Source organism: Equus quagga, chromosome 15, assembly GCF_021613505.1.
Source record: "Equus quagga isolate Etosha38 chromosome 15, UCLA_HA_Equagga_1.0, whole genome shotgun sequence".
NCBI classification, from domain to species: domain Eukaryota; kingdom Metazoa; phylum Chordata; class Mammalia; order Perissodactyla; family Equidae; genus Equus; species Equus quagga.
In genome coordinates this window covers 62218007-62290095 of record NC_060281.1, presented here as the reverse complement: position 1 = coordinate 62290095, position 72089 = coordinate 62218007, and the positions used below count along the sequence as shown (strand labels likewise).

Sequence of the window (72089 nt, the reverse complement as noted above, 5' to 3'; positions counted from 1 at the left end):
GGAGTGGGGGGCATGGTATGGGCATTGTGACGTAGCGTTAGACTACTAGTGACCTTCTGACAATACCGCAGAAGGACGATCATCGAGCCATGACTATGTTGATAGTTGGGGATCCAAAGAAGGATGACTCACATCCTGGGCAGGACTGAGTGGGATGGCATGAGATTTCATCATGCTACTTAGAATGATGCACAATTGAAAACTCATGAATTATTTATTTCTGGAATTTTCCATTTAATATTTTTGGACCACAGTTGACCGCAAGTAACTGAAACCGCAGAAAGTGAAACCACTGTGGATGAGGCGGCACTACTGTAGTGCTCATTTAGGCTGTGGAATTAGAATCAGTTTTAACTCAAGATATCCAGCATGAGTAGTTTTCTTTGGACTATTTTAACTCCAAGTCCAAGAAATAGCATACCTACTTTTATTTTTAACCCTCAATGTATTTTTGGCGTATAGATTAATTTCCCAGTAGAAATTTATACAGCTATGAAAAGGTGTACTAAAAATTTGTATCAGGAACCTCAAGGTTTGTCAATTAATATATCTACGATGAACATCTACTAGAAGGTAAGCCCCGCCAGGTCGCAGCTGGGATCATTATAGTCCCTATCTCCAAGACGTCTCGTGTCGATTAAGAGAGAATGCATATGACCTTCTAGCACAGCGCCTGGTTATATGGAGGAGTACAAGGAAAACACTCTCCTCTGACTGGACTATACATGCCCAGAAAATTCTGTGGGCCCAGGGGCGATTCTGTGCAAACTCTTCTTCCCTGCTCTGTCCACAACAGCCCCACGCCCCGCTCACAGGCTTTGGCCGGCACTTCTGAATCTTCAGAGACATTGTGTGTGTCTTTCTGGTTACGCTACATTGAGAACCTTCGACATTCCATCGTAAACGGGCCTGCCGCTCTTCTGGGAATTAGCTGTTTCTTTCACACTCTAGTTAGAGTTTTTACTCTTCTGAGCTCAGTTTTGGTATTTTATATGTTTCAAGAAAATCGTCCATTTTATTTCCTTAAGGTTTTGAATTTTATTTGCATAGAGTTGAACAAAATCACACTTTACAATTTTTTTGAAAAGTATTTATTTTTAAGAAGGTAATTAATAGCACATATTACACAATCCAAGAGGTATAAATGGTATACTGTACGAAAATAGGTTTTCTTTCTACCTCTGTCCCAACCTCTTAGGAGTCCTTCTGGAGGCCACCTTGCAAGCAGCTTATTTCTTAACCTTACAAAATATTCTATACAGTTGGCTTGTAGCATAACCGTAAGTACAGTTGTCATGTCAAATCTTACATCCCGGGTGTGAGTTCAGAAAACATACCCATTTCATTGTTCACTCTGAGCGAAGTTGCTGACCCACAGAGCAATTGCATGCCTACTGTGCCCTGCGCAACATCCAAGGGTCAGACTAATTCCTTAGTAATTCTTGAGTCCTGTTCCCAGACGGCTTCTAATTCAAAGATTGAGTCTCAAATGTAACTCAGGGAAATCAAGTGGGAATAGACCCAAAGTTGCTAACTTGATGCAGTTGTATTTAATCCGCTTAAATTTCCCTTGTATTGGAAGGTCAGAAAAGCCAAAGCACTGCCATGTTGTGTAACATTTGGAGATTGCGATCTGAATGTTTTGAACGGTTTTGCTCAGTTAGGTAAATGGCCAGCATAGGTACCTGTGAATGGGGACGCTGAGGGAATACAGAGTGGGGAGCCGGCCCCGATTATGAGTAGGGTGAGTAGGGTGGGCATCCCAGAGGAGCTGGCTTTTTTTTTCAGCATTTATGAAAAATACACAAATGCTACTTAAATGCACACAACAGTGATAAAAAGATATTTAAAAAAAAAAAAACCTGTAACTGGTAACATGGTGGAATTGTTTTTGTTAATCCTTCAGTCAAACAAGCATTTAACAAAAGATTTAATATGGAAAGAATAAGAGAAAAGAAAAAAGAGGAGAAAAATGCGCCAAGAGGACGTTCCCGAGCGTGAGGGAAAGTCAGGATGTGGTATTTTCCACCCGAGAACACCTAGCACACATTGTTGTATGATGCATTCATCTGAACCAGAGATCCCAAATAGTTAGCGCCCAGGAGATTTGAAAGTCAAAGAGTCAAATGATAACTGGTTAAAATTTAACACGCCAGAATAAATTCAAACTGAAGTAGAGGAAACAGAGAAGTGAGGACTCAAGGCTGGCAGGAGAAACTTGCAGAGATCTCACAGTCTCTGAGCAGTGTAGGAGATCACGAATTCTTTCATTTTGGCAGAGCATTAACGAAGCTACTTGGTAATTCAAATAATTCCAGAAGAGTCTTTCAAATTCTTAAAGGCTTTTTCAGTCTGTAGTTAATCGTTTTATAACTTCTTGATATTTTACTGGATGTGTTCTGTGACAAATTGGGAAATATATCACACTAGTTGTTCTCTTTGTTTCTTAAAAATTTGTAAAGGGGTACATTTTTGAGGTAACGGAGGGCTTGTGCCACGCGTGTCAGTTTCAGCAATCGGGCTCCTGGTGCACTTTCCCTTTTCTTGAAAGCGCTTCACAGTCTTGTCTATAAGCCTTCTTTGGTGCAGAGAACTGCCTTCGGATCCCCCCAACGCTGGAACCAGAAGTCAAACAGTCCCAGGCGTGGCCCTGAAGGAGCCAACTGTTCTGTTTGTTACACAGAAGGTGCGTAAAGAGTTTTCTATGTTTGTCGCGTAGGACTCTAACTCTGCAAATGCTTCAGGACCCCTTGAATATCTTGAATTCGGAAAGCTGTCTGGAGCCCAGCTCCACATATACCAAACCCCATAGTTTTTGCTCTTCTTTATGGCTCTTTGGCACCAAACAACATTCTCCACAGCCCCATATGTGAAATACCTATTTTTAAATTTTAATCACTTAATTATTTATTTTTTGAACTCAATCACATAATTTAAAAAATTGAAAAAGGCTGTAACAATGGAAAACCTGCCATCCCTGTCCCCTCAGCCAGGTCCCTTCGACGTGTGAGACCTAACAGCGCCCCGTGGATGCTGTAAAGTCACCCGGCCATCATGGCTTTTGAAGATGCATTAATCATGAAGATGCATGATTCCCTGCTGAGGCTGCAGATCAGAAACCCCTGCACAGCGTTAAAAATACAGACACCCAGGCTCCACTGCACAGGCTGGAATGGGCCTGGGCATGCCATGCAGAGCTAGGGTTGAAAAAGATTGCGTGATAGTGTCAAAATCTCCTGTCAATCCAGAGGCTGAACTGATGTAGACCGCGTGATTCACGTAATGTACCAGAGCTGCCACCAGAGCGCGGTTTGCAATGTGTCCAGGGGCGACCATGTATAGTGCCTATCTGGAGGCATGCTGACCTGGATCTTACCGATGATACAAACTGTATCTCAAAGAACAAACTGGAAATCTTGGCAGGTCACTGTGTACTTATCAGGTACTCAACACAAATGTCCCCGTCAGGCATCCCTTAATCATGCCCCCACTTTGCAGCACACGCTTGGCCTGCCAAACGTTGTCCACGCATCTCTTCTAAGCCACACGAGCACCCCATGAGGTTGGGTGTTATTATCGTTCTTTTAGAAGTGAGGCACTGAGGCTAAGAGAGATAACGTCATTCGTTCAATTTCACACCACCTGGAAATGACAGATGTTTGATTTAAACCCTAACCTCTTTGTTCAAAATTTGTTCTCTACACTTAACTAGCTGCCCCAGCTTTTATAAAGAGGCTCAGTGGAGAAAAACGAAGCTTCAAGGCTCAAGAAGTAGTAATCCTACTAAACAGGACAGAAACTGGGAACCCTTAGTCACGGCCGCAAAATGAAAGATCTTAAATATGTAACATGCTTTATGTCAGAGATGGTGACCACTGGCCTCAATCCCTCTGACAGAGCAGAATAAAAGGGACTAACTTGTGAGGGAACTTCGACGGGTGGTGGGGAAGAACCTCCCGTGGGTTGGTTGTGGATGCTCTTTCCTTGGAGCCCATCAAGGACAGATCCCAAGTCTAAGCCTGGGCAGAAGCTGTGTTGCCCAGGAATGTGGGCTGCACAACAAACAGAGTTCATTTTTAACCTTGCTGAAAATGTGGTTTGTTATGTCTCAATTTCCTCATCTGGAAAATGGAGAAAAATATCCAAATGGGGAAAAGAGTCATTTTGGAAACACAATGAAATCACTCCAGGTGAGTGCCTGGCATGCGCCGGGGCTCAGTAAACGTGAGCTCCCTTTTCTCCATTTCGTGGAATAGTTGGCATGACTTCTCTGGAGGCTCAGTTCTGTTTGTTGTTGCTTTTGGAGTTAGCTCCAAGATTATGTGAGGAGACAATGACACTTTTGACAAAAAAGCGTTTTTGTAAGAGAATATAGTTCTAAGCTCTGGACTCTGGGCGATGATGACTTGTCCCACAGGTTCATCAGTCATAAAAAGTGCCCCTTCTGGTGGGGATGGTGGATCGTGGCGGAGCCGGTGCGTGTGCAGCCGGGGAGCATGGGAAATCTCTGTACATGCTGCTCAGTTGTGCTGTGAACCTAAAACTGCTTAAAAACTAAAGTCTATTAAAAAAAGAGAGAAGTTCAATATAAAGAAAAGCTGAAGGGAAAGGTTTTTAGAAAGTAATTTGTAGGGGCCGGCCTGGTGGTGCAGTGGTTAAGTTTGCACGTCTGCTTCTCGGTGGCCCGGGTTCCCCAGTTGGGATCCCGGGTGTAGACATGGCACCACTTGGCAAAGCCATGCTGTGGTAGGCGTCCCACATATAAAGTAAAGGAAAATGAGCACAGATGTTAGCTCAGGGCCAGTCTTCCTCAGCAAAAAAAGGAGGATTGGCAGTAGTTAGCTCAGGACTAATCTTCCTCAAAAAAAAAAAAAGGAATTTGTAAAAAGATATAATGCGTGAAGACTGATGGAGATGAAATCTCAGCTGCCGCAGGCTACAGACCGCAGACCCTCGCCTCCCACGGTGGGCTGGGGACAGTCACCCGACTTATCAACCCAGTGCCCGCCGCTTTGCGTGACAGCCTGTGCACACTGGCCCCAGCACTTTAACTCACAGCCTGCGCCCGGCTTTCTGGCGCCTCTTCCGCGGCTTGGTCCCCTTTTGTCTGTGAGAGCTTGGCTGGCTCTTACCAAGCTACAGTCACCTTAGTAACTTGACTTAATTCAATATTTTGATGTTTTTTCAACACACAAAACATGTTCTAACAGTAAAGAATCATGATTCAGTGACTGCCACAAAGCCTCAGGCTAACTTTCGCAGGCAACACAGCTTATGAAGACACAGCTTGAGAGTGGGGAGGGGCTGGCAGGGAGCATCTCGTTGGGTGTGCTTTGTTGGCTAGCTTCATTTTGTTCGAAGGAGAGGGTTTCAGGCCAGATGATAATGACAGCGATCTATTTAACTATGTAGAAGAGTGTTTCAGACGATGTTAACAGACTTAAGCAATGTCTACATTTTATATTTGGTGTACGGTTCCCTGGGAGACAAAGTCAAAGCTGAGAGTTCTGCGGCTCTTCTCTTTCCACCTGGGTCACAATACAACGACACAGGGCGTCAGATGAATTTGGCCACAGAGCCTCTGAGTGTTATGAATGTTTATGTTCCACGGCAGCTGCCTCAGTGTTTCCTGGAGTTTTAATTGTTTTGCTTTTTGGAGTGTTGATAAACTCGAGCCATCATCATTGCAGTATAAAGGTAAACTCTGCCATTATATGCTGCAGTATCACATTTCTGCCTGCCCCACTATGGTCTCAGAACCTGCGGAAGTGATCTGTAGACAGAGGTCTAAATTTCTTGGTGAAAATATACAAAGCAACACCCCTGACTGCCTCGCGTGAAGCAGATGCTCACGGCCTGCGTGTGGAATGAATAGCGTTCAAACCAGCTGTCAGCCTCTCAGGCTCCTGCTAATCTCCTGTTACATTCACTTTTTCAAGGAGTTGACTCACTCAGACAGTTTCGATCGGTTCCCTCAACCCTCCCCCATCCCCTTCTGAAATGTGCTGTGTAGATATCTGTGGCAGGTGGGTTCTCTGTAAGCAGGCTGCCAGCTGGGGGTGTCTGTGTCCTTATCCTCACACTGGGCAGCAAATCTTTTCTTTAAAGGGGGCCTGGAGAGTGTATCTGTACCTCAGCCACGACATCTAGGAAGTATCCTTTGCACGTCGGTCCAAGGAAGAGCTGTAACACTCTTGGGGGAGCTCCTAACTTCCCATCTGTTCTGAGCCCTCAGTCATCAGCCTTCTCTCGAGTATCGCTAATATCTGCAACCTCTTCCCCTGACTCCTTCCTTTCTGGCAAGAGACTTTCTCAAGCCTTTTCCATTAGAAGAAAATTTTTTAACTATCTCTTTTCTTAAGATACTGCCTTACTACTCTCCTTCTCCCACTGTCAAGCTTCTAGAAGGAGTAATATATACTATCTCAAATCTCATTATCCTTTGTTTGCTGTTGGTGGACAGCTTCATTGAAACATAATTCGCATACCACGCAATTCACCTACTTAAAGTGTGCAGTTCAGTGGTTTTTAGTGTGTTCACAGATATGTGCTACGTCACTACAGTCAGTTTTAGAATATTTTTATCAACTCAAAAGAGAAACCCCATACCCTCTAGGTGCACATCCTTATCCCTTATCCCTCCTCTGCAGCCCTAAAGACTTTCTCTGTCTCTATAGATTTCTGAGTCTATAAATCTCCGCATTCTGGACGTTCATAATGGACCCGTATAAGAAGTGGTCTTTTGTGACTGGCTTCTTTCAGTTAGCATAGCGTTCTTGAGGCTCACCCACATTATAGGATGTATCAGTACTTCATTCCTTCTTTTTTGGTCATTAAATCCTTAATGTGAATTGGTTTCTTTTTTTATTATTGAGGTATAATTGACATATAACATTATATTAGCTTCAGATGTACAACAGAATGATTCGATATTTGTATCCACTGTGAAATTACTACCACAAGTCTAGTTACCATCCATCACCATACAAAGTCACAAAAGTTTTTTCTTGTGATGAGAACTTTTCAGATTTGCTCTCTTAGCCATTTTAAAATGTGCAGTACAGTATTATTAACAGTCTCCATGCTGTACAATACAACTCCAAGACTTGTTTATTTTACAACTAGAAGTTTGTGCCTCTTGAACCCCCTTCACCCATTTCACCTACTCCCCTAAATCCCCTCCTCTTGGGCGATCACCAATTTGTTCTCTACACCTATGAGTTTTGCTTGTTCGTTTGTTGTGTTTTAGATTTCACATATAAGTGAAATTGTATTTGTCTTTCTCTGTCTGACTTATTTGACTTAGCATAGTATCCTCAAAGATTTGTTCTTTTTGAAGGCTGAGTAGTATTCCATTCTCTCTCTCTCTCTGTCTCTCTCTCTCTCTATATATACATACATACATATATATATATATATATACACACACACACCACATCAGCTTTATCTATTTATCCATCCATGGACACCTAGGCTGTTTTTGTATCTTGGCAATTGTAAATAATATTGTAGTGAACATGGGAGTGTGTATAGCCATGTGTTGCTTAGCGATGGGGATATGTTCTGAGAAATGCATCGTTAGGCAATTTCATCATTGTGCAAACATCACAGAGTATATTTACACAAACTGTGATAGTATAGCCTACCACACACGTAGACTATACGGTACTAATCTTAGGGAATCACCATCCTATACACAGTCTATCATTGACAGAAATGTCATTATGCGGTGCATCTTTTTGAATTAGTGTTTTCATTTTCTTTTAACTTGGAAGTTTAATTACTTAATAAAACTTAATAAAGCTTAATAAAGCTTAATAAAGCTGTATTAATAAAGCTTAACAAAAGCTTGGAAGTGGAATTGCTGGATTGTATGGTAGTTCTATTTTTGATTTTTTGAGGAATCTCTATACTGTTTTCGAAAGTGGCTGCACCAATTTATATTCCCACCAACAGTGTATGAGAGTTTTCTTTTACCCACATCTTTGCCAACACTTGTTATTTTTTGTCTTTTTGATAATAGCCATTCCAACAGGTGTGAGGTGATATCTCATCATGGTTTTTATTTGCATTTCCCTGATCATTAGAGATTTGAGCATCTTTTCATGTTCCTGTTGGCCATCTGTGTATGACTTCCTTGGAAAAATGTCAATTCAGGCACTCTTCCCTTTTTTAATCAGATTGTTTGCTGTTTTTGCTACTGAGTTGTATTGGTTCTTTGTATATTTTATATTAACCTCTTGTCAGATATATGATTTTCAAATATTTTCTCCCATTCAGTAGGTTGCCTTTTCATTTTGTTGATGGTCTCCTTTTTAGTTTTAGCTTCGTTTTGTTTTGTTGATTTTTGGTTTTGTTGCCTTTGTTTTTGGAGTCAAAGCCAAATATCATTGCTAAGACTGATGTCAAGAAACTTACCACCTCCATTTTCTTTTAGGAGTTTTATGGTTTTAGGTCTTAGATTCAAGTCTTTAATCTATTTTGAGTTAATTTTTATGTATGGTGTAAGATAGTAGTCTAGTTTCTTTTTTTTTTTTTTTTTTGCGTGTGGTTGTCCAGTTTTCCCAGCACCATTTATTGGAGAGACTGTCCTTTCCCCCTTATATTTTCTTGGCTCCTCTGTCATAAATTAATTGACCATAAATGTATGGGTTTAAATCTGGGCTCTCTTCTCTATTCCATTGATCTGTGTTTATTTTTATGCCAATACCATACTGTTTTGATTACTATAGCTTTGTAATATAGTTTAAATTAGGGAGCGTGATACCTCTAACTTTGTTCTTCTTTCTCAAGATCGCCTTGGCTGTTCAAGGTCTTTTATAGTTCCATAGAAATTTTGGGATTGTTTGGTCTATTTCTGTGAAAAATGCCATTGGAATTTTGACAGGGACTTCATTGAATTTGTAGATTGCTTTGAGTAATATGGACATTTTAACAATATTAATTCTTCCAATTTATGAGCATGGAATATCTTTATTTGTGTCTTCTTCAGTTTCTTTCATCAATGAGTTTTCAGTATACATGTCTTTCCTCTCCTTGGTTAAATTTATTTCTAGGTATTTTTTTCTTTTTGATGAGACTGTAAGGGGTTGTTTCCTTGATTTCCCTTTCTGATAGTTTGCTGTTAGTGTGTGGAAACACAACAGATTTTTGCATGTTGGTTTTGTACCCTGTAACTTTACTGATTTTACTTATTAGTTTTAACAGTTTTTGGTGGAGTCTTTTTCTCTCTCTATAAAATCACATTGTCCACAAATAGTGAGAGTTTTACTTCCTCCTTTCCAATTTGGATGTCTTTTTTTTTTCCTTGCCCAGTTGCTCTGTCTAGGACTTCCAATACTATGTTGAATAAAAGTGGTGAGAGTGGATGTCCTTGTCCTGTTCCTGATCTTTGAGGAAAAGATTTCAGCTTTTCTTCATTGAGTATGGTGTTAGCTGTGGGCTTGTCATATATGGCCTTTATTGTGTTGAGATATGTTCCCTCTATAGTCAGTTTGTTGAGTTTTTATCATAAATGGATGTTGAATTTTGTCAAATGCTTTTTCTGCATCTATGGAGATGATAATATGATTTTCATCCTTTTTTTCTTAATGTAGTGTATCATGTTGATTGAATTGTGGATATTACCATCCTTGCATCCCTGGAATAAATCCCATTTGATCATAGTGTATTGTCCTTTTAATGTATTATTGAATTTGGTTTGCTAATATTTTGTTGAGGATTTTTGCATCTATGTTCCTGGGATATTGCCCTGTAATTTTCTTACGTTGTGGTGTCCTTGTCTGATTTTGGTATCAGGGTAATGCTAGCTTTATAAAGTAAGTTTGGAAGCATTCCTTCCTCTTCAATATTTTGGAAGAGTTTTAGCAGGATAGGTATTAAATATTCTTTGCATGTTTGGTAGAATTCACCCCTGAAACCATCTGGTCCTGGAAGTTTGTTTCTTGGGGGCTTTTGATTACTGATTCAATTCCCTTACTGGAAGACTTTCTCCTTCTTCATGATTCAGTCCTAGAAGCTTCTATGTTTCTAGGAATTTCTTCATTTCTTCTAGGTTGCTCAATTTGCTGGTGTATAACTGTTCACATTAGTCTCCTATGACCCTGTGTATTTTTCTGTTGTCTGTTGTAAGGTCTCCTCTTTCATTTCTGATTTTATTTATATGACTCTTCTCTCTTTTTTTTCATGGTGAGTCTAGCTAAAGTTTCTCAATTATGTTTATTCTTTCAAAGAACCAGTTCTTAGTTTCATTGATTATTTCTGTTGACTTTTTAGTCTCTATTTCATTTATTTTCACTCTGATCTTTATTTTCTTCCTTCTACTAACTTTGGGCTTCCTTTGTTCTTTTTCTAGTTCCTTTAGGTGTAAAGTTAGATTGTTTATTTGAGATTTTTCTTGTTTCTTGACGTAGGCATATATTGCTATGAATTTCCCTCTTAGAACTGCTTTTGCTGCTTAGATTTTGGTATTTTGTAATTCCATTTTCATTTGTTTCAAGGCATTTTTTGATTTCTCCTTAATTTATTCATTGCCCCATTGGTTGTTCAGTAGCATGTTTTTAAATCTCCACATATTTGTGACTTTTCCAGTTTTCTTCTTGTAATTAATGTCTAGTCTCATACAATGTGGTCAGAAAGATGCTTGATATGATTTCAGTCTTCTTAAGTTTATTGAGACTTATTTTATGGTCTAATGTATGATCTATCCTGAAGAATGTTCCATGTGCACTTGAGAAGAATATCTATTCTGCTGCTTTGGGATGGAATGTTCTGTATATCTTTATTAAGTCCATTTGGTCTAATGTGTTGCTTAAAGGCCTTTCATTATTGATTATCTGTCTGGATGATCTATCCATTGATGTAACTGGGGTATTAAAGTCCCCTACTATTATAGCATTGCTGTCTATTTATTCCTTTAAATCTGTTAACATTTGCTTTATATATTTAGGTGCTCCTATGTTGGGTGCATAAATATTTGTAAATGTTATAGCCTATTGTTAGATTGACCCCCTTAGCATATAATGCCCTTCTTGGCCTTTTATTATAGTCTTTGTTTTAAAGTCTATTTTGTCTGATATAAGTATATCTACTCCTGCTTTCTTTTGGTTTTCATTTGCATTTAAAATCTTTTTTCACCTTTGCTTTTAGGTTGTGTGTGTTCATGTGTCTGGACTGAGTTTCCTGTAGGCATCACATAGATGGGTCTTATTTTTGTTTTTTATCCTTCTAGCCACTCTAGCTCTTTTTATTTGAGAATTAATCCATTTATATTTAAAGTAACTATTGATAGGTAAGTACTTACTGCCATTTTGTTAATTGTTTTCTGGCCATTTTGTTCCTTTCTTTTTCTCTTGTATTCTTCCCTTGTGGTTTGATGACTTTCTTCAGTGTGATAGTTAGATTCCTTTCTCATTATCTTTTGTGTGTCTACTGTATGTTTTTCCTTGGTGGTTACAGTGAGGCTCACGTGTAACAGTCTACCGTAAGTTGATAGCAACTTAAGTTTGACGGCATTCTACAGCTCTACATTTCTACTGCCCCTCTCAAGTTTTATGTTTTTGATGTCACATTTTACATCTTTTTATTTTGTATGTCCCTTAACTAATTATTGTAGTTATAGTTACTTTTACTACTTTTGTCTTCTAGTCTTCATACTACCTTTATCAGAGATGAATCTACTATCTTTACTATATATGTGCCTTTACCAGTGAGATTTATACTTTCATATCTTTTCTTGTTACTATCATTGCACTTTCATTTCAGCTTAAAGAAGTCCCTGTAGCATATTTTGTGAGGCCGGTTTAGTGCTGATGAGCTCCTTTAGCTTTTGCTTGTCTAGAAAACTATCTGTCCTTCAATTCTAAATAATAACTTTGCGAGGTGGAGTATTCTTGGTTGGACGTTTTTTCTTCTTTTTTCTGAAAGATCGGCACCTGAGCTAACATCTGTTACTAATCTTCTTTTTTCTTCTTCTTCTTCTCCCCAAAGTCCCAGTACATAGTTGTGTATTCTAGTTGTAGGTCCTTCTAGTTGTGGCATGTGGTACGCTGCCTCAGCATGGCCTGCTGAGTGGTGCCATGTCCGCGTCTGGGATCTGAACCAGCAAAACTCTGGGCCATGAAAGTGGAGCGCATGAATGTAACCACTCAGCCATGGGGCCAGCCCCGGGAGTTTTTTCTTTTCAGCACTTTGAATACATTATGCCACCTGCTTCGTGGCCTGCAAAGTTTCTGCTGACGAATCTGCTGATAGTCTGACATGAGTTTCCTTATGTATAACAAGTTATTATTGTCTTGCTGGTTTTAAGATTCTCTCTTTAACTTTTGACCTTTTAGTTATAATGCGTCTAGTTGTGGATCTCTTTGGGTTCATCTTATTTGGAACTCCTTAGGCTTTCTGTATCTGGATGTCTGTTTCCTCTCCCATGTTAGGGAACTTTTCAGTCATTATTTCTTCAAATAAATTTTCTGTCCCTTTCTCTCTCTCTTTGTTTGCTGCAGCCCCTACAATGTGAATGTTATTCCACTTGATGTTGTCTCACAAGTCCCTCAAGCTATCTTCACTTTTTAAAATTATTTTTTTCTTTTTGCTGCTCTGTTTGGATGAATTCCATTGCCCTGTCTTCTAGATAACTGGTTCTTTCTTCTTCATCTAGTCTGTTGTTGAACTTCTCTAGTATATATTTCAGTTAGGTTACTGTATTTTTCATCTCTGTGACTTCTGTTTGGTACTTCCTTATATTTTCTATCTCTTTGTTGAAGTCTTAACTGTGTTCATCCATCCTTCTCCCAAGTTTGGTGAGCATCTTTATGACCATTGCTTTGAACTCTTTATTAGGTGCATATCTTTATTTCACTAAGGTTTTTTTCTGAGGTTTTATCTTGTTCTTTCATTTGGAACATATTCCCTTGTTTCCTCATTTTTCTTGAACTCTTGTGTTTGTTTCTATGTATTAGGAGAAACTGCTACCTCTCCCAGTCTTGAAGGAATGACTTTGTGTAAAGAATGAAACTTATTGTTCAACCTCATCCTAGCTCTTGGTTGTTCTTTAAACTTTGTTGATTGCCCAAGCAGCCAGATTTATTATTATTATTTTTTTTTAAAGATTGGCACCTGAGCTAACATGTGTTGCCAATCTTCTCCTTCTCCTTTCTCCTTCTCCTCAAAGCCCCCAGTACCTTGTTGTATATCCTGGTTGTAGGTCCTTCTGGTTGTGCTATGTGGGATGCTGCCTCAGCATGGCTTGATGAGTGATGTCATGTCTGCACCCAAGATCTGAACTGTCGAAACCCTGGTCCACAGAAGTGGAGTGTGCAAACTTCATCACTTGCCCACAGGGCCAACTCCTGGATTTATTATTAACAGGTCCCAGTTGTTGAGGGTGTGCCAAGACCTGTCAGTGTTCCAAAGTGGGGGGATCTCAGTCAGCACCTACTTTCAGGCTGACTGGAAGTCATACCTGCACGCAGCAGCTGTTAAAATATGCAGATATATACAGGCCTGTGGGGCTACAACTGTAAACCCTTCTGGCCTCTAGACCAATCAACCTGGAGGTGTCCCCTGGGTGATAGTTGCAAAAATGGGGGTTCCGGGTGAATGTATAAGTTCCGCTTCAGGAAGTACTTGCAAGCTATAGCAAGGCCAAGGGAGAGTGCAAAGACGGCATCCCCTGAGAGCACCTCTGCAGCCTCTAGATGTGTGGCAGACCTGAAGCCTGCTCCTCGGGCTGAAGCTCCAGGACAAGAAATAGGCCTCTTATACAGGAAGACTGGAGGTGTCTTTTAGTCTGCTGTCTGTACAGTCCTTGGGGGTGTTAGCCTGCTACAAATTGTCTTCCTGATTGTTACAGGCCTGTGGGACCCAAGGAACACAGGGCTCCTGGGTCACCAGAGCCAGATGCTCAAGGAGCACCCCCTGTGCATACTGTGCATGCCTCCTGGCTTCAGCAAGGCAGCAGGAGAGTACAGGGACTGTGCACACCCATTGGCACTAGCCAGGTAGAGAGAGAGTATAAAAATGGTGCTGCCAGCACCTCTGTCCCAGGAGAGAGTGCAAACAGGCCCCTGCCCCTCTCGTGCTTTAAGATTGGCAAATGAATCTTCTTCATATGTAGTCTAGGCACTTTTCAAACTGCTGCTTTTGCACTGGGACCTGGGTTGAGTGAGTCTGTGTGTGAGCCCTTTAAGAGCAATATCTCAGTTCCTTTTAGTCCTTTGGGTCTCCTGGATGTAACCCTTATTGTTTCTCACGGCCAGATATTTGAGGGGCTCACCTCTTCAGTGTGGGTCTTAAAGGTTGGGGTGCCTGATGTGAGTTATGAACCCCTTGCTGCTCACGGAGAAGCTCCAATGTGTGAGATCTCTCTACTGTGGTCACCATGCTGGGATGGGAGTGGGGGAGGTTTGTCAAGACTGTATCTCAGTCTCTCCTACCCGTCTTGATGTGGCCCATTTTTCTTTTGCTGTGAAGGAGCTGTTCAGCTAGTTTTCAGATCTTTTCCAGAGGGAATTGTTCATATGTATCTGTAGATTCAGTGTGTCCATGGGAGGTGGTAAGTTCAGGATCTTTCTACATTGCCAAACCACCTCTTCTCTCATTCCTTCTTATGGCCAAATAATATTGTATTTTATGAGTATGCCACAATTTGTTTACCTGTTCATCAGTTGACGAACATTTAGGTTGTTTCCACCTTTTGGTTATTAAGAATAATGCTATTGGGCTGGCCCGGTGGTGCAGCAGTTAAGTGCACACATTCCACTTTGATGGCCCAGGGTTCACTGGTTTGGATCCTGGGTGCAGACATGGCACCACTTGGCAAGCCATCTGTGGCAGGCGTCCCACATATAAAGTAGAGGAAGATGGGCATGAATGTGAGCTCAGGGCCAGTCTTCCTCATCACAAAGAGGAGGATTGGCAGCAGGTGTTAGCTCAGGGCTAATCTTCCTCAAATTAAATAAATAAATAAATAAAAAGAAAAAAGAAAGAAAAAAGAATAATACTATTATAAGCATGCACGTACAAGTTTTTGTGAAGACATATGTTTGCATTTCTCTGGGGTTATACACCCAGGAGCAGACTTCCTGGGTCATATTAACTCTATATTTAATCTCTTGAATAAAGGCCACACTGTTCTCCACAGTGGCCGTGCAACTTTACATTCACACCACAGTGTATGAAGGTTCTGATTTCTCCACACACTCATCAATACTTTTTATTATCTGACTTTTTTATTCTAACCATCCTGTGGGTGTAAAGTGATCTCTCATTATGGTTTTGATTTCATTTCTCTGATGATTAATAAGTTCAGCATCTTTCATTTGTTTATGGACCATTTGAACATCTTCCTTTGAGAAATGGCTATTCAGATTCTTTGCCCATTTTTAAATGGATTATTTGTCTTTTTTTTTAAAAGATTTTATTTTTTTCCTTTTTCTCCCCAAAGCCCCCAAGTACATAGTTGTATATTCTTCGTTGTGGGTCCTTCTAATTGTGGCATGTGGGATGCTGCGTCAGCGTGGTTTGATGAGCAGTGCCATGTCCACGCCCAGGATTTGAAACAACAAAACACTGTGCCACCTGCAGCGGAGCGCGCGAACTTAAGCACTCGGCCACGGGGCCAGCCCCAATTATTGAACTGTGTTTTTTATATCATCTGGATATTTATCTCTTATCAGATATCTGATTTGAAATTTCTTTTCCATTTTGTACATTATCTTTTCACTTTCTTTATGGTATCCTTTGAAAAACAAAAGTTTTTAATTGTGATGTAGTCCATTCTAGTTTTTCTTTTGTTGCTCATGCTTCTGGTGTCATATCTAAAAATCCTTTGCCAAATCTGAGGTCATGAAGATTTGCCCCTAGGTTTTTTTTTTTCTGAGATTTGTATAGTTTTAGCTCTTACATTTAGGTTGCTAATCCATTTTGAGTTATTTTTTGCATATGGTGTGAGGTAAGGATCCAACTTCATTCTTGTGCTTTGTCTATCTAGTTGCCACAGAACCATTTGTCAAGAAGACTATTCTTTTCCTCATTGAATGGTCTTGAGACAATCATGAAAAATTTGTTGACCATAGATGCATGGGTTTATTTCTGGACTCTCAATGCTGTTGCGTTATCTATGTGTCTACCCTCGTGCAAGTAGAAGGATATCTCTTTACTGTTGCTTTGTAGTAAGTTTTGAAACCAGAAAGTGTGAGTCCTTTTATTTTGTTCTTTTTCAGAATCTTTTGGCTACTCTGGGTCCCTTGAAATCTAACATAAATTTTGCATTAACATTGTTGATTTCTACAAAACAGTCAGTTGGGATTCTGATAGGGATCGCATTGGTCCATGTGGGGAGTGCTGCTATCTCAACAACGCTAAGTCTTCCAATCCCTGAATGAAGTGTTTTTCCATTTATTTAGATCTTCTTTAATTTCTTTCAGCAATGTTTTGTAGATTTCAGGGTATAAATTTAGTACTTGTTTTATTAAATTTATTCTTAAGTATTATAACGTTTTTGATGCTATTGTTTTCTTAATTTTATTTTCAGGTTGTTCATTGCAAATGTTATAGAAATACAATGAATTTTTCTGTATTGATCTTGTATTATTCAGACTTGCTGAACTCATTTATTGCTTCTAGGAGTTCTTTAGTATGTTTAATGGATTAAATACTTAAAAATTGAGCAAAAAGTGTCTGAATCAACTTTGTCAGAACTCTAGAAAATAGTAAAAAGCTCACAGGAACTAAGTGAGCACTGAATTAAGAAAAAGGTAACTTAAAAACACCTCAGTACAGGCAGGAAGAAAAGGCTAAGGCAGAGTTGTAAACAGCCTGACTGAGCATTGAAATAGTCCCCCAACACATCTGCAAAAACTAGGAAAGGTTTTTTCTTTTCTTTTCTTTTGGCTTCAGATGTTCAAGGCAATATCTGTCAAAAGACCACCTGACCACAAGCTAAAGGAACAGAGACTTCAGAGACCACACACACCAGAGAATACACATTTTACAAAAATAGTCTGGGAGAGTCAATAAACAAACAGCTACAACCCATGGAAAACAACAAAAACAAATCCTGAAAAGAGAGGAAGAGTTTCATATCCAGAGTTAAAAATAGTATTCAAAATTTCTAGTTTTCAATCAAAAAGTGTGAAGTATGTAAAGAAACAATAAAATATAAGGCCTATTCACAGGAGAAACTAACAGAAAGTTTCCTGAGGGAACACAGACATTGGACACACTAGACAAATATGTTACATCAACCATCTTAAATATGTACTGAAGGAAACTATGGACAAAGGGCTAAAGGGCACCAGGAGAACAATGTCCCACAAATACAGACTATTAATAGATAGAAATTATAAAAAAGTAACAAATTAGAAATCCTGGAGCTAAAAGTACAATAACTGAGATAAAAAATACACTACAGGATTTCAATAGTACATCTGAGAAGGCAAAAGAAAATCAGCAAACTTAAAGATAGTCAGTTGAAAGTATCCAGTCTAAAGAGCAGAACGAAAGAAGAATGAGGAAAAGTGAACAGGGCCAGAGTCCCGTGGGACACCATCAAGTATACCAACATATGTATAATAGAAGTCTCAAAAGGAGTGGATAGAGAAAGGGGGAGTGCAGAGAGGATATTTAAAGAAATAATGCTTGAGGGATTCTGGGAATATGGCACAGTAGGAAGCACCAGGAATCTGTCTCTCCACTCAGACAATAATTGCACTGACGTAATCTGTCTGATGTAACTATTTTGGAGCTCCAGAGGCTATTGAAGTTTTGCACTTTCCAGGGGAAAATTTGGACAGTTAATTTTTGTTAGTACCAGCTATTAGTACAGTAGCAACTACCTATCCTCCACTTCCAGCAATGTGGAAGGTAGCCATGCACATGTTCCTGGAGCAGCTTGCATGCAGCTAGTGGTAGCCAGGGTGAGTAAAAAGGAACCTGTCTTCCAAATATCAGGGAACTATGCTTCAATTGCTGCTTGCTGCTTCTAATCACAGAGGCACAGACAAAGAGGCAGGATGCCATTCTTGCTGAATTTCCTTTCATTGTTGCAAGCCCCTACCCCTCCAGCTAAAGTGACTTCCAAGGGATTTAAAGGGATGGCACCCTTTCCCTCCCTCTTCATTTTTCTCTTTTTCCTCTTTGGGGAGCCAGATATCAGAGACTAGAACATTCAAAAACACACCACATACAGGGAAAATTGAAAAGTGTTCATACATGCCTAGGGAAAGGCTCAGAAAAGACCTTAGAAAACCTTAACTTTATACATAAGGCTGATCCTCATCACAGAGACAGCCTACATAAGCACAAAACAAAAATAATAAAGAAAATAATGAAAAACAGCAAACTCTGAGGAAGGGGGAGAACCTAATTTCCAGAGTTACCACATTATTAAATCCAAATGTCCAGTCTTCAACAAAAAATCACAAGGCATACAAAGAAACAGAAAAGTATGGCCCATATAAAGGAAACAAATAAATCAAGAGAAACTGTCTCTGAGAAAGACCAGATGGCAGATATACTAGATAAAAAATTTAAAACAACTGTCTTAAAGATGCTCAATGAACTAAAGGAAGATGCAGAAATAGTCAAGAAAATAATGTATGAACAAAATGAAAATATTTTTAAAGAGACTGAAATTCTGAAAAGAAACTAAAAAGAAATTCTGGAAATGAAAAGTATAGTAAATGAAATGAAAAATTCCCTATAGAGTTTCAAAAGCAGATTTGAGAAGTCAGAAGAAAGACTCAGCACACCTGAAGATAGGGCAATGAAAATTGCTGAGTCTGAAGAACAGAGCAAAAAAAGAAGAAAAGTGAACAGAGCCTAAGGGACCTGTTGGATACCATCAAAAGGATCAATATACTCATTGTGAAAATCCCAGGAGAAGAGAGACAGAAAGGGACAGAGGGAATATTTGAAGAAATAATGGCTAAAAACATCCCAAAGTTGATGAAAGAGATGAACATAAATATCCAAGAAGCTCAATGAATGCCATGTAAGATGAACTTAAGCAGACTCACACTTAAACAAATTGTAATCTATCTTTCAAAAGCAAAGAGAGAATCTTGAATGCAGCAAGAGTGAAGGAAATCATCACACACACAGCATCTTCAATAAGATTATCAGCAGATTTCTCATCAGAAACTTTAGACTGGATACTTACCCTGATACCAAAGCTAGACAAAGATATCAAAAGAAGAAATCTACAGACAAATATCACGTTTGCATATAGATGCAAAACTCAAGAACATACTAACAAACAGAATCTAACAACATATTAAAACATCATGATCAAAAGGGAGTTGTCCTAGGAATGCAAGGATGGTTCAGCATACAATTATCAATGTAATACACCATATTGATAAAATAACAGGGAAAAAACTACTCGTGATCATCTCAATTGATTAAAAAAAAGGCATTTGAGCAAATTCAACACCTTTCATGATGAAAATCATTCAAACAAATGAGGAATATAAGGGTACTTCCTCAACCTGATTAAATACTTATGAAAAACCCACAGCTAACATCATATTCAATAGTGAAAAGACTGAAAACATCTCCCCTAAGATCAGGAACAAGACAAGGATGCCCACTTTTATCACTTCTATTCAATTTTGTGTTAAAAGTTCTAATCAGACAAGTTAGGCAAGAAAAAAAGTTATAGGTATCCAAATGGGAAAGGGAAAAGTAAAACTATCTCTATTTATAGATGCCATGATCTTCTATTTAAAAAACTCCCCCCAAATCCACAAAAAGGTATTAGAGACAATTAACAAATTCAGAAAATTTGCAGGATGCAAGATCAACATGCAAAATTCACTTGTATTTCTGTACACTAACAATGAACAATCTAAAAAGAAAATTAAGAAAACAATTCCATTTATAACACCATTGAAAAGAACAAATTATCTATGAATGAATTTAACCAGGAAGGTGAAAGTCTTGTATACTGAAAACTACAAAACAATGCTGAAAGAAATTAAAAACATAACTAAATGGAAAGATATCCCATGCTCGTGGATTAGGAGACATAATATTGTTTAGACAGCAATACTCCTCAAAGCTAGCCACAGGTTCAGTGCAATTCCTATTAAAATTTCAATGCCTTTTTTCTGAAAAGTGGAAAAGTCAATCCTCGAATTCATGTGGAATTGCAAGTTTCCCAGAATAGCCACACCCCCAAATCCTGGAAGAGAAGATTCACATTTCTTGATTTAAAAAGTTACTATAGGGGCTGGCTCCGTGGCCGAGTGGTTAAGTTTGCATGCTCTGCTGCAGCAGCCCAGGGTTCAGATCCTAGGCACGGACATGGCACCGCTCGTCAGGCTACGTTGAGGTGGCGTCTCGCATCCCACAACTAGAAGGACCTGCAGCTAAGATACACAACTATGTACAGGGGGATTTGGGAAGATAAAGCAGAAAAAAAAGAAAAGAAGAAGATTGGCAACAGTTGTTAGCTCAGGTGCCAACCTTTAAAAAAGAAAGTTACTATAAAGCTACAGTGATCAAAACAGTATGGTATTGGCATAAAGATAGACATATAGACTAATAGACCAGAATTGAAATTCCAAAAATAAAACCATATATCCACAGCCAATTAGTTTTCAACAAGGATGCCAATGTGATTCAAAGGGGAAAAACAGTCTCTTCAACAAATAATGTTGGGAGAACAGTAAATCCAAATGCAAAAGAATGAAATTGGACTCTTACACCATATACATAAAATTGAATCAAAGTGGATCAACAACCTAAATGTAAGAGCTAAAACTATAAAGCTCTTAGGAAAAAACATAAAAGCAAATCTTCATGACCTGGGATTTTGCAATGGATTCTTAGATATGAAACCAAAGTCAAATTGGGACTCCAGTTTCTGGCTCCACATGTAAGGAGGTTGAAAATTGCTGCTGCATCCTAACAACGATTAAAAAGCTGAACAGACTGAAAAATCAGCAATTCTTCTTGAGTCCATAAGAGGAGCACTTTGCCCAAACAGGAGCAAAGATAAGAATTAAATCTGACTTCTCAGAAACTGTGCAAGCAAGAGGAGAGTGGAGTAAAACATTTAAAGTGTTGAAAGAAACATAAAGCACAGGAAACAAAAAAAAATAGATAAATTTGGCTCCATCAAAATTAAAAACTTTTGTGCATTAAAGGACATTATCAATAAAGTGAAAAGGCAACCTACAGAATGGGAGAAAATTTTGCAAATAATGTATCTGATAAGTATTCACTATCCACAATATGTGACTCAATAACAAAAAGAAACGACTGAGTTCAAAAATGGGCAAAAAACTTGAGCAGATACTTCTCCTTTTATTCAGCATTACCCCAGTGGCCAGCCTCTCAGAGAAGATGCTCTCTACGTACAAGTATGTGAGGAAGGGGAAAAGCGGACCAAGGAAACTCAATCTGCAGTGTGGAAAAAAATAGGGCGCTAAGAACAGAGGAGGAAGCACCTAAGTCTACCTGGGGTTGGGGTGGGGGACCCAAGGAAGCCTTCTCAAAGGAACTGATGTTTGAAGAGTCTCAGGGAAAAAACAGGAATTTACAGGGAGGCTGGGGGAGAGAGCACAGACTCAAGTGTAGAAGGACCAACACATGCACAGACTTGATGCTGTGAAACGTCCTGCTGTGTCAGAGGAGGGGATGAGGAAATTCACGGTGAATGTGTAGGAAAAGATGCTGGCTTCCTGGGTCCTCATGTGTCTCGAATGTCTTTATAGTGCTTTTACCCTCAAATGACAGTCTAACTGGGTATTGCATTCTAGAGTCAAAGCTTTTTCTTCTCAGCATTTTGAAGCCTTATGCCAATCTAATGCTCATTTCTTTGTAGTAAACATGAATTTTCTTTCTAGAAACCTATAGGATTTTCCTTACAGTAAACAGATTTGAACTCAGACAGTTTGACACTTTATTGAAAGGTCTGTTTCCAGTAGTGTTAGCTGCACAAAGAAACTGATTAATATACCTTCATATAGGCATACTTGGTTTCATTGCACTTTGCAGATATAGCATATTTTTTCCACACTGCAGATTGAGCATTTTTTACAAATTGAAGTTCTGTGGCAATCCTGCATTGAGTGAATCTATTGGCACAATTTTTTCCAACGGCATTTGCTCATTTCATGTCTCTGTGTCACATTTTGGTAACTCTCCCAACATTTCTAACTTTTTCATTATTGTTATATTTTTATGCTGATCTGTGATCAGTGATCTTTGATGTTACTATTATAATTGTTTTGGGGCACCACGACCAATGTCCATATAAAATTGTGAACTTAATCAATAAACTTTGTGTGTGTTCTGACTTCCCTACCAACTGGCTGTCCCTGCATCTCTGTCCCTCCCCTCGGGGCTCCCCGTTCCCCGAGACACAACAATATTGAAATTAGGCCAACTAATAACCCTCAAGTGGCTTCTAAGTGTTGAACTGAAAGGAAGAGTCGTACATCTCTCACATTAAATCAAAAGCTAGAAATGATTCAGCTTAGTGAGGAAGGCGTGTCAAAAGCTGAGACAGGCCTCTTGCACCAAACAGTTGGCCAGGTTGTGAATGCAAAGGAGAAGTTCTTGAAGGAGATTAAAAATGCTACTGCAGTGAACACACAAATGATTAGAAAGTGGAACAGCCGTATTGCTGATATGGAGAAGGTTTTATTGGTCTGGACAGAAGAAAAAAACAGCCATGACATTCCCTTAAGCCAAAGCCTGTTCCAGAGCAAGGCCCTAAGTCTCGTCAATTCTATGAAGGCTGAGAGAGGTGAGGAAGCTGCAGAAGGAAAGCTGGAAGTAGCAGAGGTTGGTTCACGAGGTTTAGGGAAAGAAGCCGTCTCCATAATGTAGAAGAGCAAGTGAAGCAGCAAGTGCTGATGCAGAAGCTGTGGAGGTTCTCCAGAAGACCTAGCTAAGATCCTCAATGAAGGAGGCTCCTCGAAACAACAGATTTTCAGTGCAGGGGAAACAGCCTTATATTGGAGGAAGATGTCATCTAGGACTTTCATAGCTAGAGAGGAGAAGTCAACGCCTGGCTTCAAAGCTGCAAAGGACAGGCTGGCTCTCTTGTTAGGGGCTAATGCAACTGGTGAATTTAAGTTGAAGCCAGTGCTCAATTTACCATTCCCAAAATCCTAGAGACCTTGAGGATTATGCTCTATCGACTCTGCCTGTGTTCTATAAATGGAACAGTAAAGCCTGGATGACATCACATCTGTTTACAACATGGTTTACTGAATATTTTAAGCCCACTGTTGAGAACTACTGCTCAGAAAAAATGATTACTTTCAAAATATTACTGCTCATTGACAATGTACCTCATCACTCAAGAGCTCTGATGGAGATGTACAATGAAATTAATGTAATATTTATGCCTGCTAACACAACATCCATTCTGCAGCCCACATATCAAGGAGTAATTTCAACTTTCAAGTCTTATTATTGAAGAAATACATTTCATAAAGTTATAGCTGCCATAGATAATGATTACTCTGATGGATGTGGGCAAAGTAAATTGAAAACCTTCTGGAAAGTGTTCACCATTCTAGGTGCCATTATAAACATTTTAATTTATGGGAAGTCAAAACATCAACATTAATAGGAGTTTGGAAGAAGCTGATTCCAATTCTCGTGGATGACTTTCTGAGAGCTGTGCTTCATGCCTGCATATGAGCAGTTCTTTCCACTCTGGCTGTGAGCGCACTGACTACATCCAGCCCCATCTTTGCTCTGCAGATTGCTCCCCAACTCTTGTCCATTGGTGTTTCATAGCCTTGCTGGTTTTCTCACGTTTGTGCAGCTCATTACTAAGGCAGATCTGAGGAGAATCTCTGCAGATCTCTGGAGTTTATTCTCTCTCTCTCTCTCTCCAGCTGCCTCCTTCCTGGCATTTGGCTTCACAAATTCCCATTGCTGAAAGTGGGACAATAAATCCAGTCCCTGTTCTTCCATCATGGCTGAAAGCAGAACTCTGTATATCATGATTTTACCATATGGTGGAATACTATGCAGCTCTATAAAAGAAGGAGGATGCTCTCAGTGGGGATATTGAACAATCTCCAAGGTCTTCTGCTAATTGTAAAAGAGCAAGCTTCATAAGAATTGAGGAAGGAAAATGAGAATGTACTTTCAGGTTTTTTTTGAGGAAGCCCTGAGCTAACATCTGCTGCCAATCCTCCTCTTTTTGCTGAGGAAGACTGGCCCTGAGCTCACATTGATGCCCATCTTCCTCTACTTTATATGTGGGACGCCTACCACAGCATGGCTTGCCAAGTGGTGCCATGTCCACACCCGGGATCTGAACTGGTGAACCCCAGGCCACTGAAATGGAACGTAGGCGGTTAACTGCTGCATCACCAGGCTGGCCCCTTTTTCCATATTTTCTTGTATTTACATAAAGATGTCCTGAATGTTTGTAAAAGAATTACTTAAAGTGGCTATCTCTGGGCGTGTAGGTGGGAAAATGGGTTGTTGAGGCAGGGGGAAGTAAGAATTGTCGCTTTATGTAGTGTGATATTGCTTCTGTTCTTTTATTCATGTGAATGCATTATCAACTCGAAAAAAATTCAAATCAATGTTGCCAGTTATCCATATGGAAAAGAATGAAAGTGAATTTCTATATTATAGAAATTCATAAAATCAGTTCTGGGTAGAATAAGTAAATATGGAAAACAAACAAAACTTTTAGAAGATTTTTTAGGAAATTATCTATACAAACGTAGAACAAGGCAGATTTATTATATAAGACAGACGAGCACAAATATTAAGGAAAACATTTGATAAATTAGACCACATTTAAATTTAAGAATTTAATTTTAATTGATTTAATTATGTATACTGATCAAAGGACACAATAAAAAAGGTGGAAAGAAAGACGAAAACTGGGAGAAAAATATTGTTATCAAGTAAAACTAATGAAGAACTTATGTACAGAATACATGAAGAATTCCCTTGAATTTAAAATCAAAAGACAAAGAATCCAGTAGGAAAAATGGGCAGGCCAGCCCCGGTGGCCTAGTGCTTAAGTTCAGCGTGCTCCACTTCAGTGGCCTGGCTTCAGCTCCTGGGTGTGGCCCTACACCACTCCTCAGTGGCCGTTCTGTGGTGGCGGCTCACATACAAAAAAAAGAAGATTGGCAACAGACATTATCTCAGGGTGAATTGTCCTCAGCAAAAAAAAAAAAAAGAAAAAGAAAAAGTGGGCAAGAGCCTTGAATAATCACTTAACAGAGGAGGAAACATGAATCTCCTGTAATTATATGAAAGGATGCTTCCCCTGGTTGGTAACTGGGCAGGCACATGAAGACCATGGAGACAGTCCCTTTCACTTCCACCAGATTGGCCAAAGGTTAGTCAGGTGGAGCTAAGGGCTAGGAAGGGCGTGCAGGGATGCCAACTCTGGTCCATTGTATGTGAGGGTTTAAACTGGTGCACTTGACAAAGGTCTGGAATGACTTAGTAACTTAACCATGCTTAAACCTTATGAACCAGCAACTCTACTCCCAGATGCATAACCCAGAGAAACTGCGGCCCAGGTGTACCAAGAGATGTGAGCAGCAGCGTCCACAGCAACGCTGCAGCAGTGGGGAATGTGTGCCGTTCATCAAAGCAGCACAGTCAGCGAGAAGCTGGAATTGACGCAAATGTCTGTCAACAGTAGAACGTATAAGTCAAGTGTGATGAGGTCACAGAATGAAGCACTATGCAGCAGTGAAGACAAACGAGCCACAGCTGCACCTGTCAACACAGATGTATTTCAATAACAATTTAGCTAAAAAGTGAGTCACAGAAAAATATATAAAATCCCAATTAAATAAAGTAGAGAGGAAAAACAAAAACTAAAAACTATACTGTGTATGTACATATTTATATATCTATATGCACATCTATCTATCTCTATCTGTCTTTCTATCCAACTACTTATCTATCTATCTGGAAAGCAAATAAAAGGATTACCAAAATATTTAGGATAGCAATGAAGGGTTGGAGGGCAATACAGACAGAGAAAGTACAAAGGAGCTTCAATCTGTGTTGTTGAGGACATTCTATTTCTTAAGCTCTTTGGAAGATACGTGGGTATTTGTTTTATTATTATTAAATAGAACATGAATATTATACTTAATCTGTGTGAAAAGTGTATCTTACAAAAATAAAATAATTAATAGGGTAAAGTCTTAAGTTTTCTCAGTGGGTAAGTTTTTTCTCTTCCTTTTCAGGTTTTACACCATTATTTATTTTATAAGGAGACGTCTGAATGGAACATTTACATATTCACAAATTTAAATAAACTGGAATGTTAAAAAAAAGACAATTGATCTTCAAGCCAATGGAGCAGTAAAATTTATAAATTAACTGGCTATTTTAGCCAGGTGATAATGAATACTTTTATTTATGAGAAAAGTTTTTCTTTCTGAATTTTAAGTTTTCAGTCAACACTTTCAACAAATTCGTCATTGTCAATGACTGTTGCCTGTCAGGGTTCCCGGGCAGCAGGATGCCTGCTAGGGATGGGATCAGCCCGACACCTCCAGGGAGGGCAGGTAGCCGGAGGGCGGAAGGAGAAGCCGGGCTTTGGTGCCGTCTCAGCAAAGGCATCAACTGACCCCAGGGGAGGATCTCTGGAGCTGGGACAGCCCTTCTCAGTTGACTCAAATTGGGGTGAGAAGGTGGCGCCTTCCTATTGTGTGACATCATGGGATGTAGGCTGCTCCCGTGGCCTGTGTCAGGGTGGGTCCCTTCAGCTAGGGCAATGCCTGGAGTGGGGGACAGGAGAGGGAAGACAATGGCAGCACTCCCAGCAGAAGGGGCATAAATCTCTCGGTCTCTCAGATCTGAAGGGAAAATGGTGGTGCAAGCCAGTTCCAAACCTGCTCTAGGTAAGGACAGGTGTTAGGTGCTATGGGAGCCAAGACAGATACTGTCTGGTTCTTCCTCAAGAAGCACCTACTGCAGCACTATGGGGGTGGGGTGGGGGGATCATCAGGAGAGTGATGGTGACAATCCACGTGCTGGAAAGGAGGGAGAAGCTAATAAAGGCGGAGGGTGCAGACGGATGCTCAGGAGCTGCAGCAAAGGCTTGAAAAGACTGCTGCAGGGATGAGCTGGAGGCAGGAATCTGGATGGAGGCTGTCTGCATGATTTGATGATTCTCTGCGGAAACTCGTGCAACCGGGAGTACGAGGTGGTGTTTTCTAGGGTTAGGATTGGCAAGGGGAGAAGAGTATGAGGCCAGGGAGCAAAAGAATTCGAGGATTCTGCATCTCACTGGCTGTGCTATCTGTGACCCCCAGCCCCTCTGCCTCCTTGACCCTCTGCCCACACTCCCTTCCTGCCAGCGTCTGTGTAGCAGGAGTCCAGGAACAGGTAGAGGGCTGAGGAGACAGAAGAGGTGGATCGTGCAGGGTCACTAAGATGGGGAATTAAATGTGAGGCAGCCAATGCATAAACTGATGAGTGGATAGACAAAATGTGGTCCATCCATACAGTGGAATATTATTTAGTCATGAAAAGGATTGAAGTACTAATATATGCCATGACATGGATGAGCCTTGAAAACATTATGCTAAGGGAAAGAAGCCAGTCACACACCACTCACCGTATGATTGCATTTATATGAAATGTGCAGAATAGGCAAGTCCATAGAGACAGAATGTAGATTAGTGGTTGCCTAGGGCCGGGTGCTGGGGGTGCTTGGGGAAAACAGGGAGTGACTGCCAATGAGTATAGGATTTCTTTTTGGGGTGATGAAAATGTTCTCAAATTGATAGTGGTGATGGTTGTACAACTCTGTAAATATACTAAAATCCGTTCAATTGTATGCTTTAAAAGGGTGAATTGTGTGCTATTTGAATGATATCCCGGTGAAGTTATTCTTAAAAAGAAAGTGAAGACATGAGAACAAGGACTGCAGTGGAGATGTATATAGAGAGCTGAATATTTTTTCCCCTCCCCTCCCCTCCTCTACTTCTCCTCTCCTCTTCCTCACCTCTCCTCTTCTCTTCTCTATTCCTTTTTCTTCAGTCCAGGTTCTTCTAGCATATTAATCTCTCATTCACACAGGGCATTGCTGAGGGACCGTGGCCCATTTCAGAGCCAGGAAAAGTGGTGGTGGGTGGCCACTCCCTTCTGTACATATCTTCCATATGTTCTCCATCCAGCCACCCCTCAAATCACCCCAAAGAAACACGTTCAGTAACAGTATAGGCATAGTAACAAAGGTATCAGAACAGCATTCTTGATATGAAACTATAACTTCAAGATAACTCCTCAGTGCCCAATTCTAGGCAGAATGCCCCTAAACCCATTTTATTTAGAATCTGTGGAGCTGCCTTGCTTTCAGAGGTTCCCAGCTGGACTTTGTGTCTTGTGCTTTGTCATCTTGCACAGCTGAAACATGACATTATTTTCTTGCACATCCTCCAAAAACCATTTGCTCCTGTCTGAAATGAATGCTGGGTGATTTCACCACGCCCACCTTGTTGCATGTCCCACTCTGCTGGAAGACCAGCCCCGAGACACTGTAGGCAGGGCTGCCTGGGCCTACAGCACTGCCTGGCACAGGCTGGGGCTCAGTGAGTACTTGCTGCAATGATGGCTAAACCATGCCATCTCAGTATCTCTGGAGCCACATTTACCACATACCTCCGTGAGTGCTGCAAAGACACCCAGACAGGCTTGACGTGGCCTGGGGTTCAATAATGCCCATACAAGGAAACAAAGACATTATCAATGACTCGTGCTAGCTCTGACTTTAGATGTTTTCTGCACATGGCAATTTATTATCTACATCATTAATTCAAACGCTACTCTACCAAGTACAGGATGAAACAGGAACCTTGTAGATCATATGATGCTGGTTTGGGGAATCTCTCTCTTATTTAGCCTGCATTTACTGTGCATTACTACATGCCGGATGGGCATTATCTCATTCAATCCTTACAACATGCTATGAGAAACACACTATTGTTCCGCTCATTTTCAAGACGAGAAAACTGAGTCTTCAGGTGAAGAGAACATCCCTGTGCTCCACAGCCAGCAGGTTCCGGAACAGGGTAAACCCAGGCCTCTCTGTAGCTTGCAAGGAAGAGAGCACCCTTCTCATTTTGCAGATTGTCATCTCCCATGCGCCTTTGACTTCTAGGTGTCTTAGTGCTCACCCTAGGGGCTGCTGACATCCTTGGCGTCCCCCTGCCACTGCAGCTCCAGGTGTGCCTGCACTCTGCGCTCAGTGTCCCGTCCTGCATCCCACCTGCTCACCACTCACCTGCAGCCTTGGGTCAAGGCACGTGGTTTCTCTGTCAGGCAATGGGAAGGGGCCCACCTGTCTGCTCACCTCCAGATGGCCCTTACTTCCTCTTTCCTTCCTACCTGCAGCAGAAACTTCACTGTTTGTTGGAGTTAAACGGCTCCGGCCCAGGCTCCCAGCCAGATCACAGCCACGGCCCGGCCAGAGGAGAGAGAGTCTTCCTTTCCTCTTCCCCCAGCACAAGCCCCCACCAATCACTTTCTTATCTCATTCTGTGCCAGAAACTTACCTTTTCCCTTTTGGTTTTCCACCAGCCAGCTTCCCCAGAGGAGTTTCATCAATGAGTCAGCATGGTCTAGAGCTTCTCTTTGACACTTTCTCCATGCGTGCGTACTAAAGAATAAAGGGGACAGTTCAGAAACACTTATCAACACATGAGGATTGGCACATCGCTTTAAGTGCCAAGACGTTTACAGTACTGATGAGTTAAGCACTGTGTTAGTTTGCTAGGGTTGCTATAACAAAGTACCGTAAATCGTGTGGCTTAGCAACAGAAATTTATTGTCTCCCAGTTCTGGAGGCTGGAAGTATGAGATGGAAGTGTTGTTAGCGTCGAAAAGACCTGCTCCAGGCCCCTCTCCTGGGCTTGTAGTTGGCTATCTTCTCCCTGCGACTCTTCACATCATCTTCCCTCTACATGTATCTGTGTGCCAATTTCCCCTTTCTTTCAGGATATCAGACATATTGGATTAGGTCCCACCCTAGTGACCTCATTTTAACTTGATTATCTCTGTGAAGAAATTATTTCTTCCAAATAAGGTCAAATTCTGAGGTACTGAGGGTTAGGATTCAACATTTTTCTTTTTTTGAGGAAGATTAGCCCTGAGCTAACATCTGCCGCCAATCTTCCTCTTTGTGCTGAGGAAGACTGGCCCTGAGCTAACATGCATGCCCATCTTCCTCTATTTTATATGTGGGACACCTACTACAGCATAGCTTGACAAGTGGTGCCATGTCCGCCCCCGGGATCTGAACTGGCGAACCCCAGGCTGCCGAAGCAGAATGTGCGAACTTAACCACTGTGCAACCAGGCCGGGCCCTCAACATATTTTTCTGAGGGGACACAATTCAACCCGTAAGAAGTATCAATAATGGCTTCCTTTTGGTGTGGCTGGATCACGCTTCATTTAGAATTGGCTTTGGGGTACAATTGAAAGAGGCACCCATAAACCCCAACGCACATAGACATAGGACCTCCAGTGTCGCCACAGCCTCCTGAAGACTTGCCCCTGTGGCTTTCCACTCAGAATCTGGCCATACATTAGTAGGGGGAAGCTGCTAGATCACTAGAGGCCCCCACGCAGGTGACAGGCTACATATGGAGGAGTAAGAGACGGCTCCTTCAGCGCTTCCTGGGACAAAGCTGACATTCCGAGTAGACACTAGTGACTGCCTCTCCTTCTGCTCCACAAGCGCTGTGAATGTGGGGCCAGCTTCAGGAGGCTGGGTGGAGGTGAAGCAGTTCACTAGATCTGAACAGCGCAGGATGGGGTAGTCCTGGTGTGTTTCAACTGTGAGGTTTTCTCGGTTTCTCGCAGTTTATATATTTCTTCAAGGGGAAACCCGACAGAAGCTTTTGATGTGCCCTTTGCTGATGCCCTAACCTGAAGCTGGCCACAGAGAAACATGAGCGCCTTGGCCGGGCACCGCCCATGCCCGACTTATTCATACCCAGAGCCCAGCAGAGTCAGAAACGTTTGTTAGCAAGACTTTTTGAAGTCTGTTCAGAGCAAAACCATACTGAATGTCCTTTTGTGATGTGTTCTCTGGGCTGGTTCACATTGTCTTCTGGGAAGCTGTCCACTGACAACGGGATTGCTTTAGCGAAATGATCAAAGAAACCATCTCTAACCGTATGGTCTTCATTTCTGAGCAGCAATAATAGGGCTTCCAGCCCGTGCTATTGTAGGAAACTATAAATAATGCTGTTTCCCTTTGATCACCAGCTCTTAATTCTGATCTTATTTACTTTTCAGAAACAAGTACTTGACAATAATGGTAGGAATACTAAGCTGCTTATATTGGTAGAAAATCCTTTTATTTTAGACTGCATGGGTCTATAAGTTTGCCCCTGAACTGAACTGTTAACATTTTTCAGAAACACGTAAATATTTTTAGAGCTGTGCCCACAAGAACACAGAGCTCTGCGGGAAGAAGCTGAGAGTAAGTCCCCGCAGGCTCTGGCGGCCGGCGGTTCCTGGGTGGGGGAACACGGCTTCACCTTTGATCTTCCAGTTCATGCATTAGATGTACAAACACACATAACTGCATGCCCTTATGCCTGGTCCTATCAATTTCTGTGACACTGTATTTCTGTGTGACAATAATTTTTATCACTCTCTGCTCCAATAAGTCTTTGTAAAAATTGGGCGCATTTGTCTGCATCACGCAGCAGACTTGGAAATACATATTACACTCATTGTTCACCTGCCCTCTGACGACCCCAGTGAATCTTGCTTCCATCCTTTTGGAAAACAAGCAAACAAACAGACCAAAACAAAAACTTGCTATTAACTTTCTAAAACAGCTGTATGATGTTTTAACCTACTCCCCTACCGGCACGCCTCATTTAAAAAATGTATTCTTTTAGTCACAAGTCTTTCTCAGTAGCGTTGTATCTGTGCTGTGCCGAGTTATGGTGACGTCGGATTGGACCCGAGGTAACAGTGATGAAGTCTCCACTCTGGGTTCGAACGGTTAGATCATTTGTGGGGCCACTGTAGACAAACAGCTGACCCCCTACAGGTGCAATGCCAGAGGGAGTCAGTCTTCTTTTTCTGAACCACAGAGAGGTCCCCTTCTCGGTCTGCATCTCTCACCTGACCAGAAGTAGTATGAAGAGATGAAGGCCCAGATCTGTGTTTCTGCAGCCCGCCGTCCACCTCGGGCCATTTGCTGACTGCATTCCGGCCAGCTCTGTGTCTGTGCGCCTCTCTCTTGACAAAATAATCACTAGGTTCTCTCTACACCAAGCCTTGTCTGATTCTGACCCAAGTCTATCACCAGTTTGATTAGGGAAGACATTCCAAAAGAATTCTTAAAAACAAAAAAAACCAACGAGAATCTTCTTAAACAAAAGACAAAAATATGCCATCAGGTTAGGGTTGGGGATAGGAGGCTGAGGTCCTGAGGTGACCGCTCTGCAGAGTTGGGGCCTGTGTCTTATGTGGAGGGCAGGCACAGCTCCGCGTGTTGAATGAGACTCACACTCCCATTAGGTAAGTCTAAAATAGTTGTTCTTACTGTTCTTAAGTAACAGGCCCTGTGTTACTTCAGAATACTTCACAAGGCTATTCAGATTCTTTGTTGCCCTATAATTTGGTTGTGCAAGAAACCGATTAAAAGAGCAAGGTTACTGGAGGTTGAGATGCCTTTTGTCAAAAGCAGACATTATTTCCTTTACCGTACTGGGAATTGATCTATAGGCCCCGTTCCATGTTCGTGGTGCGGCAGAAGCTTTGGGAAGGAGCACTATGGCTTACCTAAAATTCTGGTGTTCAGGGATCACTTGAAGCTTCGAAAACACAGATTTCTTCTGAGGTCAAAATTAGCAGCATTGAAATCCTCTGAGGTGGTCTATACTGCTGTTTCTGAAAGACTGGAAAGGAGAAGTCTCATCTTCATGTAGGGTTTCCAGTCAGTTTGATTCTAGACCAATGATGTTTGTGTAAGCATCTGAAAGTCAGAATGGTTGTTTGGCCTGGCTCCCACCTCATTCAGAATCTTTTGGTGTTCACCATGACGCCCACTAACCATGCCATGGATTACACTAGCGTAAACTCCACAATGAAACCTAAAAAGCAGTGGTGGGTCTAGAGACCCGAACTTTGGGCCAAGAAGCTAAAGAGCAAGTTGTGTTCTCAATGATCCATGAATTACTGAACAAGCTTCATAAAAGGAGGACAAAGAAGCCGGAAACCCGGAAGCTCAGACACATATTTGCAACTGTGGCTACTAAGCTCAAATCACTTTCTGAACAGTACGGGTTCTTCTCCACGTTGACGGGAATTTAAGTTTAACTCCTGAGAATTACATGAAACAATGGTTCCATAGGCAACCAAATATCATTATTTCCAAGTTTATACCAACTTTTGCCTCACATAATCCATGTTAGTGTCATTGACTAGTTGCCCTGAGGAACTCAAGGGTGGCTTTGGAAGCATTTAACTGTTTTCACAAATTGTTATTTTTCCTTTTGCTATGTTAAGGAGATGCCATCACCAACCTCCCTGAACTAGACCAAGCCTCACCACAAGAGCTACACTATGACTTTTGCCTTATTTTTAATGCTAAGATCTCTCCAGGAGGAGCTAGCTACTTTATTAGTGTGGGGGGCTGGAGTTGGCCAACCCAAGATATGTCTGTTTGGCATGAGGATTATTTTGGGCTGGTTACTTTTTAAAAAACTGCAGACAGGAGAGAAACTCTGAGAAGCAGAAGTTACCCTTTGTAAGAGACATTTACATTTGTAAGGGAAATCTCCATCTGTGAAGGTGTCTCCCTCTCTGTACCAGGAAGAAGGGGGGTGACCTAATCTCTAGAAACTCTTATCTTGCAGAAGGCAAGGATTTAAATCTACATGATAATCTTAGTCTTGTTTACTGTGCTTTTCTGGTGATCTCCCATAACCGACTCTCCCACCCTCAACATCCTCCTTTGTCTTTAGCTGAGGATGGTATTTAAAGGGAGAGCTTCCACCATTTTGGTGAGTTTCTCAGTTTGTCTGAGCCTCTCCCATGTGTACATGTTATAAAGCTTTGTTTAATTTTCTCCTGTTATTCTGTCTCATGTGAATTTAATTTGTTGTCCAGCCAGGAGGACCCAGAACATGTAGAGGAAATGTCTTCCTCCCCTACAGTTTGGTGACTTGGATGGGATAAAATTTCACTGGCTGGACACTGCTCACTCCTGGACTGCTGCGACCGAGAGATCCTGGACCCCTGATGAGAGGCAGCAAGAGGTAAGAGTTCTTACCACATCAGTCTCCCGGATCTCTGCCTGCAGGGTCCAATGGAAGCAAGAGTGGTGAGGGTTTTTTTGCTTTTCTAAATTTAAATTAGCAGGAGAAAATGTTGGTGAGGCTAGCTTCTTGGATTCAGTGACTCTAGGATTTCATTGAGTACTGTGGGGGACTGGTCTTGGCCACGCCAAGATATGTCTCTTTGGCATGAGGATTATTGGGCTGATTGCTTTGGATAAACTGGGACAGGGAAGGAGGCTATGAGGGGTGGAACTTGCTTGCCCTTTGTTAGGAGACATTTACATTTGTAACGTAAATCTCTATCTGTAAAGGTGCCTCCCTCTCTGTACCAGGAAGAAGAAAGGGGATGACCTTCTCTCTAGAAACTCTTAATCAATGCCAAAGGCAAGGACTTAAATCTGCATAATAATCTTATTCCTGTTTATGGTAACCTCCTGTAACTGACTCCCCCCACCCCCAACATCCTCCTTTGTCGTTAGCTGAGATTATTTAAGGTGGGGGCTTCAGCCATTTTGGGGAGTTGCTCAGCTTGCCTGAACCTCTCCCATGCATACATGTTATAAAGCTTTTTTAAATTTTCTCCTGTTATTCTGTCTCATGTGAATTTAATTTGTTCTCTGGCCAGACGAACCCAGAGAAGGTAGAGGAAATGTCTTTCTCCCCTACAGTACTCATTGGTTCTAGATCCTTTTCCTCTCAGAGACAGTACTTTTCCTTGTCTCTGTCTTTTTGTTGTTTGTCATAAAACACAGGCATCTCTATAAGCCTGTTGTCTGGGCCTTTTGTCTTGTTTTATGTCTTGAGAGCTTGGCTTTGTGACCTTTCTCATCTCCGCCATTGGAGGATGCATGTACTGGCACACATCTTGGCAGCCAGTCGAGTAGATTGGGGTTCTGGGACACTCTCTTTGTTCGGCTGTGTCGGCTCTCAGGGGAGTTTGTCATAAGGGGTCCCAACTGCTTTCATTAAGGGGCTTTCGTCATCTCAACCTTAGTTGCTTGCTGTGCAATGAAGGCCTTCACTTTCTTAGACTATTTTTGGGAGTGAACTTTCTGAATCTATTTTGGGGATGTTTCTTGTATCCATGGTTAAACTTGTTGGCTGAGTCACTGTTGAGATCCTGCTCATCAATGTGGCCAGACAATGGATTGTTTAAATCAGGAAAACTTCTAAATTGGGGGGAAAAGTTTGTGTGAGTTCTCATCATAATTCTTATTGGTACTAATGAAAAGGCCAAATTAAAAAGGAAACACATGCACAAGAAAATAATGACTAGGCTTAAGACTCTAACTCAGGTTATAGTTGAATTGATGAAATATAAAAGTATAAGTGTTGATAAGATTATAAATATTGGAATGCTTGAGCTGATTTTATATAAGGAGGTTATATCAACTTTGCCTGAGTATGTTTTGAAATGTCTGGCTGGGAATACTTCCCTATCCAATATTATAAAACCAAGACCTATTGATAAAGTCTGGCCCATAGGTCCTGTCTCCATGCTTGCAGCTCTTCACTGCCCATGGGCCCTGTCCCCACACTATTCTCTGAATAAAGGAGCAATACTACCAGACCTTGAGAGTCCAAGAAATCTTTCTTTCACCTCCTCGGCTCACCAAGCCTGCTTGCTTAACTGGCTTGTGAGCTGAAGTTCTCATCTTCCTTGTGCCTTTCTCTTTTTCAAGGATGGATCTAAATTCACTTCTCCATCGGGAACCATCTTGGACAGCTGTATGAGTCCACATTTGCTGCCTATGGCTACTGTATGGGGCAAACCATGGCATTCAGCCTGAAGAGAACCAGTACCTTAAGCCTGAGGGTGATGAAGAATGAATTAATCCATTCCTTCCTAATCCTATCTCTAATATATAAATTTTACATGGATGCGGATGACCACTTAAGTCATTAGGACAGTCACCAATCTCCAAGACTCCTGTGGCAGGTTTCTTTTCCTAAGGCTGGGTTGGCATCCCTCCCTATGGCTCCTGACCACACTCTGAACCACGGGAAAGTCCCAGTCAGGACTCTGGTTCAAGGAAAATACCAAACTCTAACCTTTAGTTGAGTATGGGAACCTCTTCTTGGGAGAATGGCTCCAGCATGCAATTGGGTAGAATGTCCTCCAGACTGGCAGAAAACTCCCCGCTGTTTTTCTCTATTCTTTTACCTCCAGGACAACTCACCAGGCACCTATTACTTCCAGGCATTGTAGGGAAGATATACAAGGGATGCAATGCAGGAGGACGCTCCCATCACCCCTTGCTATAGAAACCCCACAGGAGGAACAATGGGTAGGATGCTACCCTAGGTTCAGGGGGGATTTTCAAGGTAGTGGGCCCTTTTCTTTCATCTCTTAAAGTTACAGTGGCCATTTTGGTCTCCTTTTGAGTTTTTAAAATTTATTTTTATTTTTATTGTTTATTGTAGCAATCCTTTTAAACTTTACAACTGAGAAACAAAGAAATCTTTAAAGTGTTAAAGGCTCCACCCCTGGTAGCCCCCACTGTGGTTTCTGGGTCTGATTCCCCCCAGCGACCCCAAGTGGGGTGCCCTCTCTTCGTGGTTGACTTGTTGAGTATTTTAGCACCTACTGATTCAGTTGTGAGGATAGGAGACCTGTGATTTATTCTGTGAACTGTCCTGCCAGTGTTGTGTGCCCTGGCGTGAGAGCTGTTGTGTGACCCTTATCTTGGTAACCCTTAGGAAGAGGCCATGAGGGCGAGGCCTGATGATCTCCTCTTTTCCTTTCTTTATCTGTTTGATTTGTCACTCCCACTGTTGTCACCAAGTCGTGGTTAAGTTCAGGCTAGACCTGAGCGGAGTCTGGACCTTCTGTAAAATTGAAAGCTTGAAACCCTTTTGCCAGGGACTTAACTCTCAATCCTGGCACTGGGAGCCCCAGGCCCTAGCCAGCCTTTGCCTCCTGCTTCTCTGGCTCGTCCTGTGCTGGCTCAGGGACAAAGTGCCCACGCTGAGTGGGACTTGACTACATCTTATAACTATATCTATGCCCACAGTTGGCTCTGCACCTTTTCTCTGGCCTGCTATCAGTTAGACACCAACTTTACTGCCATGGGGAACACCCCAAGCATTCCTGGAGACTCACTCCTTGGGTGCATTTTAATTTGAAACACTTTCAATTGGATGGGTTATGCCCCAGAAACTCCATCTTGGAGAAAACTTGAGGGGTTTCTCTGTGCCTTTATCATGTAGTTGGCCAGGTAGATCAATCTACAGTGTCATTCGAGTTACAACCCAGTTTCTGGCAAATCAAGAGCAACTGTCCTTAAAAAATCCTTGTAAGGCTGGAAAAGCAGCTCCAGAGGCAGTTCAGATTCCACCCATCTTGAGTGTCTTCTCCACAAATATTAGTAAAAGGCTCAAAACAAAATCTGGATTTATAACTGGTGAGCTTTGTATTACTGTACCTGATTCATGGCAATAATTTTAAAACAATAGCTGTGGAGAATCTGTGTCTGTGTGTCTATATGTCTGTTACATATGTGTGATATTTTACCTCTGGATGGTAAGGCCAAAATTAAGAGCTCTGTTTAATTGACTTAAAGTAAGCACTTATGTAAATTCTAAATGTAATAGAAATTAACCCAAGATCTATTAAGTTAAGATGATATAGGTTAATCTCTGGTTAATGAAAGTTCAAGTTCGTTGGTTTGATTAAAATGGATATGTCCTCCAGAGTTAGCACTGGATATGATGCAAACATGCAGGCTGGGTTTACTAGTTTAAAAAGAAGAAAAAAGTTCATGTTATCCCTGTTACAAATTTGTCAGCGTAATAACTTAGAATGATACCTAATTTTGCCTAATATCTTATGAAGTTTTTGTGGGTAATCTAAACATCATTATTGGGAACAAATGATTTAGATATAAAAGAAATAAGAGTTTATAGATAAACTTTTAGCAATAATTATAGTTTATGGCATGTGTATTTAAAATAACTTCCAAAATCTTTTTGGTAACTTGAAACTTTAAAGTTTTGCTAGGTTAATTTAAATGATAAAATTCATTGAGTATCTAGATTATTTCCAAATAAGATATTAGACATTAATTATTAAGCATAAGTTTATCTACTTTTGGCTCCTTGTTGCAAAGAGGCTAAAAGTGTTTGGGTTTATTAGAAAGCATGTCTTGTGTTTTATTATTGTGAAGTGGTGTGTTTCTAGAAATTACAAAAAGGGTTTAGAATGCTGATATAAAAGAAAATTCATAATTGCTTACCTTTTTAGTGTTTACTAGGGTCTGTTAAGGGTTAAAAGTTCTAATTAACATATGCAATTAAAGCTACTAAAAATTAATAAGGAAAAAAAGCTCTGTATTCAAGGAAAGTGAAATGTATGTTTTCAGTAAAGAAGGTATAAAGAGTGGAAGTATTTTTTTTTGTTGGGTTAAGGAAGATAAATTTGTCCTAAAGTACTAGAAGGGAAGAAAGCAAGCATGGGACCAATTCTGAAGTAAAAAGAAAGTTGTATAAGGTTGTGAAGGAGAAATTCTGAAAGGGGTTTTAAGCTGGTCAAGTTGACTAAGATTAACTAAATCAAATTAAGTAAATGAATTTTAATGTTAAAAAATGAGTGGGTGCAAAAATTAAAATTTGGTTTTCTCTCTCAAAAGGATAATTTTCTTACACTTTTGGTCTGCTCTTTATAAAGAGGTTATAAAAGTTTTTTTTTTATTTTTGAGTAAGTCTACCTAAAAGACAGAAAAGCTATGTTTTGCTAAAATAATTTCCTCTGTTCAGAAAGAAAGAGGCCTCTCTTAAGATTTTTTTTTTGACTATTTTAACTTCTCTTGACTGTTTCTGTTGTCACTTTAAATAGATGCCTGAGCATTGTTTCTTAGTGAGTGTTGTTTCCTACCTGAACAAGAATTTTAAAGCCTTTTGTTTTTCTGTTTTTTTCTTTTGAGGAAGACTAGCCCTGAGCTAACTACTGCCAATACTCCTCTTTTTGCTGAGGAAGAGTGGCCCTGAGCTAACATGCACGCCCGTCTTCCTCTACTTTATGTGTGGGGCGCCTACTACAGCATGGCTTTTGCCAAGCGGTGCCATGTCTGCACCTGCGATCCGAACCAGCGAACCCCAGGCTGCCAAGAAGCTGAACATGTGAACTTAATTGCTGTGCCACTGGGCTGGCCCTGCCTTTTGGTATTTTTGACAAGCTTCTCCCTCAAAAAATATTCAAGTCCTGAATAACGGCTTTCTTTTGACCTGGATGAAGAAAGAGAATTTCTCTGGGGATTTTCAGAGGGCCCCTGGGACTTCTCAGAGAAATTTGCTCTCTCTTCCTATAAGGAGAAAGATTCTAAACTAATTAGGTTTATTTGGTCTGTTAAATTACATGGGAAGCATTGTCAGATAAGTAATGATAAAGTTTCTTAGGTGGTATTATGTGGGTAAATGTTATTGATATAAATGTTTTGAAATTTATAATATTCCTAAAATTCTGATTAGTCCTCATTGTCAGCCATAATTCTAGTTATTATTTTAAGGTGTTGTATACCACAGAAATAACCAAATTTCTTTGTGAATTGTCATTAAATCTTTTGTCATTTACAGACAGTTATTGTTTTCCTTTGATGCTTTTGCTTTTGTAAATATGTCTTGTCTTCTGAGAGATTCATGGAAAGAACTCTGACACTCACTCTGGAATGCAGGTTTCTGATATGCTTTCTGATTATAAAACTGAACTGGCTACAAAATTAGAGAATTCTAATGGAGAAACTGATAACCCCGTAAAACTGCTAAAGAAGATTAAGACCAAAAAGAATCGATTACACAGGACCATACGAACTGATGAGTATGATGATAATTTTTATGACTTTTGTTTGAAATGTTGATTTTTGATGTTTTGCTTTGTTTTCTCAGATTTAAGAAAATGTTTTTCTCTTTTCTCTTATGCTAGCTATGACTTATAGCAACTTGGTGAAATTATACCTTTGTGAGCAGAACTGAAACATTTATATTTTTCTCCCTACCTGATCCCTCCAGAATTTGGAAACACTTTGTGAGTGAGTATGTTTATTTTGTCAATATAGTTATTTGCATGGGTTCGATAAGAATCTGTTCTCCTTATAACAGGACACATTGGTTATATTACAAAGGCTTTGACTGGAATATCATATTGGAGAGAAACACACAGGCTCAGATATGACAAGACAGCTTTTCAGGAACAAAGATTGGACTTTGTGGAATAAAGCCACTTGGAAATATTGACCTGGTACCTTGTTTACAGCGATTCCAGCAATCTCACCTGGTAAGTAAGGAGGCTCACTTGTCTGGCAGGTGCCTGAAATCACAAAATATTTTGGAGGACCTCAAGAAGAGAGGAATCCACCCAAACCTGTAGGTACTGCTGGCAAAATCTGATGGCAAGTCCTTGGGTGGGCTTTTCTGGCCTTGAGAGACTTCAAAGTTCAATCTGAGTCCTCATAAAAAATTCCAGCAAAGCAGATTTAAAAGAACCTATATGATCAATTGCTATTCTTGCTGCACTTATGTAAATGATTGGGCCAAGTTTATTAAAACTAAACATTTTGCAAACCAATGAATCTTAATTTGGCTATCTTTGGTAAAAATGAGGGTGACTTTAGAGAGAAAAATTGTGTTTCAGTAAAAAACTATAATACACGTTTGTAGATATTAGATCCTAGCTCCATTAATTGTCTTTGAGGTTTTTGTTTTCTACCTGTGAACTGGACTAGATGCTGAATTCTTATAGTCTCCTGAAATATCTGGCTACAAAGCTCCAAACTAATCTTTTCAGTTTTTTAAATCGTTTTCATTCAGAATCATTGAGAACTGAACCTGACCTTTTTCCTGAAGGCTTGCAAACTGAAGCTTAACAACTTGATACAAACTTAAGAGAGATTCATGTGTGAGGCTGTGTAAGCTGTAAGCCACTCTGAAAGATACCCGAATGCCTGATGACATCATCAGAGACATCTTAAGCTGCAAAAGATGCTTCGACTCTGACATCTAGAGATCTTCTTGACTGGCTACCCCCTGGGCTCAGGAGCTGCTTTATAATTTGCTCCACCCATTAAGCTTGTTTTTATTTTTATTTTCATAGAAATACTTCTTATTAAACACCTGATTGTTTGCTTCCACAATATAGGCCTCACTTTGGGAGCCAACCTGCATCACTGCCTTCTAAAATGAATTTAACTGGACTGATCTATTATCAGGCCTAAGAAATGTGTTCAGTGGGATGCAACAATCTGCCACTCAGCTTCTGGACTATGAAATTTCTTAAGGTTTCAAAGGACTGTGAAACTTAAAAGTTTCAAAGGTAGGACTGTGGGGGACTGGAATTGGCCACCCCAAGATAAGATATGTCTCTTTGGCATGAGGATTATTTTGGGCTGGTTACTTTAAAAAAAACTGCAGACAGGAGAGAAACTCTGAGAAGTGGAAGTTACCCTTCGTTAACAGACATTTACATTTGTAAAGGAAATCTCCTTCTGTACTAGGAAAAAGGGGGACGACCTCATCTCTTGAAACTCTTAATGCAGAAGGCGAGGACTTAAATCTGCATAATAGCCTTACTCTTGTTTACTGTGCTTTTCTGGTGATCTCCCACAACTGACTCCCCCACGCTCAACATCCTCCTTTGTCTTTAGCTGAGGGTGGTATTTAAGGGGTGAAATTCTGCCATTTTGGTGAGTTTCTCAGTTTGCCTGGGCCTCTGCCATGTATACATGTTATAAAGCTTTAATTTTCTCCTGTTATTCTGTTCACGTGAATTTAATTCATTGTCTGGCCAGAAGGACTGAGAGCAGGTAGAGGAAACCTCTTCCTCCCCTACATTACCATCACCTGCAGTGTGTGTAGAAGCAAATATCCACCTCTCCCATTTGAATATTCATTCCCCATCCCAAATAAACATCCCTGCTTCCCACTGTTCGGGGATGCCATGACTCTGGAAATGATTCCTCATGGTCCCCTATTTGCCTCAAATATACTTACTTTGTGAGATAACAACTTCTACTTCCGTAGAGTCTCATTTAACTCACCAGGAGGGAACCCACTTCAGTTTCTGTAACAAGTTGGTGCCCAACGTGGGGCTTGCCCCTTCATGGTGCTTGTGCCGGCAGCTTGACGTCGCTGTCCCCTTGGGAAAGCCAGTGGCTGCACTGAGTGCTTTGCTCGGTGGCACTCTCCATGTGAGGTGCCAACCCCATGGCAAGGCTATAGGAGTTTTTCTTTAAGTTGTCTCACAAAGCCTGCCTGTTGGGGCCTGGCTTTGGGGTTTGAGTTCCCATCCAGGGGTAGCCTGGCTCAGGGCAGTAAGAGTCCCCTCTAGTTGGAAAGATTGCACAACCCAGCCACTCTAGCTGGCTGATGCTTGGCTCTGGCAAGATGGGAGCAATCCCTGTTGACTAGTCAGGGGTTCAGGTCCCCTCTGGTGATTGAATCCCCTCTGGAGTGAGGAGGTGGGGGTTTGAGGTCCCCCCTGAAGTCACTGAGTTTGTCTTTGTGTTGGGCCTGTGATGGGAGGAGGGGTCCCCTTAAATAGGGTCAAGCTCCCTCTGGTGTTGCCGAGTCTGTTTTTCATTTGTTTGTTTTTGTCAAGGAAGCTCGACATCAACCTTGTTTGTCCACGGTCTGGCTTTTCTGGACTCCTAGGCCTCCTTTCTTTTTCCCTTGCCCTCACTATCAGTGGTCCCTGGGTGAAACCCAGCGTCCACCAGTTTTATTTTCCCTTTAAGGATTTCATTACTCTGCCTGGGTCTTGTTTCAGGATACTAGGGTGCTAGATCTCCTCTGGGCACAACTTTGTGGCTTCTGTGTCACCACTATCTGTTACAAGTTGCACCTGGAAGGTTGGAAAAGACACTAGAACATGGGGGGAGCAAGCTCCATCCCAGAGGAAAGTCCGTTGTGCTGCATCCTCCAGAGCTGGAAAGCTTTCAGGTATTCCCCATTGACCCGAGAGCAGATGACGCTTTCTTGTAACTGAGCCTGGCTGCAATATTCACTGGAAGATGGGGAAAGATGGCCAGAAAATGAGACCCTAAGTGTTAACTCCATACCACAATTATATCTAATTTTCAAGAGAACAAAGAAAGAGGAAGACATCCCCTATGTCCAGGGCTTCGTGGCATGTGTTCCAATGAAGGGTTAAAGGTTGACTCTAAGACTTATCTTTCTGATAAGGAGGACCTGCTCCTCCAAGTCAGGAAACGTGGGACTAAGGAAAGCCCACCTCAGAGTCCACCTTGCTCACATACACCAGCTTCGGCCCCATGGTTAGACCAGCTGGTGAGCCCTGGGGGACCTCCACCTTATCCTCCAACCTCACCTCTGCTTAAGCCAGAGGCCAGAACAAGGCCAAACCCTTTGCTGTTCTGCCCAGCGATCCCCATACAGGGAATTGGACTCTGCCACAACCAAAGACCCCTCACGCTCCTCTCCCAGACAGTACAACTAGATTAGGAACCAGTTCTTAATCCCTATTTCATATCTCATAGTGCTCCAGACACCCGTAGGAAACTCTGAAAGTTGGCTATCGGTCCTGATGCCAGTCCTGTACAACTACGAGAGGCTGCATTGAGGGTGCTCCATGACCAGCATGAGGCTGAGGATGAAAAGGAAGACAAGAAGATGAAAAGGTAAGTCACTCTGCCAGCTGTGGCCAGCCAGTCTCCTCAAGGTAACCTAAGGGGGAGGAGGAAAGTGACATGGGTGAGTAACCCCGGCCCCCACCGAGGGACCAGGAGGCCACCAACATCGTCGGGGGCTAATTGGTGTGTGAACTGCCAACAGGAAGGGCGTTGGTGGCAGGATTGTCTGAACCATCCCCAGGGAGGGAAGGGATCGAACAAGACCAAGCCGTGGCAGTTCCCCTTGACTACAGAGGAGATGTGATGGGGCTGTGGGGCTCCCTGGCTGACTCCAGGAGGCCTGGGTGACCTTGGCAGGAGGAGAAGAGCAGGTTGAATCTTTGCTCCCTAGTGGAGCCATGTTCTCAGTGCTCAATGCCCAAAAGGGAAACCTTTCTGAAGGAAAGTGTGACCTAAAAGAGGTCTCAGGGAAGGGAGAGGCCCAAATATTTCCGGAGCCCTGGACCTGTGAAACAGGGTCAAAACTGCTGAAGCATTCTTTACTGTATTTACCAGAATGCTCTGTTCCCCTTCTAGGGAGGGACATGCTATCTAAGTTAGGGGCCTCAACAAGCTGGGAACAAGAGAAAATCGAGATCCAGGTGCCCAGGAGTCGGGGAGGTGAGTGATGGCCCTCTTACAGGATACAGCAGCTCTGGAAAAGGAAGAGATTCCCCTACATGTCTTAAGCTGAGCTAACTCGGAATTATGGGCACAAGGACAGGTGCAGTGGGCAGCTGGTGCCACGCCAGGAAAGGCAAAACGGAAGCAGGTAGGTCGTTGGCCCCGGGTAAAACATATACCCCTTAAAGCCAGAAGCCATAAGAGGAATCCTTCCTGTAATCAATAGGCTTTTAGAACAGGGATTGTTCAGGCCATGGAGATTCCATGGAACACTCCTATGTTACCTGTTAAAAGGTTGGGAACAGGGGAATATAGATTTGTTCAAGACCTTAGTGCTGTCAGTGCTGTACAGTCCTGGAGTTATAATAGTAAATTTCTTCATTTTGTTTCTGGTCCAGAGCTCCTGAAACTCCTGTAATTACCCATATGACAGCCATATGGGGCATCTTTTGTTATAATAATTACTTTAGTGCTCAGTTCCTGAAATAAGTCCAGAGCCATAAAGGTGAAACAGTTTGTCTTGTGTGATTCCTAACAAGCTCATTTCAACCCCACCTGAACTGATGTTAATAAGGTGAGTTTTGGAAAGGCTCTAAGGGTGGGGGCTGGTTGCCAGGGAAACCAAGTGTGTGATTTGGGGGTTGCAAGTTTTAGCCCCATCTCCCTCCCCACACCTTCAGGTGGGGAGAGGGGCTGAAGATTGAGTTCAATTGCCAACAGTCAATGATCTGATTAATTATGCCTATGTGATGAAGTCTCCATTAAAACTCAAAAGGATGGTGTTCGCAGAGCTTCCGCGCTGGTGAACACATGGAAGTTCGGGGAGAGTGGCACACCCAGCGAGGGCCCGGGAGCGCCTCGGCCCTTCCCCACATATTTTGCTCTATGCGTCTCTTCCGTCTGGCTGTTAATAAGTCAAAGGTTTTCCTGAGTTCTGTGAGCCGCTCTATGAAAGTAATCAAACCCAAGGAGGGGGTTACGGGAACCTCTGATCTTGTGGCCGGTTGGTCAGAAGGTGACAACCTACACTTGCAATTGGCATCTAAAATGGGATATAAAGGATAATCTAGTGGGACTGAACCCTTAACCTGTGAGATCTGATTCAATCCCCAGGTAGATAGTGTCAGAGTTGAGTTAAATATGTTAAACTTCTAGCTAGCAAGGGATATAAAGTGTCTAAAGAGAAGGTACAAATATCTGAAGAGACTGCAAGGTACTTGAGCTTCATCATTTCAAGGGGACAACACAGCCTTCCCCTAGAGAGGAAAATGGTAATATGTCAACTTGCTTCACCAAAAACTCGAAGGCAGCCATGAGGATTCTTGGGGATGGCTGGCTTTGGCTGCATTTGGATCCCTAACTTTGGATTAATTGTTAAGCCTCTCCGGGGTAAACTACAGGGGCCTCTTTCAATTGGATGCGCTATGTGACCAAGCTTTCAATAAACTTAAAAACTTGCTAATGGAAGCACCTACACTGGCCTTACCAGACCAGAGCAAAACATTTGACCTATACGTCTATGAAACACAGGGAGTAGCTATAGGAGTGCTAATCCAAACGTTGGGACCCTAAAAAGAATAGCAGCCTATTTCTCAAAGCAGCTAAACACTGTGGTGAAAGGATGGCCCCCATGCTTGAGAGCTGTAGCTGACATCTGCCTGTTAATCACGAAAGCAGACAAACTGACTAAGGGCCAACCTGTGATGGATGTGGACACCCCATCAAGTCTCTAGCCTACTAGAGACTACAGGACACCTCCGGCTATTCGAGAATAGAATACTACAATATCAAGCTATGCTGCTAGGTTCCCCTCAGATTTCTTTAAAACCCTGTCATACCTTAAATCCAGCTACCCTGCTCCCTGATTCCAAGGGGCCTATTACCCATGCTTGCCCAGAAGTGATTGATCAGATTTGCTCTAGCCACAGAGATCTCCAGGGTGAACCATCGCCTAATGCAGAGGAAGTATGACTTGTAGATGGGAGCGCCTTCATGAGTAACGGACAAGGAAGAGCAGGTTATGCAGTAGTGTCTCTGCATGCAACCATAGAAGCCAAGGGGCTGACACCAGGCACCTCGGCCCAAAAGGCAGAAATAATTGCATCAATGAGAGCTTTGGAATTGGGAAAAGAAAAAATAATAACAATATACACAGAGTTTAAATACGCTTTCGTTGTAATTCATACTCACGGAGCCATTTGGAAAGAAAGAGGACTTCGTAACAGCAGCAGTAAAGAAATTAAACATGGGCCAGAGATCCTTAAAGTGCTAGAAGTGGTGCAGGGCCCCAAGGAAGAAGCTGGGCTCCATAGGCAAGGCCATCAAAGTTGGGAATCGGAGGGCACAAAAGGAAGTAACTGGGCAGCTGCAACTGCAAAAGGGGCCGCTCCATCAGGAGAGCTCCAGTTACCATGAATTACCACTCTGCCCTTCCGTGAATTTACACCTTCCATGAACTTACCCCGGATGAAGTAAGGGAAGCCACTACATGGGGTTATCAGTGGTCCCCAATAGTCAGGGCTGGATGATAAACCAATGAGGGAAGATTCGAGTCACCAAACCAACAGCTTGGGTTTCCTTAAGCGTGCTCGTGCTGTCTTAAAACTTGGAAAAGCAGTTTGTCGCAAAATCTGCTACATCCTACTTGGGTAAGGCCTCGCGTGGTGTCACTAACCACATATTCTTCCCTAAATTTAGAAGGAATCACCCCTTGGATCCACTACACAAGGGTGAAAAAAAGCAAAGAAAAAAGAAAGCTGTCCAGCTCTGAACATCCAGAGAGATCATCACAGACAACTGAGGACTCTGAGTTTTCCTGCAAACCACCCTCTGATCTGAAACTCTTGTTTCAGCGACACTATCCAGATAAGTAAATCCCAATGACCTGTCAACCTTTGAATGACTGGCTATCCACCCCAGGCTCTGCCCTGGATCCTAACCAACCCCATGCCACTTAGGCACAGTAGGCATCCAAGGAGGTTGCATGTTCCTGGGCAGCAAGACTAGGTCCATCAGAAAAGGATGGGTGACAAATTGAAATGGCAAGCAATAGGATATATTGGAATATATGAGGAAGCCATTTGGCCTGACTTTGTTTGTTCCAAAAGGGCCTGACTGTGGCCATTGAGCATGCATTGTATATCTGCTTAGACATTTTGAGATAAAGGTGCAACTTCCCTCCCCCTCCCAATGTTGGCATCTCCTTAAAGATTAAGCATCTTTCTTTAGTCTGGGAACTGATTGCAGTGCTCATCTGTGACCGCCTAGCTCGAGGCAACAGACCTGCCACCCTGCGTGGTTCACCGAGACAGCAGACCTATCTGCTGTTTCCATCAATTGCTGTGCTGACAGAGCCCTCGTGACTATTGTAAAAGGGACATTTCAATCATATGTGAAACATACTCTTTGAGGGCATACAACCACCCTGTATACCCCCACTTCTTTGGAGTGCTCTCTTCCTTTGTGGAAGGACTCTCCTGGGTTATAATCCTCAGATTTTAGCTCAGAATAAACTCACCCAAATTTTCATTTATAGATTGGTTATGGATTATTTTTGTTGACATGGGCAACCCAGTATGGAGACTATAAAAAAGCTGGTGGAAGCTGGAGGGAGGGGGCAGGTAGGCCCAGTTCCTAAATGGATACTAAAGGCATTGAGGCTATAAAATTACAGATGGTTGTCACAAACTACTCAGGGCTATGCATAAGTTTGGGGCTAGGCCTCAAACCTATTTGAGATTAATTGGAAATTCTGCTCCTCTACTGGTCCCTATGTCAAAGTGAATGCTCAGCAGGAAGTAGTTACCAAAGATGGACCTTTGACCTGTGCCCCTCGAGAAGGAGGAGCATGATAAACTAGAGGAGGGATTTTGTCACTGACTAGTTGCCCCAGGAACTCAAGGGTGGATTTGGAAGCATTTAACTCTTTTTCCAAATTGTTCTTTCTCCTTTTGTTGTGTTAAGGAGATACCATAACCAACCACACTGAACCAGACCAGGCCTCACCACGAGAGCTATACCTGTGGCCTTTGCCTTATTTTTAATGCTAAGATCTCTCCAGGAGGACCTTAGGCCTTATTACCATCACCTGCAGTGTGTGTGGAAGCATGTTTTCCATCTGAGCCTGCGCAAGAGGATACCCACCCCTCCCTTTTGAATATTCCACCCCCATCCGAAATAAAAGGTCCCTGCTTCCCTTTGTTCATGGAAACCATGACTCTGGAAATGATTCTGCGTGGTCTCCTTTTTGCAGCAACTATACTTTGTGAGACAACTAGTTCTGATGGAGCGTCTGGTTTAACTCGCCAGAGAGAACCCATTTCGGTTTCGGTAACATTACTGAACTCTCTCTAAATATGTGGTAAACATCTCCCCTTTGCTCCAGGCATGATTTCTAGCCACGGAAGTAAATACATGCGCTGAGTCAAAATAAAATCATGCACAGGATACAAAACAAGTCTGACAGCCTCTCTTTTTTTTCCTATGTACCTTAGTTTCATGAAAATGTATGTGGCTAGAGGAAAACACATTCCACAGTACCTTGATTTGAATATTCTTTTGGGTTAGGAATGTGGTAAATAGATAAAAGATAACCAAGAAGAGTAGGGCTTTCGAGCAAAACTCAACCAAGACATCCGGAGGCTGTACACTACATGTGAAATAAGATGCTTCATTCTGGAAAACACCATTACTGAAGAAAAGAAAGCCTTGAACCTTGTTCCTTTGCATATCAAGTCAAAACATGGAGAAGGGGAGATCCAAAGATGGGGAATCACAAATTAAGAAGAAAAAAATTGATGAGCTGGCCCCATGGCCGAGTGGTTGAGTTCATGTGCTCGGCTTCGGCAGCCCAGGGTTTCGCTGGTTAAGATCCTGGCCGTGGACATGGCATCGCTCATCAGGCCATGCTGAGGCAGTGTCCCACATAACACAACCAGAGGCACTCACAACTAGAATGTACAACTGTGTACTGGGGGACTTTGCCGAGAAGAAGGAAAAAAACAGAAAAAATTGCGACATAGGAGAGCAGCCACCCCTCTAGGCTGAGCCAAAAGCCTCAGTAACCCCCTTCTGAGAGCAGTGGGTGCTCACCCATTCACCCCTTACTCTTCACCTTAAGCTTTTGCTTAAAAGACAAAGTTTTCTTTAAAACAATGCCTCCACGCTGAGGATCAACCTGAACATTAGAAGTACTATAAGTGACGTACTTATTTTTTCCCCATCATACTACATCTTGGGTACTGTTCTCTGTTACTGACCAAGACTAACCTGCAATGCACTTTAGACTCTGCAAGAGAAAAATTATATTTTTTAAAAATTCACTGCGAGCCAATTATAAAAAAAAAGCATTATTTCAGCTTCTATAATTTTTTGCCTAGATTTAAAATTTTTAAACTTCTGATTTTGAAACTATTTCAGATTTACAAAAAAGTTGCAAAAATAGGGTGAAGAATTTCCATTTATCCTTCATCCAGCTTCTCCAAATATTGATACCTCACATAACCATAGCACAATGATCAAAGTCAGCAAACTGCCTAATACTTATTCTATAGATTCATTCACATTTCCCCTTTTCTGGTCCAGGAGCCAGTGCAGTATCACGTGCTTCCTTACGTGTCATGTCTGCTAAGTCTCCTCCATTCTGGGACTGTGCCTCCATCTCTTTGTCTTTCAGGACAAGGATGCTTGTGAAGTTATGTTGTGGAATATTCCTGGGCTCAGATTTATCTGCTGTTTCGTGAGTTGTATAAGGAGAAGTTGTAGTTTTAAGGAATCACATTTACAGACAACGCACACCTAGGGAGTGAGCCCAGTGCTCCCAAGACATGGCTTTGAAATGCAATTGTGTATGACCAGCTGGCCTCCTGTTTTGGGCGTGGGAAACCTGAGAGTAGGGTGAGATGTTACAGATTCCCGGTCCACCCCTTCCACCCAGGTCTCCCTTCCCATTGGCTCCCTCTCTCAGTAGGTAGATGTATCGCAAACTCCCTCTCACAGATGGAGATGGCCCTTGATTGGCCCCTCTTCTAGCCACCATCCATTCTTCTCCTTTCTTTCAAGGTTAATCTTCTTAAAGATATAAGCAAATAACAGCGACACATAGTCATAGCCCTCAACTCTGCACCTTCCAATCATAACTTGACCAGTAGCCATCTGGTCTCCTCCTTAGTCGTCCAGAGCCACCTTGATTCATTCACCTGTCTACATCACCTCCCAGTGCTGCCTTCCTCCATACCCTCTTGGTGACAATGGCCTCTGGGCTTTCCTGTTGTCTTTCAGGTTCTTTCACATCCTCCTTAGGTTCCTTTTCTTCTGCCTCATCTTTAAATATTAATCCCTGGGAAGGAACTTTTTCTTTGCTTCTATAGATGTTCTAGAGTGGGGAACTACTTCCACCCTCCTCACAAAGAGAGATTCTTTTAGGAACATTTGCAGCCCCCTCCACCTGACTCATTCTTCGTCACTGAAGGGGAGCATCTCCCCCTTTATGAAGGGCTGCCTCTGGAAAGCCATCATTCACTACTAATGGGGTCTCTTCACATGGGTGATACAGCTCTACTGGCCCCATCTGTGTTCCTCTTCTTTCTCCCACCCACAGGGTGCCCCCCTACCTGTGAATACCTGGGTGAAGGAGGCTGAGGGTGTGTTGCAGAAAAGACTTTCCCCACTGGCATGCTTGCATAGCACCCAAAAGGGGACCGTGCCACACTCCAATCCAAATTCACTGGAGAGGCTGGTCACGATGGGACATTGAGTTTGTCTGGCCCTTCATAATACTGGCACTTGTATCCTCATGTGACTATCGATCCTTAGTTTAATGCTTACTGGTTAGAGCTCAGAATGCTGCACAGACCCCGAAACCCCTAGAGCTCCATCCTTTCCACTACCTTTTTCTCATCCTACCACAGAGAACCCCCACCAGGGATCTGGTCCTACCACAGAGAACCCCCACCAGGGATCTTGGCCAGGCTCCCAACTTGATTTGATGCAGAACTGAGTGCTGAGGGCACATCCAGATGCTCCCTGAGCTCCAGATCTGTACTTTCAACTGCAGGATGGGTAGTTCTACAAGAATGTTCTGTAGGGGTCTCACACAACTTGTTATGTGCTCCAACTCCTGGCGACCCTATGAATAAGTGCTGTTCATGATGGGCTGCCCTCAACATCCCTGCTCAGCTTCTGTAAACTCATGCCTATGGCTTCCTTTATGGAGTCAATCCATCTCATATTTGGTCTTCCTCTTTTCCCGCTGCCTCTACTTCTCCCAGCATTATTGTCTTTTTCAAAGAGTCCTGCCTTCTCATGATTTGCCCAAAGTAGGACACCCTCAGTGTTATCATTTTTCTCTCCAGTTATAGTCCAGGCTAAATTTGCTCTTGGACCCATTTGCTCATCTTTCTGGTAGTCAAGAGTATCTGTAGAACTTTCTTCCAACACCATATTCCAGTGAATCCATTTTTTTCCTGTCAGCCTTCCTCACTGTCCAGCTTTCACACCTGTACATAGCAATTGGGAATATGAGGGTGTGGATAACCTTGGCCTTGGTCTCTAATGACGCTTCCTTACACCTAATAATCTTTCTTTCATGGCTGCCCTTCTGAGTCTCAGCCTTCTCTTGATTTCTTGGCTACAGTCTCCATTTCAATTTATGATCGAGCCAAAGTAAACAAAATCTTTAACAATTTCAGTGTCTTCCTTGTCTATGTTAAAGTTGTATGGCTCTTCTGCAGTTATGATTTTTGTCTTCTTGATGTTCAAACTCAACTTGTACAAAGCCAAATTTATTATATAGAGTTCTTCTGGTCACAAGTGAGAGAAACATAATTCCATCAAGTAGGGAAAGAAGAAGAATGTTTTGCAAGGAGATTTGGGCATCTGCTTGGCTGTGAGGAGGATTGGGATGAGGTCTCGAGCATAGACAAGAATGTCTCTCTCTCTTTCCTCCCCTCTCTTCTGCTTCCTGCTGTGTTGGCTTCATGTCCTCCTGCTTTATACCATCTTCCTCAAGAAAGTGAGGGGAAGATGCATGGCAGGGGCTGGACCAACTGTTTTCCCTGGTTCTGGCTTCAAAAAATCCCAGAAGGGACTCTGATCCAAAGATAAGCAATGACTCCAGCCAGAGTCAATCAGCTTAGCCAAAGGAACAGAGTACTGGGCACAGACATGGCACCGAGATCCCATCTGTACACCCAGGAGTTGCTGTGGGCCAGAAAACCAGCCCATGGGTGTCAATGACACAAGTCATCATCTTTCCTCTCAAACTTGCTTCCAAACTGTGCTGGGTTTAGTATTATCTATAGGCTGATCAATGCAAAATTCATGACTTCAACTCTAACTGCTCACTTGGCCTCTCTTCTGATCTCTTACAGCAATCCAACACTCACAGGTCCAAAACTGACCCCCTGATTCCTCCTGTCTCCATATCTAATCACCCAAAAGTTTTGCAGTTCTACCTCCAAAGTACACCAGGACTCCCCTGACCCCCCCAAATTCTCTCCACATGCACCCAGCCCATCACCTAGTCTAAGTCGTCACAACCCCTTCTCTGGACAAACTCGGTGTCTCCCTCCATTGTCTTCCTGGGTTCACTCGATTCACTGCAATCCATTCCCCACTCAGCTGCCAAGGTCACTTTTAAAACATGTAAAGCAAATAGCTTCCCACTGTGCTTAAGGGAAATCCAGCTCCTTCCCAAGGACTATAGACCGCCAGGGGGATCAGGACTCTGCCTGTTCCTCCTACCCTGCAGCTCCCACCCCTCCCTGCACCCTGCAAAACCTCATATGCCCCTACCCACCGAGACCGCGGTGTTCCCATCACGCCGGCCTTCTTTCTGTTCTTGCCAAGCTGGTGTTCAGTCTCTGCATTTCTCCTTTCTCTGCCACCCTTTGCCTGGGTCTTTCTCACCTCCTCCATGGTGCAGCATTCATTACAGTTTGTACACGTCCCTCCATCTTTATTTACAGGAGTTTTCTCTAATGGAAATGACCTTGTTCAGCTATTTGTTTAACTGTTTTCTGTCTCATCACTTTGAGATTTGGAATGAAAATATGGAGGAAAGAAGAAAAAGAAGAGAACAAGTGAGGAAGAGGAAGGGAGTGAGGGGCTCCAGGAGGGGATTTAGTTTTTAAGGTTTATTTATTTGGTGAGGAAGTTTGTCCCTGGGCTAACATCTGTGCCAGTCTTCCTCTGTTTGAATATGGGATGCTACCACAGCATGGCTTGATGAGTGGTGTGTGGGTCCGCACCCAGGATCCAAACCTGCAAACCCCGGGCCGGCAAAGCAGAGTGGGTAAACTTAAGTGCTACACCACCAGGCCAGCCCCAAGGTTTAATTTTTTTAGGGCAGTTTAGGTTCACAGCAAAAGGGATTTTGTTTTAAAAGTTCATTTTAGAAATTTAGAAGAAGATGTGTGGCACTGTTTGAAATTCTTTCATATGCTCAAAATAGATTTAAATTAACCAGAAGAAAGATTGGTTCCTTAAAGCAATACTTCTCTTATGAATAGTTCTACATTTTGCAATGCTTATTCATGTTTATCAGCAGTTTGAGTTAATTCTTTTACATTGGTTAGTCATTGTTCACAAAGGAAAAAGGAAATTGAAAAGAGAGCTTTAAAACTTGGTCTTTGAATTTGGGAAGAGGGAGTGAGTTAATGGTATCAGCCTTTTCCTGGTGAGGATTAGGGAGCATCACGGCAAGAGTGAAGACAGTCTTTTATGCTTTTGGATCAGTTTTCAGCTTGTTGTGTAGGGAGAGTACAGGAGGATCACGTGGTGAAAGCAGGCAACCAGAACGTGGGAGGAGGCGATGGTCAGGGAAACCATACTTAAAGCCAGTCGATGCCTCCAGGGGCAGGCAACGTTCCACGTTAATACAAAACAGCATATGCTTCACAGCGCTGACTGAGCCAGACCCCGTTCTAAGCACTACATATGTGTTAGCTTGTTAATCCTCACGTAACCCCGCTCTTACCCTGTGCAGATGGAGGATGTGAGGTCCAGGAAGCTCAGGGTCCTGCCCGAGGCCACTGCCGGCAAGTGGAGGAGCTGAGATGGAAACCCAGGCCTCGCTGCCACACAGGTTGTCCTCTGAAGCACTGCCCTGGCTAGAAACAGTGATTCTGGCCTAATTCTAGCAGTTGCTGGACATCAGCAGTTAGAGCATCACATGCTCACAGTGCCGTCCAGCTGTGGGCGACTGGGGGCATTACGGCTGAAGACAAGCTGCTGGTTTTCTTGGGACATAGTAAGTTACACTTGTGATTATTTAATTAGACCTTAACACAGATAATTCTAGAGGAGTACTATGTTTTCCTAGGCTCACTGATCCTCTTCAATCTTGTTTCATTTAGTTCTTCATTGTTCACTTTACAGAATGGTGACTCTCAGTCTGAGACAGCCATCTCCCCATGGTCCCCTTTGCAGTTAACAGAATCCAAGAGATTGGTTCATATTTAAGAAGCTAATGGATTTGGTAAAGTTACCCATTAAGAGGCCAAATATTAACTTTCTTTGCTTCTGCAAAGAAAATATTGGGAGCAATTATTCTAGGGTGCAGTTAATTTGCTCATGCCATGTTAACAGTTAAGTGTTGTGGAATAAGTTTAATCCTCAGTTTGATTATGGAAACATCATTGGGCTATGTATAAAATAGGTTACTAGCCAAGCCTAGCTGCTGGAAGGCACCAGAATCCATGGCAGAGAGTCAGAGGAGGACTTAAGCAGACACCAGGACAGCTGGCCTTGACCTCAGGAGGACTGCTTTGTAAAGCTATGATGACCATGCATCCTGACCCTCTTCCACAAAAGAACCGCAAATTTTCAGACGATTTAAGAGGATTCAGGACTTTCTAGAGCTGCTTTAATAAACATTTGGGTTTATATAACACATTTCAGTCTTTAAAATATTCTATTCCAATTAAACTTAAAATTTGTAACCTATGGAAACAGATGCATGAAGAAGTGAAATGATTTAACTGATGTTCTGGGGCAAAATTACTAACATAAGAATCTTGGTAGACTTCCTGCTCACTTACCTTGAATAAGAGATCCTCGAATTCAGTTATTGGCCCCATTTCCCCTTCTCCAGCATCCGAAAGAGGGAATTCTTGCTGGAAGAGAGACTGAGGGGAGCCATGTGGAGCCACTGGGTGAGAAGAAGGGGGGCGGGATGCGGGAGGCGCTTAAGCAGCATGTTGGGTGAGGAGAGTGACGGAGAAAAGAGCGCTGGAGCAAGTTTGCTGTGGTCATTAGCGGTCTCTCAAGAGCGTAAAAGTACAATTTATCTTTCAATTCTTTATGGCTGTGGAAAGTGCTTTGAATGCAACGCACTCTAACATCCAATCATGTGGCACCTCAGGCACCTGAGGACAGTGAGCCCTGAGACTTAGAGACCCAGTTCCAAACAGCGTCTACTATCTTTTCAGGCTCAAACAGGGCCCTTTCTGGACAAGATTTTCTCCCTCTTTCCCTCTCCCCTTCCAAACAAACCAACCAACCCTAGGTTATGGACTTCTGCCCTAGGAGATACTAGTTTTAAGTAAAAAAATTTCCATGATAACTAACATCTAACCTGTTAGACAGTTCCACACCTCCTCAAATTTCATTTCCCTCTGTATCTTTTCTCTCACACACAGCCCTCGCCCCAGGCACTGATAAGGATACAAATGATCCGGGTAGAGATGTGTGTTGCAAGCGATGTGGGGTCTCAGGAGGAGCCGGAGGGTTGCTCCCTTGCTGGAGAAACCATTCACAAGATTCAGCGCTTCTGTCTTTCAGGAAACAGAAGTATCCAATGCTTTCTCTCCTCCGGGAAGGCATGAACACGACGTGGGAGTTTTCTTTTACATTGAGGGTGAAAGCAAGTCATATACTCACAAACTTGACTTTGAGATGAGTCACAATGTGAGCTCAAATGCTTGTGGTTTGACTGAGTTCAGCCCGGAGAAGGGCTGGGTTCATCTGCCTCCTCAGAGCAGACTGTGCACCTTTCACAGAGGAAAACATCCGGGGCTTAGGCTGTGGACAATTTAAAGTTAAAATCCACTGGATATCAAGAAGTTCACCTGTTCTCAGGTAATTTCAAGGCTCTCTTAAGTGAAGTTGAAGTTCTCTTCCTTCCTCCCTCTCTGCCTTTGTTAAAAATATGCCAGATCCACTAAAAGGAGCCAGAGCTCCCTGGGGAAATGGCTGACTGCAGGACGGGAGCAAAAAAAGTATAAAATGAGCCCCCAAAGTAAAGAATTGCTCAAAAAATGATGGGGACGTGCCAAAAGGACACAGGAACTAGTTTGAAGGGGCTGCCACTGGTCAAACCTGAGAAAAATTGAGCATCGAAATGAATAGTGACAGTAATGAATTATAATTGATTGAATAAATAAAGAGGAAAGCTGTGAGTACATACATTCTGATGGCAGGGAAAAAATGAGTAGATAAAGGGGTACGGCAGAGGGAAAGCTCTTCCTTATAGCAGAATGCCAACTAATCCATGAAGAAGGAAGAGTAGAATTAGTAGTTATTGATGCTGGCTTGGCGAGCCCAGGAGTTGAAAGAAAGATTTCTTGGACTCTCAAAGTCTGGTCATAGTGCTCTTTTATTCAGAGACTAGCATGGGGACAGGACCCATGGGCAGTGAAAGGCTGCAATATGTTGAGGGTTAGGGCTAAATTTATAAGGCATGGGTAGTGACATTTTTACCAGACAAAGGAAAGATGATGTAAAAGGCACTAAGTGGTATCAGTGCAGGTGGGGTCTGGTTACTGAGTGGTCGTATAACTTTAGATATGAATTGGGTCATACAGATCGGCATGTAGGCCAGGACACCTTGGGCTTCTCTGCCTGGGGCAGCCTTGATCCATACCATAAAATCCCCCCTGAACCCATTTGACCCCGAAATCCTTTGGGGATATGGACGATGGTAATCTTTTGTCACTAATTCCAGCTGTACAAGGTCGTAGAGCTGTCCCTAAATGGGGCCATAGGGGTACAGGCAGGAAGTTCAGTGGACCAGAAGGTTGCGCCCATGGAGTCCAAGGCAGACTAGGTAAACACATCTCCTGGAGGTGAGAGAATCATTTGATGAGAAGTGGTCCAGGAGGTGAAACTTTGTCGACATGTGGAAGGTAAACAATGAAATAGACAATAATTATAATAAGAAATATGAGCAGTATAATTAACCCAATGAATAAAACTTTGATAGTAGTCCAGAGACCTGGACCTGACCAGGAGTCCAACCAATCATTTAGGGATAAGGTAGGGTCAGACATGGATTTAATTTGGTGACTCATATCGGATAGGAAATTTGTTTAGGGCTTTCATGTGCCAGAGGACACTTTCGATTCCCAATTGGGGAAGGAAGAGTGAGGCAAGGTGATCATACCAGTGGAAGACAGAACGGGTCCAGCGTCACTGTAGGTTGGATAGGTTAGCAGGAGGAGATATAGTAAATGTAGTTCTACCTTGCAGCCAGATGAAACCTAGGGTGCATCGTCCAATCCATCCAGGTGGCAGCCAAGGCCTTAAGTTGGAGCCACATAACCACTGAGTGACACTAGGGGCTAACCAATGTGTGTTGGGCCATCTATCCCAGTCAGTCCCAAACCAATCAATATCTTTTAAGGCTATGATAGGAGAACACACATAACAAGGGATTTGTCCCATAGGTCAGGTGATATTAGGCCACATATCACAAGTGTGATTGGTTTGTTTCCAACATAGAAAGCCCTTTTGACTGAGTTGACCACTAGTAGGAGTGAGCCAAATATATTCATCCCAAATCTGATGTAGCCAGGGTTATTTCTTGATTTGCATAAATAGGACTAATAAGGCCTAAAGCTGTGGGAATAGGGAGTAAGCTTAAAAGATTACTTTAGCTGCCTGTTTAGCTTCCCAGTCAGCAAAATTATTACCCTTGCTCTCAAGGGATAAATCCTTCTGATGTCACTGGCAGTGGACCACAGCCACTTGCTTTGGAAGAAGCACATAGTTTAAAAGAGCCAAAACCTCTGTTCCGTGTTTGATAGGGGAGTTCTTTGTGTTGAGTAATCTCTTTTCCTTCCATATGGCCCTATGTGCATGTAGGACCAAGAAGGCGTATTTTGAGTTAGTGTAAATATTAATAACCATATCCTTTACCAGGTGAAGAGCTCAGGTAAGAGCGATGAGTTCAGCCTTTTGGGAAGACATATTGGCTGGAAGGGTTTGTGTCTTGATGGCATGCAAGGCATTTACTATAACATAGCCCACCTTGTGTGTGCCCTGTTCTATGAAGCTACTGCCATCAATAAACTAGGTGTCATCCGCATTCTCTATGGGGGAGTCCTAGAGTACACTTGTTCTATGATTTCAGAGCATGTATGCTCCAAATCCTGGACTGCGTAGTTAAGACCAGGCATAAGCTCTGCTGGATTAATTATTTGACAAACCTTAAGGATGACCTCAGGGATGTCTAGGAGGATGGCCTGATATTTAGTTAGATATCCTCTAGTCATCCATTGATGTCATAATCTCCATTTGGCTTCTTTACAGGCAAGACAGGAATATTATAGGGAGACTGACCTCATTTAAGGAGGCCATGACTGAGGAATTTTAATATGAGGGGCTGTAATCCTTCAGTTGCCTCTGGTTTTAAAGGGTATTGCTTCTCATGGGGTACAAGAGAAGAGTCCTGCAGGGTACTAGAGACTGGCTGTGCTGTTAGAGCTCTTCCTGGAAGGGAGCAGTCTCAAAGCTGGGGATCAACTGCTTCCCATATATGGGGTGCAATGTTAGAGGGAACCTGGGAAACAACAGAGCTTGAAGAGAGAGCGGCAAACAAGCCATCCTCCTCACGTGTCAGAATAAATTGGCTTCCTAATGTTTTCATTGTATCACCCTAATAATGGAGTAAGACAAGTAGGTAGGACTAGGAGAGTGTGGGAAAACACCTGCACCCAATATTGGCAAGATCAAGGGAGAGTTTGGTAACAAAACTTAGAGTTGCCCTCTATTTGACAATTTTTTGATGGGACTTATGAGTTGGGCCAGAGTGGCAAATGAGTACAGAGTAAGTGGCTCCTGTATCAATAAGAAAATCAATTTGCTTCCCTTCCACTTCCAGAGTAACCCGGGGCTCAGTCTGTTCAATGGTGACAGGAGCCGGACTGGCCTCTGGGCCCCTTCAGGTGGAGTCCTCAGGATCACATCTCTGGGCAGGGGAGTGTGTTCTTGGCCCCTCCTCACTCTGGAGGCGAGGACAATGACACTTCCAATGTCCCTTTCACTTGCAGAGAGGACAAGGCCCAGGAGGAAGATCCTTTCTTGGGCACTTTTTGCTCCAGTGTCCAAATTGATGGCAGCGGTAACAAGTGGACTCACCTGGGCCTCCGGCATTGGTAGTTTGTGACCTGGGCCCCTGGTTAGCCTGTTTCTGTGGCATATCTGCAATGGCGGCTGCTGAAATGTGAGCTTACCCCTTACCCTGTAATTTTGCCCTTCTGTCCTTATCCTGTTTAAGAGTCAAGTCCCGATCATTAAAGACCTGAGTAGCAACCTCCAAAAGTCTCTGTACAGGTGTTTGAGGACCCAAGGCCAATTTAGTCAATTTTCGGCATATGTCTGGGGCAGATTGACTAATGAAGTGCATGTTTAGAACAGTCATCCCTTCCGGAGAGGTAGGGACTAGATTAGTGTATTTTCCAATAGCTTCAGCTCATCTCCCTTGAAAAAGCACAGGGTTTTCATCTGTTCCCTGAGTTATTTCCCAGAGTTTGTCAAAATTGACTGGCTTTGTATAGACACACATATACAGAGTCTCCACAGCTATTGTTTTAAAATTACTGCCATGAGTCAGGTACAGTAACACAAAGCTCACCAGTTATGAATCCAAATTTTGTTTTGAGCTTTTTACTAATATTTGTGGAGAAGACATTTAAGATTCTAGGCATCTTATGGCCTAGTCAAAGGCATGCTTATGGCTGTTTTCCCCTTTTTCCTTTTTTTTCTTCAGTCTTAGGAATTGTGGTGGACTAGCTAACTGTTCCTGGAGAGGTGAGAAGATAATCCTTTTTGAGATAAAGGAAGTGAGTGGAATCTGAACTGCCTCTAGAGCTGTATTTCCAGTCTTGCAAGGATTTCCTAAGGACAGTTGCTCTTGATTTCCCAGAAACTGGGTTGTAACTCAAATTACACTATAGGTTGATCTGCCTGTCCAGTTACACGATAAAGGCACAGAGAAACCCCTCAAGTTTTCTCCAAGATGGAGTTTCTGGGGCATAACCCATCCAATTGAAAGTGTTTCCAATTAGTTAGAATGCACCCGGGAGGTGAGTCTCTGGGGACGCTTGGGGTGTTCCCCAGGGTGGTAAAGCTGGTGGCTGACTGACTGCAGCTGGAGAAGGGTGTGGAGCCTGACTGTGGGCATCAATATGGTTATAAGTGTTAGTCAAGTCCCACTCAGCCTGGGCACTTACTTCCTGAGCCAGCACAAGGCGAGCCAGGGAGGCAAAAGGCAAAGGCCTGGGGCTGGCTGGGGGCTGGGGTTCCCAGGGCCCAGGGTTGAGAGTTAAGTCCCTGGCAACAGGGTTTCATATTTTCGATGTTATAGAAGGTCCAGGTTCTGCTCAGTCCAGCCTGAACTTAACCTCAACTTGATGACAACAGAGGGGGTGATGAATGAAACAGACAAAAAAAGGAAAAGAAGAGATCAGGCCTCATGCTTATGGCTGCTTCCTGAGGGTTATCAGCATAAGGGTCACACAACAGTTCCCGTGCTGAGGCACACAGCCCAGCAGGACAGTTCACAGAATGAATCACAGGTCTCCTATTCTCACAACCGACTCAGTAGGCACCTAAAATACTCAACGAGTCAACCGCCAAGAGAGGGCCCCCCTGCTTGTGGTTGCCAGGGTGATCAGGCCGGGAAACTGGAATGGGGGCTCCCAGGGGTGGAGCCTTTGACTCTTTAAAGATTTCTCTGTTTCTAGGTTGCAAAGCTCAAAAGGGGCCCAAAATGGCCACTTTAACTGCAAGAGAGATGAGAGAAAAGGGTCCACTACCTTGAAAATCCCCCCTGAAGCTAGGGCAGCGTCCTACCTACCCATCATTCCTCCTGTAGGGTTCCTATAGCAAGGGGTGATGGGGACGTCCCCCTGCATTGCATCCCTTGTATATCTTCCCTATTATGCCTGGCAGTAACAGGTGCCTGGTGAGTTGTCCTGGAGGCAAAAAAATAGAGAAAAACAGTGGAGAATTTTCCACTGGTCTGGGGGACATTCTACCCAATTGTGTCCTGGAGCCATTCTCCCAAGAAGAGGTTCCCATACTCAACTAAAGGTTAGAGTTTGGTACTTTCCTTGAACCAGAGTCCTGATTGGGACTTTCCCATGGTTCAGAGTGTGGTCAGGAGCCATAGGGAGGGATTCCAATCCAGCCTTAGGAAAAGAAACCTGCCACAGGAGTCTTGGAGATTGGTGACTGTCCTAATGACTTAAGTGGTCTACCTGTGCCCACGTAAAATTTATATATTAGAGATAGGATTAGGAAGGAATGGATTAATTCATTCTTCATCACCCTCAGGCTTAAGGTACTGAGTCTCTTTAGGCTGAATGCCAAGATCTGTCCCATAGAGTAGCCATGGGAAGCAAATGTGGATTCATACAGCTGTCCGAGAAGGTTCCAGATGGAGAAGTGAATTTAGATCCATCCTTGAAAAAGAGGAAGGCACAAGGAAGAAAAGGGCACTTACCAGAACTTAAGCTCACAAGCCGTTGAAGCAAGATCCTCGTACAGGCCACCAGAAGAAATGATGTGGGCTGGGCAAGCCCAGGAGTTGAAAGAAAGAGTTTTTGGACTCTCAAGTTCTGGCAGTAGTGCTCCTTTATTCAGGGAATAGCATGGGGACAAGACCCATGGGCAGTGAAGGGCTGCAATGTGTTGAGGGTCAGGGCTAAATTTACAAGGCATGGGCATGGGACTTATTTTTCCCAGGCAAAGGAAAGATGATGTGAAAAGTCATTAAAATGGTACCAGTGCAGGTGGGGTCTGGTTACTGTGTGGTCGTTTAACTTTAGATATGAATCGGGTCATATAGATTGGCATGTAGGCCAGGACGCCTTGGGCTTCTCTCCCTGGGGCAGCTTTGATCCACATCAGTTATTACTTTGCAGCCAACATAATAATAATTGATTCAGGCAAGAATTGTCACTGAATTAAAATCACTGGATGAAATGCGGAGGCAGATATTTACAGTCTCCTCGTATCTGCCTACAGATTATTTACTAACCCAAGGTTAGAAGGGACGTTTCTAGAGAAGAAATCCAGAGGCCACCACCTTAGCTAAATGACCACAGTCAAACGGAGGCAGTCCATGAAACAATGGCCCTGAGCTCTTCAGAAAGTCAGTGCCATGGAAAACAGTGAAAGGCTGAGGAATGCTCCAGATTGAAGGACTCTAGGGGACAGGATATCTAGACGCACCGCACAATGCTAGATTGGATCTTGGATTGGAAAAAAGAAGTTGCTTTTAGGACAATTTTGGGACAATTAGCAAAATTGGAATATTTACTGTATGTTAGATTATAATAGTATTGTATCAATATTAAATTTTCTAAATTCGATAATTGTACTGTGATACTGTAAAATTTTGTTCTGGTCCTTAGGAGATACACAATATTTATAGATGAAGGGTCGTAATCTCTGCAACTTATACCAAGTAATGAAAAAGCAAGAAGAATCAAGCAGAGGGATGCACAGAGACAGGGATGCAGACACAGAGAGAGGTGGACGTGGAGAGAGTCACATGGCTAAGTGCTAATGGTGGGAGAATGGGGGTGAAGGGCATATGGACATTAACTTTACTGTTCTTACAACTTTTTGGTAAGTCTTTATTTCCTTCAAAATAAAAAGATTAATTAAAAAATAACTTCTGACAAGGGGTTAATCTCCAAAATACATAAAGAACTCATACAACTCAACAATAAAAAGCAAACAACCTGATCAAAAAATAGGCAGAGGATATGTATGAACAGACACTTTTCCAAAGAAGATACACAGATGGCCAACAGGCACATGAAAAGATGTTCAACATCACTAATTATTAGGGGAATGCAAATCAAAACTACACTAAGATACCATCTTACACCTATCAGAATGGCTATAATTACCAAGACAAAAAACAACAAATGTTGGAGAAGATGTGGAGAAAAGGGAACCTTCATACACTGCTGGTGGGCATGCAAACTGGTGCAGCCATTATGGAAAACAGTATGGAGATTTCTCAAAAAATTAAAAATAGAAATACCATACAATCCAGCTATCCCATTACTGGGTATTTATCCAAAGAATTTGAAATCAACAACTCAAAGAGATTTATGCACCCATATGTTCTTTGCAGCATTATTCACAATAGACAAGACGTGGAAACAACCCAAGTGCCCATGGATGTATGAATGGATAAAGGTGTGGTATACACACACACACACACACACACACACACACACACACACACAATGGAATACTGCTCAGCCATAAAAAAGACAAAATCATCCCTTTTGCAACAACATGGATGACCCTTGAGGCTGTGATGTTAAGTGAAATAAGCCAGGCAGAGAAAATCAAACACCGTGTGATTTCTCTCATATGTGGAAGATAAACACATGGACAAAGAGAACAGATTAGTGGTTACCAGAGGGGAAGGGGGTTGGGGATGGGCAAAAGGGACAAAGGGGCACATATGTATGGTGATGGACAAAAATTAGACTACTGGGGGTGAGCACAATGAAGTATATTCAGAAATTGATAAATAATAATGTATACCTGAAACTACACAATGCTATAAACCATTATGATCTCAATAAAATTATCGGAAAAAAGAAATAACTTCCTGAGAGAAGCTAAAGGGAGAATAATTTCTTTCTAAAATTATTACTATTTAACAGTAATGTGTGCTATTTGTAAAAGTGTTTGAAAACACGATTCAAAACATTAAAGTTATCTCTTCTTTTACCACACAGATGTAGCCTTGCAAACATTTAGAATGAATATTGTAAACATCCCTTTTTGTCTTGCTTCTTTTTCATGTAATATTTACAAGAACAATATGCCAGGATTTAATGTTTCTTAATGATTTAAAATTGCTTATTGTTTACCTCATTTGATTTTTAAAAATATTTTGTTTTTATTATAAAGGTCACCAACTTAATATTAAAGAAAATGATATACAGTTCTTTTAGCTAATACTTCTTTTGTTATTTAAAAAAATGTGCCAAGCACAGTGATAGGCACTGGAGGTGTTAGACAGAAGGGTTTGGTCTTGGCCTCATTGAGACCATGAGGTAAATGCAACTAGATCGTATGTGACGGGCACAACCAGCCAGATTTCCTTTTTTGAAATATATTTACATATGTTCTCTTTTTCACACATTTTTAAATGCAGGTATCTTCTCTCTCTCTTTCTTAAAAAAGTGAAAATGAAATATAGTTTTAAATCCACGTGTGTCCCACATTCATGTCTGTTAAAAAAACAAAAATAAAAGGCCAGCTTTTTAGTGTTAGAACATTCCTTTATTTTTCTAACTTATCAAAAATAATGAATCAGTCCAGGCTTTACATCTCTTAGCTCCCTAGTAGTCCTCATCCTGTTTTTCCTTCTAATGTGTGGTTGGCTCTGTGGTTTCTGCATCCAAAATTCATTGTCCCTATGCCTCGCTATATGGTGGTCCCAATGAGACCAAAGATGTATGTGGCAGAGTGATGCCAACATTCGCAGTTATAAGTTGTTAATTTTTTTTAATGTCAAAGTTGGCGGACACATAGTAAGAGAGTTACATAAAATGGCAGAGAGTACAGTGTCTTCCCAGACAGTGGTGTCTCTTTCTAGGTGACTCAAAGCCTCACGGGTGGGCAAACAGCTGTGGGTGACCCATCCACAAGAGTGAGGGTTCCACCAGGTGCAAAAAGCCCTTTTGTACTTGTCCCCGGGACGTTTTCAATCCCTTGGCCCTACTCACGCCTGACTCTTCTGAGATCTTCCGGCTACACCTGACTACAGATCAGTGCAAAAACCAGTGTGCTGACACCCGAACGCATTCCTGAACGTTTGCCTGGAAATGGAGAAGGAAAGTCAAGTCTGCTTCACCAGCAGAGGCTCAGGGTGGCTGACGTACTCTGCAGTGTCCTCACAGGGCAGGTCAATGTTTTAAAGTCAAATAGTGAGATAGGTGCTTAGAACAGTTCTGAAGCCATCCAGTATTACCTGTTTGAAAATGGTGAATCAAGATACCACAAGGTGGGGTGTGGAGCTTAACATACTCACCCAAGAAGAGGCGTGGCCCATCGGAAGGGCCATCAGAGTCCGCATGAGCTTGCCCAGGGCTCCTGGCAAAGCAATGACATGAAACTTTAGGGCCATCGTTCAGGTCTGAGAAGTCAAAATTATGCTTCCCCGACAAGAAGGGACAAAAACTGCCCCCACCTTCAGTGAGACAGAAACTGTCAAAGAGTAACTCAGACATCTAGTCAATTATCATCAGTTGTTTACTTGTCTATAAGTGAGAGAATAATCAGTTTTATCAATGTTATATAACAAAGGAAAAAGAGACGCATATGAGAACAGAAGCAGAGGGGGAAGACGGACAGTTTGCACTCATTGGGATGAAACTGATTTGCAGTCAGCTGGCAGAGGTGAGCAGGAGCGGGTTGACCAGGAGTCCCAGTGAAAAGACATCCCGTTGTTATGGGCTTTCTGGAAACCCTGAGATTAGCTTTGGTGCATAAGTGACAAACCTTCCTAATGTCTGTCAGTGTCCTATCAGCACCTGTACTTTAGCAAGGCCAGCTCTGCTCCAACTCCCTAATTGGGGTTTCTCACTAAAACCTGAGGTAGGTGGATCCCAATGGGCAAACCCCTATCCTATCGACAGTGAGAGTGTCACTGTTGTCTTTCTCAGCAAGGCAGGCAAGCCAGGCGTCTATGCACAGGGGAATGTCACACTGATGGGCATGACTCAGATATAACCTGGTCCCTTGCTGAACTGTCAATACTGGACTGAAGCACTCTTTGTGGCTCTCGAAAGAACTGCATTTGTCATAAGGCAGCCTATCCAAAGTCAGAGAGCGTGCCGCCTGGCTCATGGGCTACTGAGGAAGGCCCAAGGGCTGCCTGGACACTGAAGACAGGAAAGGACTGCAAAGCTAGACTTCATCGGGACTGGGACAAAGGAAATGCCTCTGACCCCCATGCCCTCAATGAGCCGTCAGATCAGAAAGGATCCCGGGGAGTCAGGTTGTTAGCTGATACACCTGAGAAGAGCTCCGTTGTACTAGAAGGCGTTTTTCTCACCACTAGACTGTGGGCTCTGGATCACTCCATCTCAGACAAATTCTGGAATAACTTGGTACTCCTGGACAAGAAGGAAACGTGCTCATGTGGTCAGCATATCAGTCTGAATTAGAAATGTGCCAGATTTGTTGGCCTGGTCACAAACTGTCTCAGAAACACAGAACATTAGAATTAGAAAGGGTCTCAAGGATTATTTTGTCCAAGTGCATGTTTTTACAGATAAGGAAACTGAGGTTCAGAGAGATGCAAGGAGTGTTGTTCCCAAGTTACTTCGTGAGTTCAGGTGGGAAACCAAGGCTGGATTTCAGATCTGCTCATTTTCAGCTGAATTATCTGTTAGCAACATGTGGTTACCTCCCTATTTATTGCTAACTAATTGTCTCCTTAATAAATGACTGTCCTTGTCACGTTCATACATTTTATCCTTTCTTTTATTGTAGTAAAGTACATATAACATAAAATTTACTATTTTAACCATTTTTTACTGTACATTTCAGTGGCATTAAGTACATTCACGTTGTTGTGCAACCATCACGACCATGCATCCATAGCACACTTTCCATCTTCTCAAACTGAAACTCTGCACACACTACACAACAACTCCCCTTGACCCCTAGCCCCAGGCCCTGGCAGCCTCCATTCTACTTTCTGCAGATGCCTCATAACGTAGAACTGTGCTTGTCCTTTTGTGACTGGTTTATCTCACTTGACATATGTTTTCAAGGTTCGTCCATGTTGCACCATGTATCAGCATTTCATTCCCTTGCATGACTGAATGATATTCCATTGTATGTATGTACTACATTTTGCTCATACATTCTCCCACTGATCAGACATTTGGGTTGTTTCCACCTTTTGGCTATTGTGAATGAGGCTGCTGTGAATATTATTGTACAAATGGCTGTTCAAGTTCCTGCTTTTAATTCTTTTGAGTATCTAGCCAGAAGTGGAATTGCTGGATTATAATTCTATGTTGACTTTTTTGAGGAGCCACCATACTCTTTCTCACAGTGGCTGTCCCATTTTACGTACCTGCCAGAGGAGCACAAGGCTTCCTATTTCTCTACATCCTTGCCAGCACTTGTTATTTTGTTTTGTTTTGATAAAAGCCATTCTAGTGGATGTGAAGTGGTGTCTCATTGTGGTTTGATTTGCGTTTACCTACTGATTAGTGAGGTTGAGCAGCTTTTCATGTGTTAGCCTCTGTTTATAATCCATTTTCCAAAAGATGTCTTTTCTCTGTGTGCACAAGTGGCTGCTTGTTTGCAGGGCAAACAAACCAGGATCACGAGATCCGTGAGTCTGGAGTGTCTGTTCGCTTGTGGATTTTCTGAGGGGCAGTTTGAAGTAAAAAATCAGTCCCCTGTGGCAGAAAGACATGAGAGGGTTGCTGGACGGGAGTTTGAAACTAGGAAAGCTGGGGTTAGTGAGCCCTGCGTGGGCCAGGTTGTTCAGTCTGTTTCTTCTCCTCTTCTCACTGCTGGCAGCCAGTCAGGGGCAGGTCCTCGAGCTTCACCGAGTCCTTTGACACCCATGGCTTCTTTTACCGCTGCCCCTTCCTCCCACGCTTACTCTAGCCCATTCTCCTCACCAACACATCAAATTAGGCATGTAAAAGTATGGTGCAAATGCAAGGAGTTATTCAACAGAGGGTACATGCTGGCCTCAGGTCCTCTCTAACACCATCTTGTCACTCACTCACAGCTCACAAAATAACCCCAGAGACACACCCCCTCTTACCATTTTCTCTCAAGCCTGTCTCATAACCATCCTCCCTCTCTACCCCTCCTCCCTCTCTCTCTCATCTCTACCCTCCTGTCCTTCCTTTCTTCTCTTCCTCCTTCTTTCCCAATCATCTTCTCACTGTCCACTGAACAAGGCATTCATTTTCCTACCCCTGGGCTTTGTTGCCCTGTTTCCCAGGACTGAAACATCTCTCACCTTCTTCTCAAATCATTCAGTCCTACCTGTGCTACATAAACTAGCATCTTCCCTCTTGTCTGTGACTTTCCAGGCCGTTGAAACCCTCACAGCTGCTTCCCCAGCCTCCTGAGATCCGACTGGCCTTGGATTTCAGGAACCTGCTGGTGGATCGCTCTCCTACTGCTCATTCTATTTTGCTTTGACTGCTGCAGTAGCTGGCACACTCCTTGAGGCAGAGACCCTGTCTCACTCATCCAGAGATGCAGGAAGCACAAAGGGCCCCTGTTTCCAGGCAAAGCCTTGCCATCCACTTGCAGCCCTGCTGCTCACTAGCTTTGTGGTTTGGGGTTGTTTTTCTCATCAGTTTACAAGGAAGTGCTACTAAATGATTGTTATTATTGTTTTCTGCTCTGATATCAATGATCTTTTATCTCACATAGTATGGCACCAGCTTCATGAACCTATATTGTCTGATGATCTTCTCGGCTTCTATGTCCCCAGACCAGACTACTGGCTACAAAGCACACACAGCAAGGTCACTCTGCAAGTTCCCACTGCAGAGCCAATGTTCACCACAAGTGCATATTTATATGTGTCTCTGTCCTGTGAATAACCTTAGTTGCTGGTGCTTAGAGCAAATGAGCTACAATTTGTGTCTTTATTACACAGTCAACATGCAGACCCAAAGAACACGTTCTTCCTAGGGAAAACCAAAGACACTTTGTTGCATCCTTAAATGTATGACAGGTACTGTGAAGAGCTTCCTCCTTTAATGAGCTGAATTGGGTGGCATTAAAAACATCCAGTCTATTTGTTTCAGTGATCTGAAATCAGTACAGTTCAACTCTATCTTCCAGGTTGTTTCTAGAGTAATTTCTTTTTTGCAAATAATGGTCTTTTTTCTTAACCAATTTTCCCTCAGTAATTGCTCATTCCTGGAGCTATAATGGAGTTATCTGCTCTGGTCACCTTCCTTGTATCGGCCTCCCTCAGGGCCTGGTGGCCGCTCACCACATGGGCTTCCGGCTCCCTGTCAGGATTCAGGATTCCAGAGCGCCCCTGCCAAGCACTCTGAATTCACCTGCAAAGACTCCAGTCCTCATGGACCCCGGGACAGCTTTGCTCAAGCGTCCCGGGGCGTTAGCTGTTCAAGTGCCCCAGAGAAGGCAAAGAACGTTCCGGGAGTCCTAGGCCCCAAGCATCAGCCTGAATACTGCCTTCAAGGGGCAGTGTCCCCAAAAGCAATTCCCCATTGCTACGGTAACAAATTACCAAAAATGTGGTGGCATAAACAACACAAATTTGCCACCTCACAGTTGAGTAGGTCGGAAGTCCCGATGGGTCTCCCTGGGCCAGAACCAGGATGCCGCAGCGCTGGATTCCCCCTGCAGCCTCTAGGAGAGACCCCGCTCCCTGCTTTCCCAGCTCCTGGGCTGCCCCATTCCTTGGCTCGTGGCTCCCTTTCTTCAAAGTTAGCAGCATCGTGTCTCTCTGACCCTTCTTTCGTTGTCACTTCTCTCTCTCTGATCACAGCCAAGAAATCTTCTCTGCTGCTAACCATCCACGTGATCACACTGGGCCACCTGGGTGATCCCAAACAATCTCCCCATTTTAAGGTCCCTAATTCCATCTGCAAAGTTCCTCTTGCCCCCTAAGGTGACATTCACAGATTCAGGGATCAGGATGTGGGCATCTTTGGGCCATCATACTGCCCAGCACAGGGGCAGAGAGGCAGGGGCGTGGGGCACTGCTCGTTGCCACTGTGGGGGCAGGCCTCAGACAAACTTCTGTATTTTCTGCTTTTATCCACATCGGTCCCCATTTGTCTTCTATCCCAAAGCTTGTTTCTTGCTACTATTGCAGACTATGCTTTTCATTAAAAACTCACTCTCCTGCCTCCAGGTGTGATTTTCTCTCTACCAGGTGCTTCGGAACCAGTCTTTCCAACCTGCAGGCCCCAAAGGTGAGCTCATAGCAAGCCCTGGGGCCAGTTGTCAGCCCTTCGTAGCAGCAGGAGACAGAGCTCAGCCGGGGTTCTCCAAGCACTTTTTCTTTCATGAGGAAAGGAAACAACTCAGGGCTGTAATGTTATGCTCTGGAGCACTTATTCCTAACCATTATGAGTTTAATAAAATTGCTTTAAAATCCAGAAATTTCCAGGACATCTCCCTGTGTGATTATCTACAACTTTCAGAATGTGTTGACTGTTCAATTATATAATGACTACAAGTTACTCTGACATCAGTATGAATATGAAAGAGCTTGTATTTTATGAATCACAGTGGCATCTACGTAATTTGAAAGACAGGACAGTTGTGGGTAAGAAAATGTTATTTATTTGATCTAGAGAATATGCTTGCTCTGGGTATGGATGTGTGGGCACCAAATATGACTCCTGGCCTTATTGGCAAGGTTCTGACGGTGGCAGGCAGTGTCCCTGATTCATTTTACTGGGCTCTTCATGAGACGACCCAAATATTGCAGGCCTTCCCAGCCCCTCTCCAAGGAAAAGCTTTCCAAGCTCTGTCCGTGGGAACAATTGAGACAGAGAAGAAGTGTATTCGTGTCCCTAAGCCTGTGGGTTACGGCAGGCACAAGACAGCCCACCCACAGAGGGTCAGGTCTCCTCCTTCGTGCCCCTAGCAGAAGAAGGGAATCTATCTGCACCTTCAGTATATTCCGCATCCACAACGATGAGGCGCGTGTCCCCTGGCCTTTCATAAGAAGCCTACCCGCCCTCTCAGACTCCTGGTGTCCACACCCAAACGACTTGCTCCTCTTGGAGGCAAGCCCCCACTCAATCACATGGAACCTTTGGCCTCACTTTCCAAGTCCCACTTGTCTGTCTAACTCTTAACTTCTCCCTTTCGTTTGTACAATCGCCAGTTCAAGGTGCTTTCTGTGAGCTGCTATTTTCAACAAGAAATATTACTTTCCTCCACGATTCTTCCTCTTGGTCCATTCTGACCTTTTTTCCTCTTGAAATTTCAACTCCACCCATTCTCTTCTGAAAATCCCTTATGGGCTGGACATGAAAAATGTAATTCAGTTAAAGCTTATGAAGTCATACCATATTTACGATTTTTTTCTTTTGAAGTAGTAGTTAACCATGAGGCCAAGTAAAGCTATGGCAGGTGCACTGCTCATCCTATAAAAACATCTCACTTGCAAGTTTATGTTTGCTTGAGATTATTTGCCTACCTCTACTAGATAGATTTTTCATGAGCCTTCACAGTTTGTAGTAAATATTCTCCACTCAGTGTTTTCACTCTCCACTTGTAGCACTGACTCAAGGAGGTGTTTTCCAATTGAACTGTGTTTCAGAGTCTTTAT

The 72089-nt window shown here is 42.6% G+C and overlaps 1 long non-coding RNA gene across 1 annotated transcript; it reads left to right on the top strand.

Moving 5' to 3' along the window:
- Nucleotides 1–43022: 43022 nt before the first annotated feature.
- LOC124226369 (uncharacterized) lies at nt 43023–44557 on the top strand. Its single transcript, XR_006885284.1, has 3 exons — nt 43023–43202; nt 43760–43900; nt 44429–44557. It is a non-coding gene; the product is annotated as an uncharacterized LOC124226369 (long non-coding RNA).
- The last annotated feature ends 27532 nt before the right edge of the window (nt 44558–72089 follow it).